Source organism: Tinamus guttatus, unplaced genomic scaffold (genome assembly GCF_059628265.1).
Source record: "Tinamus guttatus ecotype Peru unplaced genomic scaffold, ASM5962826v1 Tinamus_guttatus_pri_ptg000528l, whole genome shotgun sequence".
Taxonomy (NCBI): Eukaryota; Metazoa; Chordata; class Aves; order Tinamiformes; family Tinamidae; genus Tinamus; species Tinamus guttatus.
In genome coordinates, this window is record NW_028289062.1 from 237,544 (window position 1) to 298,594 (window position 61,051).

General features: G+C 60.1%; 5 protein-coding genes across 6 annotated transcripts; 2 read left to right on the plus strand and 3 right to left on the minus strand.

Annotated features, from left to right (window-relative positions):
* Window positions 1-3,260: 3,260 nt before the first annotated feature.
* Window positions 3,261-6,048, plus strand: CYP11A1 (cytochrome P450 family 11 subfamily A member 1). The gene is made up of 9 exons (XM_010225117.2): window positions 3,261-3,382; window positions 3,747-3,902; window positions 3,993-4,192; window positions 4,622-4,825; window positions 4,951-5,111; window positions 5,182-5,348; window positions 5,461-5,539; window positions 5,624-5,815; window positions 5,900-6,048. The coding sequence occupies exons 1-9, from the start codon at window positions 3,282-3,284 to the stop codon at window positions 6,020-6,022; spliced, it is 1,383 nt and encodes a 460-aa protein (XP_010223419.2). The 5' UTR covers window positions 3,261-3,281; the 3' UTR covers window positions 6,023-6,048.
* A 583-nt stretch (window positions 6,049-6,631) lies between these two features.
* Window positions 6,632-29,586, minus strand: CCDC33 (coiled-coil domain containing 33). The gene is made up of 23 exons (XM_088533922.1): window positions 29,280-29,586; window positions 29,036-29,212; window positions 28,819-28,952; window positions 28,182-28,277; window positions 21,265-21,428; window positions 17,951-18,078; window positions 16,276-16,385; window positions 15,930-16,031; window positions 15,773-15,864; window positions 15,530-15,650; window positions 15,031-15,046; window positions 14,491-14,619; window positions 14,267-14,388; window positions 14,059-14,130; window positions 9,053-9,135; window positions 8,939-8,972; window positions 8,246-8,441; window positions 8,088-8,176; window positions 7,694-7,825; window positions 7,371-7,443; window positions 7,147-7,262; window positions 6,887-6,970; window positions 6,632-6,796 (listed from the first exon to the last, which is right to left on the minus strand). The coding sequence occupies exons 1-23, from the start codon at window positions 29,584-29,586 to the stop codon at window positions 6,632-6,634; spliced, it is 2,742 nt and encodes a 913-aa protein (XP_088390048.1).
* A 5,255-nt stretch (window positions 29,587-34,841) lies between these two features.
* On the plus strand, window positions 34,842-43,728 carry STRA6 (signaling receptor and transporter of retinol STRA6). Its single transcript, XM_010225116.2, has 17 exons — window positions 34,842-34,963; window positions 36,332-36,410; window positions 36,617-36,702; window positions 36,780-36,919; window positions 37,102-37,268; window positions 37,464-37,589; window positions 38,226-38,293; window positions 38,521-38,597; window positions 38,775-38,836; window positions 38,930-39,113; window positions 39,774-39,849; window positions 39,961-40,094; window positions 41,605-41,722; window positions 42,159-42,260; window positions 42,558-42,721; window positions 43,232-43,369; window positions 43,556-43,728. The coding sequence occupies exons 1-17, from the start codon at window positions 34,842-34,844 to the stop codon at window positions 43,726-43,728; spliced, it is 2,016 nt and encodes a 671-aa protein (XP_010223418.2).
* Window positions 43,729-45,811: 2,083 nt separating this feature from the next.
* ISLR (immunoglobulin superfamily containing leucine rich repeat) lies at window positions 45,812-48,785 on the minus strand. Of its 2 annotated transcripts, none has more exons than XM_010225094.2 (2): window positions 48,760-48,785; window positions 45,812-47,200 (listed from the first exon to the last, which is right to left on the minus strand). In XM_010225094.2, exon 2 carries the CDS (start codon window positions 47,190-47,192, stop codon window positions 45,927-45,929), a length of 1,266 nt encoding a protein of 421 aa, XP_010223396.2. In that variant the 5' UTR covers window positions 47,193-47,200; window positions 48,760-48,785; the 3' UTR covers window positions 45,812-45,926. The 2 variants fall into 2 exon arrangements, with proteins under 2 accessions (XP_010223396.2, XP_088390053.1); XM_088533927.1 differs by lacking the exon at window positions 48,760-48,785 and adding an exon at window positions 47,422-47,436.
* A 3,868-nt stretch (window positions 48,786-52,653) lies between these two features.
* Window positions 52,654-55,413, minus strand: LOC104577626 (immunoglobulin superfamily containing leucine-rich repeat protein 2). The gene is made up of 2 exons (XM_088533923.1): window positions 55,262-55,413; window positions 52,654-54,768 (listed from the first exon to the last, which is right to left on the minus strand). The coding sequence occupies exon 2, from the start codon at window positions 54,759-54,761 to the stop codon at window positions 52,668-52,670; it is 2,094 nt and encodes a 697-aa protein (XP_088390049.1). The 5' UTR covers window positions 54,762-54,768; window positions 55,262-55,413; the 3' UTR covers window positions 52,654-52,667.
* Window positions 55,414-61,051: the final 5,638 nt, after the last annotated feature.

The window sequence follows — 61,051 nt, forward strand, 5'->3', positions numbered from 1 at the left end:
CGAATGCCCTGACCCTGCTCTAAAAAAGCCCCGTGGATCCAAGCAGCGCTGGCTTTACAGCTCCATTCCCATCCCTTTCTCCATGGGAACAATGAGCCCGTGGTCGGCAGGTGGGAAAAGGAGACAGAGCTTGGGATGGGCGGGGGGCTGGGAAAGGCTTTGAGAAGGGGCCAGGAAAAGCGGGCGGAAGGCGGGCGAGCGAACAATGCGCCGCGCACAATGCGGCTCCGCGTCACGCGGGGCCCTTCAATGCAGTTCGCAGAATTCAATGGGATGTGACACAATGCGGCCCCGGCGGTTCGAAGCCTGCGCTCTGCGCCCCGCTGCAGTGCCGGAGCCACAAAGGCAGGAACCGCCTGCGCCTTTTCCCAGGCTTTCCGAGGGCTCTGCACAGAGCTTGGCACCGAATCCACCGGCACCGAATCCACCGGCGCCGACGACTCCGTGCCGGCAAGGACGAGCGAGCCAAGGGGCCACGGTGCGAGCAGAGCAGCAGAACGGCCCCGTCTCCCCGGCTTTTGCTTTCAGCTTCCTTTCAGCTCATCCTCCGTGCGTGTCCGGGAAGCGTCGCGAGCGCGCGGGCCGCTTCCCAGAACCCAGAAGTCACTCGGTGCTGGCGGAGCTAAAAATAACGGGGCTGTGTCGCGTCGCTCTTCCCCCAGGGGCTGCTCCCCCGTGGCAGGGCCGGGATGTGAGGGCGGCACCTGGATGCACCCAGGCCTTGGATCTGAGTCCCAGCGGGGCGAGCGGGGACAGTGCCGGGGTGCTTGCTGGGGGCTGTTGGGTGATGGAAAAGCCCGTGGAGGTGGAAAGCGGAAGCGGGATGCCCGCAAAGCAGCCCAGGAAATCCCGGTGGCCTCATGTGGAGCAAGGAGAGGCTGGGCCGGGGAGAGGGTGCCGCGGTGGAAGTGGATTCCGTGACACCCCCGGGTTTCCACACACCTCCCCAATGTGGTTCGCACCTGCAGAACCCCCCCGTGGGCACCTTTGTGCCTCGCGCGCTGCCCGTGTGGGCTGTGACAGCCGCTTCCGTCCCGAGGCCGCAGGGCCCCTCTGATCTTGCAAGATCTTGGCGGAGGAAGGTGCCCCGAAAGAGGCAGCGCTTGGGGACGCGGAGGCAGGCGGTGGGAGTGTGCAGAGGACGTGACGGGGGGACTTTTTGGCTTGCGAAGTGCTAAAACCTCTGTGGAACAGTGGAAACCCATGAGGTGACGAAGCCTGAGAGGTGACAGTGACGAAGTCTGCAGAGGGGGGTGAGCCACGATGCTCACCCGGATGCTCTTTGCTGCAGCTCTGCAGGGGCTGCAGCCCTCCAAGGAGCAAGCAAGCAGACCAGGCATGGTCTGGAACAGCAGGACACGGCCACCTCCCCGTGCCACGGCCACCTGCGCTGTGCCACGGCCACCACGCTGTGCCATGGCCACCTGCCCTGTGCCCCGGCCACCTGTGCTGTGTCATGGCCATGACCCTGTGCCATGGCCACCACCCCGTGCCACGGCTACCTGTGCTGTGCCAGAGCCACCTGCGCTGTGACATGGCCACCACGCTGTGCCATGGCCACCACACTGAGCCACGGCCACCACCTTGTGCCACCGTCACCTGCACTGTACCACGGCCACCTGTGCTGTGACATGGCCACCACCCTGTGCCACGGCCCCTACCCCGTGCCACGGCCACCTGCACTGTACTACGGCCACCTGCACTGTGACATGGCCATCATCCCGTGCCACAGCCACCACCCTGTGCCATGGCCACCTGTGTTGTGCCACGGCCACCTGTGCTGTGCCATGGCCACGACCCTGTGCCACAGCCACCACCCTGTGCCACGGCCACCTGCACTGTACTACGGCCACCTGCACTGTGACATGGCCATCACCCCGTGCCACGGCCACCACCCTGTGCCACCGTCACCTGCACTGTACCACGGCCACCTGTGCTGTAACATGGCCACCACCCTGTGCCACGGCCCCTACCCCTTGCCATGGCCACCTGTGCTGTGACATGGCCACGACCCGTGCCACAGCCACCACCCTGTGCCATGGTCACCTGTGCTGTGCCACAGCCACCACCTTGTGCCACGGCCATCTGCCCTGTGCCGTGGCCACCTGCACTGTGACATGGCCAACACCCTGTGCCATGGCCACCTGTGCTGTGCCACGGCCACCACCCTGTGCCACGGCCACGTGCGGTGTGACATGGCCACCAGCCCGTGCCACGGCTACAGGACAGCCCTGTGTGCTTGGGGACAGCGCGGGGTGAGGAGGGGCAGGACACCCGCAAAGGCCAAGTCCCGAGCAGCGACGTTCGCCCGTCGCCGCGGCACCGCCGGGGCGGGAGCGCCCCCCCGCGGCCGCGGCTGGGCTTAAAAACCCGAGAAACGGGAAAAAGCGACCGCCCCCCGCCCCGCCCCGCGCCGCTGCAGGCCGGGCGCCGCGGAGACGGCCGCGCACTTGGACGCTGGGGTCGCTGCCGGGCCGCGAAAGGCAGGGGGGCCAGCGAGGAGAAGCGGGCCGGAGCCGGTGCTGCCTCCCCGCCGGGACCGGCGCGACACCCCAGGGACCCCCGGCAGCACCCCAGAAACCTCCAGGGCTCCTCAGTGGCCCCTGACACCCCCAGGGACCTCTGGGTACCCCCTAGAGATATCCCGGGGCCACCCAGGGACAGCCCAGAGCCCTCAGCAAAGCCCAAGGGACCACCCCAGTGACAGTGACATCTCCAGGGCTCCTCAGTGACTGCCAGGGACCTTCTAGGGATACCCAGAACCTCCAGGGACGCCACAGGGCCCGTCACAGGTCCCCAGGGACCCCCCGACCCCCCCCCCAAAGGCACCCCCCCCAAGCTTGCCTCACGTTGTGTTTCTGTGCCCCAAAGAAGCCATTGCCCTGGGCAAATGGTCCCATGCGGAGCCCTCGGTGCCTGCCTCACTCTCTGCCCCATGGAGAGCGGCTGGAAACTTCCCAAAAGGACCGTCATCCTCCCCCGCTGGACCCCCCCCGCGTTGCCAGCCGCGACTCCCAAGGAGGCGGGCACGGAGCCCTCGGCACGCTCCCCTCTCCTTGGCACAGCGCCGGCAGGATAAGAGCGAGGCCGCAGCAGGCGCAGGCACTCGGATGCTCCCGATGCGCTCTGTCATGCTAGCCAGGGCTGCTCCCAAGCCACACGGCTGGCGCGGATACGCGGTCGGGCAAGAGCATCGGGTGCAGGTGGCTGCCGCCGGCGCGTCGCGCTCAGTGCCCAGCACGGCGCCTCGACCCTTCAACCAGCTCCCAGGAAACTGGCGCATGGGCTGGCTCAACCTCTACCGCTTCTGGCGGGAGGGCGGCTTCCACAACATCCACAACATCATGGCCCGTAACTTCCAGCAGTTCGGGCCCATCTACAGGTAGGTGCAGAGCAGGGCGGGGGGGACGCGATGGCTTGGGGACCTCGCTGGGTCCGCAGTCCCTTTCTGCCCCGGCTGGCACCTGGCACCAGGAGAGGTGCTGCAGGGGCTGCCGTGGTGCCAGGATGCCCAGGTGAGATATTCAGCGAGGAGGAAGCTGAGGGGTGGCTGCAGGAGATTCTTGGTCCCCTCCCCTGCCCCTCCGTGGGTCTCGGTTCTGTCACCCTCATGCGGACAGGCTGGAAGGGGCCCCCTGGCCGCGGTGGCACTTGCTGCCTGCCCTGATGGAGCCCTGGGGCCTTGGCGGGGCACCCTTGTCGGGGTGTCACGGTGGGCACCACCAGTGGCTCCGTGTCTGTCGCAGGGAGAAGCTGGGAGCCTACGAGAGCGTGAACATCATCAGCCCACAGGACGCGGCCACACTCTTCAGGGCTGAGGGGCTGCTGCCCGAGCGCTTCAGTGTGCCGCCGTGGCTGGCCTACCGCGACTTCCGCAACAAGCCCTATGGCGTGCTCCTCAAGTGAGCACCGCCCGCGCCGTGCCCAGCACCTCTGCGACCCATGCACCTGTGCGCATGGGCCCGCTGATGGCCCCGCACCATGTCTCGCAGGAGCGGGGAGGCCTGGCGCGCCGACCGCCTCACGCTGAACAAGGAGGCCCTGTCACCGCAGGTCATGGACACCTTTGTGCCACTGCTGAGCCAGGTGGGCGAGGACTTCGTGCGGCGCGCCCGGGCGCAGGTCAGCAAGAGCGGCCGGGAGCGCTGGACGGCTGACTTCACCGACGAGCTCTTCCGCTTCGCCCTTGAGTGTGAGTGCTCTGTGCGGCCAGATCCCGGGATGAGCAGCCCTGGGAGTGGTGTTCCTGTGGGACTGTGCCTTGGCGCGGTGCATAGCAGCATGATGCATCTCTCCAGCCTCCTCCAACAAGGGCTGAAGGTGCCTCTCCCCACAGAACGTTGGGTCTAGAGGGACATGCTGTCCCCTAACAAGGGGGTCCCACTCTGGGACACCCTTTTCCCCTTTCTCAGCTACACAAGACTCAGCTAAAGGCTCCCATACCTGGACACCTCTCTGTCATCTGCATCACCAACTGCTGCTCCTGCTTCTACCCCATGAGAGATGCCTCCATGGGCCTGTGCAGGAGGACAGCCAGGAGCCCCCTTGGCTGGAGGTGGCCCCCAAAGGAGGGGGGAACAAGCTGGGGGTCCTGGGCCACTCACTGTCTCTCTGCTTCCAGCTGTGTGCCATGTCCTGTACGGGGAGCGGCTGGGCCTCCTACAGGACTTTGTGGACCCTGAGGCGCAGCGCTTCATCCATGCCGTGAGCCTCATGTTCCACACCACGTCACCCATGCTCTACGTGCCGCCCACCCTGCTGCGCCGCCTCAACGCCAAGACGTGGCGGGACCACGTCCAAGCGTGGGACACCATCTTCACGCAGGGTGAGCGTCCCTCCGTCTCACTCGGAGCACCAGGAGCTGGTCTTGGACCATGCTGGGTCCAGCCCGGAGAGCCTGGGAGCCTCTGCTGGGTGTCTCAGAGCCGCGTCTGCGCTGTGTCTCCTCAGCGGACAAGTGCATTCAGAGCGTCTACCGAGACCTGCGGCTGCACCGCAAGAGCACCAAGGAGTATACGGGCATCCTCTCTAGCCTCCTCATGCAGGACAAGCTGCCCCTGGACGACATCAAGGCCAGCGTCACTGAGATGATGGCAGGGGGAGTGGACACGGTGAGGAGCGTGCAGGACGGTCGCGGTGGCCGCATCCCAGGCGGCTCTGAGTCCTCCTGCTCCATTGCAGACCTCCATGACACTCCAATGGGCCATGTTCGAGCTGGCGCGTTCCCCGGGCATCCAGGAGCAGCTCAGGGCAGAGATCCTGGCGGCCAAGCAGCAGGCACAGGGAGACAGGGTGAAGATGCTCAAGACCATCCGGCTGCTCAAAGCCACCATCAAGGAAACACTCAGGTGATGGGGAGTCCCCGGGTGGAGGGGACCACTGTCCCCTGCTCACACCACTCCAGCAGCGAGCGGGATGTGGCGGTGGCCTCTTGGGCGTCTGACTCTCACTGTCCCCCAGGCTGCACCCCGTGGCCGTCACCCTGCAGAGATACACCACGCAGGAGGTTGTCCTCCAGGATTACTGCATCCCGCCCAAGGTGAGCACATTGGGTGCAGGGGAACAAGGGTGTCCGAAGGTCGCATGGCTGCCCCAAGGCTCATCCTCCTTGTCCCCTCTGCAGACCCTGGTGCAGGTGGGGCTCTACGCCATGGGCCGGGACCCCAAGGTCTTCCCCAAGCCGGAGCAGTTCAACCCCGAGCGCTGGCTGGCCACAGGCTCCAAATACTTCCAGGGCCTGAGCTTTGGCTTTGGGCCGCGCCAGTGCCTGGGCCGCAGGATTGCCGAACTCGAGATGCAGCTCTTCCTCATCCATGTGAGTCAGCTCATGTCCCCATCTGGCACCCCAAAAAACTCTGATTTGGGACATTTTCCGTTTGTTTTTTTCTCCCTCTTGCAGCTCCTGGAGAACTTTAAGGTGGAAACCAAGAGAGCTGTGGAAGTTGGGACCAAGTTTGACCTCATCCTCATCCCGGACAAACCCATCCAGCTCACCTTGCGTCCCCTGGAGACCCAGGCCTGAGGGGACCCAAGAACCCGGTCCGGGCAATGTGGACTGGACTGGGCCAGTGCACTTTGGACCGAGCTGCCCCCATTAGCCGGGATTGCACCTACACCTCTCCGATGGCTTGGCGCACGCTTTATGCCCTGGAAAGCTCCCGAGGATATTGCAGCAAGGCTCCAGGGTTTGGGAGAAGGCTGTGAAGGTCTCGCAGCTACGGCCTTGGCTCCGCGTCCCCGCTGCCTCCGCTCCAGCTCATCAAGGCTGCGCTTACGCCACCACGCAGATAAGACCAAGGAAGCACTGCCGGAGCCATGGTGGCTCCGAGCGGGCTGTGAGCCCCGGGCATGTCCCCTGAGGGGCTCCTGGGGCTTGGGGACCGGACCCCGTGCTGCTCGCGCTCCGGTTTGCTCTGTAACTTAGTCACGCCCAAGCACCGGCTACTCTTTATGTGCACGAATCCTGCGTTTCTGAGTCTTTATTCGTACAAAGTCGGGTGCAGGGTGGGGACACGAAGGGCACGGAGCAGATGTCCTGGCGTGTGCTAGGACAGAGGGTCCCGCTCCTGGGGTCTCCTTGAGGAGGGCATCGGCTCTGCTGGCATCTTCTGATGGGAAAGGAGAATTCCGCTTATTTCAGAGCTTGGCCACCCCTGGCTAACGTGGGCCGGTCCCTGGCACTCACTGTAGCTGCGTCACGAGCAAAGGACAAGTCCCCAAATCCATGGTCCTGCTCCAGCAAGCGCGTGCTGAGCTCCTGCTTCTCCCGGCCCCACCTCCTGGCAGCCTCCACCAGCTGTGGCAGAGCGGGGCACTCGGGGTGGCCCAGGGTGGGTGGCCGGGGTGCCCAGCCCTGGCGCGCGGCGCTGGGGAGCACGCGGCTCACCTGGCTCTCCAGGACACGGACGCGGGCTTGCGCTCTCTCCAGCTTGGCCAGCAGGGTCAGCTTCTCCTGGCTGCTGAAGGCCTCCTGTGGGTGACAGCACAAGCGCCGAGCGGTGTCCCCCCTTGCTGTCCCCATGCTCCTGGGGAGCTGTCACCCCACCAGGCCCCTGTCCTGCACCAGCCGCGTGGGCTGTCCCCAAGCCCATGTCCCACCGTGATGCTCACCCATCCCGGAGCGCTGGGGCCGCTGTCCCCTCTCACCGTCAGGGCTGGCAGCAGAGTGGGGGGCGAGGGGGGCCGGGCTCTCGCCAGCTCCTCCTGGAGCCGGCGGATCTCGGCCAGGAGCTCCATGCAGAGCTCCCCAGTCGGGGCCTCATCTGCAACAGCAGGATGGGACGTCGCAGGGCGTGTGGGGACGCTCCTCACAGAGCTGGCAGCTCCCAGGGACACCAGGAGGGCCGTCCCCAGGTCCTGCTCACACCCACCCGCCGGCTTCGCCGTGCTCCTGCCCGCTCCGGAGAGCTGCTCCTCCAGCATTTGCTCCATGGTCCGGATGAGCTGCAGGAGAGAGCGGAGCTGTCCCATCTGATACCAGTACCTGGTACCGCCGCTGGGTACCAGGGTCTGGCCCCAGAGGGACAGTGGCCTCAACCTCCAGGACATGAGGCTTGCGGGCATGGAAGGAAGGTGCTGGTGCCCCTCTCAGGGATCTCTTCTCCCTCTCTATCCCTATCCCGGGGATTTCTACCCCTCTATCGGGACTACGTGGCCCCAGCCAGGGCTTTTGCCCCCGCCTGCCTCCTCTCACCTTCTCCTGCTGCCTCACTGTTTTCTGCAGGCCCTTCATCTTGGCCACCTTCTCCTGGTAGCTCCTCAATGCCGCTCGCTGCTGCTGCTGGGCCCTCTGCAGTGTCACCAGGTATTTCTCCCGGTCATTTTTCTAGCAGGAAGGGAGAGAATGAGCAGCCGGGGGAGCCTGTGCTGTGCCCCGAGCTCCAGGGCACCTCCCTGGCTCTTGTGACCCTCAGAAAATAGGGTGCCAAGCATCTCATGGAGGAGATGACAATGCTGCCAGCCCATGCAGGCTGGTCAAGCATCTCTGCTCAGGGCAGGAGGGACGTGAGGCTGCAGGTCCCCTCTACGTGAGCCAGCCTTCGTGCTGCTCCATCCTCCTCTCCCTGCGCCCGGAAAACCCCCTCTACCCGGATGAGCTGGTTCTGCAGCTGCTGCACGCGGTCCTTGAGGCTGCGCGTCTCTGCCGTGCCGGCTGCCAGCCGCTGCTGGAGGGCGGCTGCGAGAGAGCACGAGGACATGCAGCAGCGCCCTGCGCCGCCGGCCGCATGCCCCGCGCTGCGCGTACCCACGCGGTCCGCAAGCTCGGCCCTCGTCATGACGTCAGTGTCGCCGTCATGGAGCAGTGCGCGGCCTGTGTCCTCGCGCGCCGCCAGCTCACACCGCAAGCGCCCGTTCTCCACCTCGAGGCTCACGCCGCGCCGCTGCAGGGACAGCAGGTCGGCCGCCATCCGCTCCAGCGCCGCGCGGTAGATGCTTGGCCCCTGTGTGGCCCACAGGGGATCCCACTGAGCTCCTGCTGCCACCTTGGGCTTTCACCCCTGTCCCCGTTGTCACCCCAGGGTGTGACCAGCCGTGGAGAGGCCAAGAAGCCTCCAGTTCTCCTCCTGTTCCAGCCACCTACTCTGCTCTTCTCCATCCATCCTTCTCCTCCTCCCAAACCTTCTCTCCCTGCATGCCTCGCCCCCCATCCCATTCCCTCAGCCTCCCGGCCACCCTGCGGGACACATGTGATGCCCTGGACACGCGGGGCCGTGTCGGTGGTGCGCACTCCGCGCTGCGGCAGCTGCGTTGCGGGGGCCTTGGCGGCGCTGGCCGTGACGGAGGCGGCGCCGGCGGCCTTGGCACTGGCCTTGGTGAGCCGGGGGGCAGAGGGTGGGCGCCCGGCACCGCGGCCTTGGGCAGCTCCTCACGGCTGCGGCTGCGGCAGGGAGAGGGGGAAGAGCCGGGAGGGTTGTTCCTGGCGCCCCTGGGCACTCACCTGGTCCCGCCACTCCCTGGCACTGTCCCTGTCCCTGCGGAGCAGAGGGTGCCGTGAGCCGGAGCGGGTGGATGGAGGGGACAGCGCCCCACGCTGAAACACAGCCCCACGCACCTCTGCTCCTCCGGCTCCGGCAGGACGGGCAGGATCCCCGCCACAGCGTCAGCAGGTGGCAGGGACACGTCCCCTTGGTGCAGCTGTGGGGACAAGCGGGAGCGAGGGACGAATGAGGGACACAGTGGCAATGGCACATGTCCAGCCCTGTCATTGCCTCTGGCAGGCTCATCCCAGCTCACTGCATACCCTTGCCCGCATCCGTCCCACTCACATCCTTCCTGCTCACATCTGTCCCACTCACATCCGTCCTGCTGGCATCCGTCCCCACTCACATCTGTCCCGCTCACATCTGTCCCACTCTCATCCATTCCCGCTCACATCCATCCCGCTCGCATCCATCCCGCTTGCATCCGTCCCGCTCGCATCCATCCCGCTCACATCTGGGCCGGCACTGGCCCCCCGTGGTGCCACTGCCGGCCTTTCCGAGCTGCCGCTTGGACTCACACCAGAGGACAGGGGCCTGTAGTAGCTGCTCATGGCTGCTCGCTCCCGGCGCGCGGCCGTCGCTACAACACAGCCGCGCTCGTGGCAACCCCGCGCCGTGCCGGGAGCCTGCCCGCCTCCACAGCCGCAGTCCCGGGGGTCACGCCAGCAGTGCCGGCCCATGCGGAGCTCCGGGATCGCATGGAAAAGGCTGGACGTGGAGCAGCTGCTGCCGGAGCCAGTCCTCCCCACGGTGCGCTCCGATGAAAGGAGGCTCTGAAGCCGCCGGAGCTTTGAAACTCCCGGCGCTTGCTGCTGCCTCCCCCCTCCATCATTTACAATCCTCTGAAGCTTTCCCGGCCTTTCGAGCGCGTGGATCCGGAGCCTTTCATCCATGCAGCCGAGACCCGCCCCCCCTTTTCCCATGTTTGCTTAGGCTGTGCTTTATTTTTTCCTTATTATTTACTTAGCAAATTGCTCGGAGACGCTTTGATGGAGCCGATTAGGTTCAAATGCTGCCATTGATCCTGCTGCGGATGGAGGAGGATGGAGCCCGCTGGGAGGTGCTGCGCTGAGGATGGTGCAACTCATCGCGCGTGTGGCTGTTGAGGCATTGAGGTGCCAGCCTCCCAGCTTGAAAGCCACGCTAAATAGCCCATCCCTGGGTGCATAATAAGCTCTGGGCTGTTATGAAGAGGGGATAAGCCCCGCTTTGCATATCTGAGCAAAATTGCTGCAGCGGCTTAGGGAGATCAGAGGGAAAAATCCCCTTGTTCCCTCTTCCCTTTTCCCATAACGAAATCTTGGGAAATCATCAGGCCATAATTAGCCCTTCATTTGCTTGTCCTGCCTTCGCCGTCTGCAAGAGCAGCTCATGGGGACAGGGGAAAGTGGCCTGGCCGGCAGGTATCGGCTCCTGCAGGAAAACTAACTTTTTGCCTATTACAAGCAGAAAATCTGGAGCTCCTGATTCCATTCCATGCTCCTGGCTGCCCTGTGACTTGGCCCCCACAAAACACACCCAGGCTGCTGGGAAGCAGAAGGCTTCTCCCTCTTTTCCACGCCATGCATCTCCCTGGGAACTCCCCAAGAGCGGGATACTGGCAGTTCCCGTGAGGGAACAGAGGGAGATTTCCCCACCCTCGCGCAAGCACCTCGACTCCTGCCGACCTCCTGGACCTCCGGAAAGGCTGCAAATCCACTTTATCTGATTGAACCGTCGCTGAACTCCCTGGGAGCCGACGGTAATGCAGAGCGCACAAGGGTGCACGGGTGCACGCGCCACAGCGTCGCTATTCAATTTGGTGCTTAATTGGATCCTATCGGGAAGCGTTTAATGGATCAGGGCTTAATAGAGATGCTGCGTCGCGACCCCATCTGCGCGGCTGCCGGCTGCTGATAGCGGGGCCGGAGCAGGGCCATGAAAGCGCGCGGATGAGAGGAGCGCATGCCACGTGCCGACAGGCCCTGCGTGCTCGCCCCGCTGCCTGCTCGACAGAGATAAGGCTCCAGAAAGCGGCCGGCCCCGCTGTGCCCGCTTGTCGCACGCGATGTTTTGTGTCGCTCTGTGTGTAATGAAGACGCAAAGGAGGCGCCACTGCAGGGTGGCTCTGGATGCGGATGCCGGCAGCTTCCGAGCGAGGTGACCCCAGGCTTGCCTTGGGTTTGGAGCTAGTGAGATCCAAGGGGAAGCGACTGCCCAGATCCCTCCTCGGGGGCCACAAGGAGCCCCTGTCACCACTGTCACCACCACAGGGCCATCAGAGCTGCTGTGCTGGTGTGGCCAGATGGGTTGTCACAACATTGGCCTCCGTGGAGGCCCGCTGGCCTCCTTGCCACCGCATCCCCGTTGCATCCTAATCCCTCTGCGGCCACCTCAGGCTCTCCCGGGTGTTTTGGGAACCCTGCGTGGCCGGAAGGGCCCCTCGCTTGGGACACGTTCAGCTACAGCAGCAGCAGCGGCAGCACAGCGAGGGACGCTAGGTGGCACTCGTGGCTGCGGCTGCGGCACTGCCGGCTCCCTGGCGCAGCTCCGGAGCCCTCGGAGCATCCCCACTCCTTGGAGCATCCCCTCTCCTAGGAGCATCCCCTCTCCTTGGAGCATCCCATCCCCTGGCTGCAGCCCTTGCTCTTGCGGACCCTTGCAGCACCCTGACCCCCTGCAGCCCCCGCCGCCTGCCCCTGCCAGTGCTCGCGGTGCAGCAACCTGCGGTGACGTTGGACCCCTATTTTGCCAGCCCCACCGCAGGGCTGCGCTAGGGGTTTCTACAGGGCCAGCTGTAAAGCAACAGCTGCAGTCGGGTGCAATACACGTGATGGGAACAGCCACTTTCCCAGCAGATTCTCCAGGAGCTGGCGCTCCCTGGGCTCCCCAGCCAAATGCACTGCTAATGCAGAGAATTTGCTAAGTGCCTTGGGGACACGGCGATGCCCCTGAGACCGCAGCCTCGAGGCCGGGTCCCTGTGCTGCCCCTGCTGCCTTGGGCCTTACCCCGATGGGCACCTGTGCCGCGGCTGGTCCCCGTGGTGGCTCCGTGACGTCCAGGCTGGGCAGGGTGGCACAAGTCTGGGCACTGAGGCAGCGCCCTGGCCTCTGCAACGGGAGATGCGTGTTGGAGAGCGATGGATGCACGTGGTGCCGGATGCCCTGGGATGGGAGCCCCCCGCCCCATTCACCTTGGTTTCCCACACAGGGCTCCGGGTGCCCCGTCTCCTCCGGCCGCCTGGCTTTTATAGACTGCTGGCTAATCTGGTTAGTGTGGGAAGTCAGAGCTAATGGAATAACGTGTGGAGCCAGTGGGCTCCTTGCTCGTGAAAATGCCAGGCTGAGACGTCCCGGCTCCGGCACGGCCGCGGGCATTGGGAACGCTTCGCGGTGCCGCATCCTGCCGCGCCGGCCAGGGTTCCGTGTGGGAGCAGGAACGTCACGGGTTGGAGCCCGCGTGCTCCTAATTCAATTAGTGCCCCCCAGGGAGCTTCCCCGGCAAAGCCGCTCGCTGCCCTTTCCCTTCCTGGCTCCGGCTTCACTGGGGCTGCAGCTGGCTCGGGAGAACCAATGCAATCCTCCCATGGCAAACACATGTTTTTCCTCCCCCAGAAAGAGGGTTTGATGGCTGGGCTGGCACAGTGACAACTTGATGCCGTGGCAATTTGCGCCAGCCGCTGCTCTGCTCCTGCTTTTAAATGGCTGCAATTACATAAATTAAGGCTGTTTAAACAATGTTAGATCCCGCCTGTTGCTCTCCTTATGCTCGAGAGGGAAACCAAGTGCAACGGGAACCGTCCTCGGTGCCGCCACCAGCCCGTGGAGCCAGGGAGCTGCCAAAAACGGGGCCAGAGGGGTGTTAATACTCCCCTGCACTGAGGGCATCACCAAGGGACACTGGGGCGAGCGGGGCCTTATGGCACCTGCGAGGGACGAGGCTCGGTGCTTGCGCAGCGATGCTGTCAGCGCATCAGGCTTTTCCTTGGGAAGAGCTTTTCCGCCAGCAGACAGGCAGCGATTTGCTGGAACGCCAGCGTTTTGCTGCAGGCTTTGATTTCTTTGTCTCTTTTTTTTTAGCGCGGAGCGATCAAAGGCTTTTGTTCTGCCCCTGTGTGCTGCAAAGTGCGCCGGGCCCGGGGAGGTGGGAAATCAAAGGCACCGGAGCATCCGGAGCATCCAGAGCATCCGGAGCAGCACGTGGGGCTTCGCAGGGATCTCGGCTTCTCCTGAGCCAGGGGTGCCGTTTTGGAGCTTCCCACAGGATGGTATCGCGCGGCTCCACTTTGCTCCACTTTTAAACAGCCACTATCCAAACCCCCTGCTGCTTGACCAGCAATTTTGAGATCCCCAGGGAATGGCAGGGGAGGAGGCCGATTTCTTGGGAAGTGCTTCTTCCTCAAAAGCCTCTTGTGTGAGCCGGGTGCGGATGCGTGGAGCCGGGCTTGGAGCGAGCGCCGGGATCCTGCCAGGGAGCCGCTCGCCTCCCGCCGCCAGCCAGTGGCCCTGATTTATGCCGGGCACTGCAGGCTTCGGGAATGCAGATGGCCTGGGGTTTATTTAGCTGCCGCATGTTAAAAAAAAAGCCCAGCCGATCTGGGTTAAAAATATTCAGTTTCCTACTTAAAAGAGAGGTGGAAGAAACAAGAGCAGCAAGGTGGGGGGATGCTGAGGCCAAGGCCGGCTCTGGCAACCTGATTTTTATTCCCTGGGTGCATGCTAGGAAATGGGGGGAAAAAGGCGGGAAAAAAGCAAACCCTGCAGCTCCCGGTTCAAAACAGTAATCAGCTAAATGAATTCCGCAGCATTTTCCCGCATGACTGCGAGTGATAATTTAGTGCAGCAGCCAGCTGGAAGCGAAAGGATTAATTCTGCACTTAGTGACACCCACGTGAATAATTCATCGTGCGCGGCCTCCTCTGTGCTGACCCCCCTGGGCAATCACAGCAAAGTGCCCCCGCAGCCGCCCCGGCCTGCACGGCAGCTCCCTGGGGACTGCGGCACCGAAACCACCGGTGCAGCGTCCACCCTGCCCTGCACAGGGATATTCTGTACATGGAATACGTATATGCATATGTATATGTGTATAAATCTATACCTCTGATGTGAGGAGCTGCAGGCAGAGCCGGACGGTGGGGGTGGCGCTGGCGGTGGTGCTCACCCTGGTGCCCTGTGTGGGCGGGCGAGGATGAGGAGGGTGGATGAGGATGAGGAGGGTGGATGGGGATGAGGAGGGCGGATGGGGATGAGGAGGGTGGATGAGGGGCTGGGAATCGCGGTGCTCGGCACGGACGGGCGCCACTTACCCTTACGGCGAGGCCGTCCACGCGCAGCCCTCGGCGGGCGCCCACCAGGTGCCGGTAGGTGCTGGCCGGCAGCGGCAGTACTGAGTAGCCCAGGGCATCGAGTGTGTGTCCAGCACTCCGCACTGCAAGGGATGCCATCTGGAAAAATGCATGGCAGCCACCTGGCTAGCGCAGGCGCTGCCTGGCACCCCGGGAGCAGGGGTGCGTGTGGAGGGAGCACTCACACGCGTGGTGGGGGTAGTACTCGATAGCCAGCGCGGCGCCTTCGGAGAAGAGCGTGGCCCCGTCTCGACCCTGGAAGAGGAAGGACGCGTTCCAGGTGGCTGCTCCAGCGGCCCGGCCGAGGATGTCACCTTGGGAGACACAAGGGGAAAAGCCACGTCCGTGTGCGCCTCCAAGCCAGCTGGTCGCGGAACGGGGCGCTTGGTGCCATACGGCAGCAGGCGCGAGACGTCTTGCGGCGGCTGGGCTCGCCGTGCCAAGCACTGGCCGCGCACCAAGCGCTCGCCTCCTGCTCGCGGTCGCCTAATCCACTTATCCCGCCCCAGCTGGTGTGGGGCAGCTCCTTGCCGAGCCCCGGGATGAGGTTATGGAGGTGCTGAGGCCGCCAACTCATCGCACCCACCAGCCTCGCTTGGGGACACTGACTCGTGCACGGGAAACCCCAGCCCGGGGCTGCCCCGCGCACAGATGGAGCTGCCGCCGCCGCCGGGCCATCAGAGCTGCTGCGCTGATGTGGCCCGACGTGTTGTCACAGCACCAGCCTCTGCCGAGGGCCACCTGGAGCAAGACAACAAAGGCGGACGGGGGGAGGAGGAGGAGGGTATAGCCTTCCTCCCTGGCAGCTGGACAGCCCCTGGGGCCAGGCAGGAATCTGTGGCTCTGAAAAGCGTCCTGCGAGGTGCTGGTGACGCCCCCTTCTAGCCCTGCATTCCCCGAGCGCACGGACAGGGCTGCCCCTCGCATCCCTGCTCCAGCGGGAATACTGCAGCCTCCTGGAGCATTCCAAGACGCCCATCTCCACTTCCCCTCATGCCAGCTGGGGGGCCACAAGAATACAACTATTATTGTAATGAAGGAAACGCGCGGACGGGTTTTATGACAATTCACAGCCTGCCGGCTGCCCCGACATAATAACTAATATTTTCTGCACAGCATCCTGGGCTATAAATGCACTGGGCCGGGTGCCTTCACAGGAGCACCCGCTGCCCTGGCCACGGCGATGCCGGAGGCTCTGTGGCCTCCGCCGGGCACCGCTCTCACCTGCAGGCAGCCGCATCGGGCAACATGTGGAGGGCGCAGGGCAGCTGCCGATGGCTCCGGGAAGGTGACGATGCTCATGGGGATGGCGGATTGGGCACGGGGACGCTCTGCCATGCTGTCCCTAGGAGGAAAAGCAGATGGTCGGACATGTATGGACCTCCTGTTGGAGGCTGGAGGATGAGGCTCTTGCAGCCACCAAACCTCCCGCTTCCCAGCCAGAGGGTCGCCGCTGTCCCCACTCACTCGTAGGCTTGTACATCGGGGACAATGCTGGCCATGGCCTCAAGAGCACCCATCGGGCTGGCCAGTGGGGCTGTCAGGCCCTGCAGAAACACCTGGAGAGGTGCAATGAGCTTCAGCCCATCCTCAGCCGCCTGCTGCACCTCGGCGCGGTTCCTACCTCCAGGCCCGCATAGTCCATCCCTTCGTGGCAGGGGATGGCACTGCCCTTGTGGACAATGGTGATGTAGAGGCTGGTCCCTGCCAGGTCCTCCTTCCTCGGCTGCTGGCAGCAGGGACAGAACCGTGGCGGGGACAGGGGACAGGCGATAAGGGACACGGCGCAGGGCCCATAACCAGGCGGCATCGCCAGAGCTGCCATAACTGCCAATAACCCAGCGGCCCGTAATTAAAGCTCACTGTCCCCTGGAGCCTTCCCGGGATGATCAATACAATAAATCCTCCTGCCTCTGCATTTCCATATTCAACGTCCCCCCGTGCCTGCACGGGTGCGGGCTGGTACTTACCAGCTCCAGGCAGCAGTGGTGGTGCTGGAAGGGCCGCAGGTGCCGCAGCGGGAGCTGGAAGGTGGCCAGGGCCTCGTGGGTGCCTCGGTCGGCCATGGTGAGTGCCAGCGCTGTGGGGACACGGCGGGGAGGGACCGCAAAGGGCTTGTCCCTTCTCGCTGTGCTCGCATGCGCAGGCACGTGCGCGTCTTGAGAGCATCTGCGCTCGCCCCCCTGGTGTCTCCAAGGGGCTGAGGGAGAAGCCCTTGAACAACTGGTGAACACGGAGCTCCAGTTTCCATCTAAACCGGGATTTGCCATGGATCCATCTAATCCGCCTGCCCATGCAGCAGTGGGGACACCCGCCTGCAGAGCCCTGGCCAGCTGCGAGGCTGCCTGCATCCCTCCCGCAGGAGCGTCCGACAGACATGGAGAGCCTCCCATGCCGGCATGGGACAGAATTGGGCTGTGTGCCAAGAGCTGTTCCCCAGCCTCCTTCCAGGCATTCTGCAAAAAGCAGCCTGGGAAAAGCCCCTGGTTCTCCCAGACACGGAGCCCGTGATCCGGATGGATGGATGGGTGGATGGATGGATGGAGGGCTTGCGGGGACCTGTTGCACAGCGCGGCTAGGTCTCCACGCTAGAAATTTTTCTCATTAACCCTGGCTTTGTGTCCCCTCCTCAGGGCTCCTGCTGGCCCCAAGCCACTGGAAGGAGCGGAGGTGACCGGGGCCACCCTGTCCCGCAGCAATGTGTCTGCACAATGTGTCTGCACGTGGCCTCCCGCCAGCCCTTTCCGCCCTAACATCTCTATTGCTCCCAGGGCTTTGATGCTCCGGGCTGGGACACGGGCTCATCCCAGGCAGTTGACAAGCGCCAGTGCCAGCCTTTTGTGGGAGCTGATGGAAGGCAAAACGCCCTCTCTTTATGCTGCCGTCAAGGCTGCCTCCCTTCCCCCAGCTTAATGAGTGACTGCAGGCACCCAGGATTAACTCCTGCGCGGCCAGCGCGCTGCTGCAGCGGGATGCACCCGTGCATGCGGAGCCAATGACCCTGGAGCATTGGGAGCAAGAAGAGGGTTAAACCCCATGCAAAGGGCCAGATCCCCACGGAACTGCGCTCTGGAGCCGGAAAGTTGTGAGGCCCTGGCTGGAGGTTCCCATGGGGTCCCTTTGGTCCCCCGCCGCCGCTCTCGGTGCGGCGCAAGGCGGGTACAGCCAAGTGAGTCAGCAGCTCCTCGGGTTTATCGGGGCCTAATGGGATTAGGCACCACGTTAAGATGGGCTCCTGCAGTTCATTTTGCGAGCGCCGGCTGTAATCGAATCCCAGCCCTTAATGCCACAATCGTTATTGCGATCACAGACTTAGCAGCCTCATGCAGCCATCGCTGCAGCAGGGAAAGCAGCAGCTCTGCTTTGACAGAGGAAGAGGGTGAGGAGGAGAAGAGACAAAGGGCAGGCTCTGGGGTGGCTGAACTGCTGTGGGGAAAAGCCATGCTGCCTTGGAGAAGGCAGTCTCCAAGGCCAGAGCTTATCACACATCCATGATCCCTCTGGAGCCAGCATCTCCCATGGATGCGCTTGGGTGCTGCCAGGGGTCACCTTGAGCATAGGGTCCCCAATACTCTTGTGACACCAAAGCCAACCTCCAAGGTTGGCTCCTGCCTGCCTCCCTCCATGGTCCTCCATGGGTCTCACCTTCCCAGCTGGCATCTTCCGCATCGATTTCCACCGTCACCGTCTCATCCCAGGTGGGCGAGTGGGTGGGCTCCAGGGGTTCATGGGTCACCTGCACCTTCTGCTGCTCCTCATCTCGCATGGTCTTTCTGGGAGAAAAAAAAGGAGGCCAAGGAGGTTACTGGATGAGTTGAAGGGGGACATGAAGCAGCCGCTGTCTGTCGCAGCAAAGTCACGGGGAAGGTACCGGCGCCAGGGCTGCAACCCCTTGGCCAAGCCCATGGACACTGGCCAAGGACCGATGTCCTTGGGATGTCTACCCGGGCCTGGGAGGGTTAAATCATCCAGTTTAGCCACAGCAAAAGGCAGTAAATAAGAAAAATTTGGCCACCACTACAGGCCAGAACAGGCTAATCGTTCTCCTATCCAGGTGACCTCCAGATCTCTGGTCATTTTGCATTTGCAAAACCAGGCCAGGAAATAAGCAGGGAATACTTCATCCATGGCCCACTGGAATTCTGCCGGAAGCTTTCGGGGAAGCAGCGGTGGATGTAAATTGATTTTCCACTAATTGAAAATTTCCTGAAAAGCACCCGCTTTCCTGAGCAGCTTCGAAATGCAGCGAGGAAAGCCAGATCTTCCTTTCCTGACATGATTCTGGGGCCAAAGGCAGCAAACGGCATCTGGGCTCAAACCCTGAGCCAGGGTTGGAACTGACCGGCACCCCAGTCCCCTTCCTCCTCCTCCTCCTCCTCCTGATCCCACCAAGCCGCTGGCTTTCTGTGCGGTCCCTTTCATCACATGGCTAATTAGCCGGGATACTGATGAAGGCATGAGGAGGGGGCTGCTAGGAGAGCAGGGGGAAGATTGAATGTTAACGACTGCCGTTGTCGTCATTAAACCCAGGCGCATAACAAGCCTGAGCAATAATTACCGCAGAGTTAGTGGTCGCAGCCCGTGTAATTACTCATTAGTGCTCGTGGTGTCCGCCGGGCCACCGGGTGCCCTCATGCAGCCATCAGGGTTGCTTTAGACCATCCAATGTTTAAAGCACACAGGTGCCTTGAGAGAGACGGGAAACCAGACTAAAACCTCCCTAAAAAAGCGTGGGAAAATCCAAGTGTCTCCTGCTAGGCACTTTTCCAAAGGGGGATGTCAAACACAGATGGAAGTAGTGGGATCGCTTCATTCAAGGAGTCAGAATAGACCTGTGGGGTCAGGGCTGGACAACCCTTTCGGGGGTCCATCGTTTCACAAGACACTTTGGAAGGGCATCTTGGAAGCCCCTCGTGGTCTACAGAAGAAAATCCACTATGAACTCTGCATCCCTTCTCCTCTTCCATGTCTTGCTCCGGTTTTGCTTCCTGATGCTAAGGAAGCCTAGGAATGGCCATGCGATGGCATGTGCAGCCGGAGCATCCGCGCGGCTGGGGTTCTCCATCCTGCTCCACGGGGATGGAGGCAACAAGAGTCTTCCCAGCTCTAGCTGGAGCTCCAGGTAGTGGGATGGTTCTTCCTACAAGACAGACCATGGCCTGTCCTTGGGACATCCCCAAAGAGCTCCCAGCAGCCACACTGTGCCCATCCCTTTCCATTTCTCCCTTGCAACTCATCCCCATTTCCCCACACCTTCCTTCAAGAAGGAACCTCGTGCCCTGTCATGCTCCGCAGCCTTTTCCCAAGTGCCTTCCATGCATCCTTCCGCAAGGAAGCTGATGCTCACGCAAGCCCATGCACCGCAGCGCTCCGTGGCGCATAAAGGTGCTTGGTTGGGGCCAGCAGGTAGGAATTAGCCATGGGCTTGTGCTGTTAATGGGGAGAAAAACAGCTCTCTGATAATGAGCTCTGCGGGGGATTGCTCCACGAGTGAGGTGCCAGGCGTCGGAATGAACCCAGCCCCGGCCTGAGGACAGAGAGACGAGATGGCTGGGGGGCCTCTTCCTTATAGACCTGCCTAAGGACGAGAGGCTGTTCAAAAGGGAAGTGGGGGGAAGGAATAAAAACACCCCAGGAAAGGTGCTCTGCTTGGAGACAATTCAGTGGCTGGGAGCACAGGAACGGGGGTGTTTTGATGTCCCCCCTCTGCTTCATGACTGGACCATCCAGCTGCGCTGGCCCAGGATGGCTGGAGTGGGGCAGGAGAGCCCTTCTCCACCTCCTCGCTCACAGCAAGGGCACAGCTGGGACACGGGACACATGGCACGAGGGCCCAGCCCTTGGCCCGCTCCGTGCAGCCGAGCGCCGCTGTCGCCGCGCCGCGGGGCCCCTCGAGCGCCCGGCACAAAGGCACATTCAGCAGAGACCTTGAGTTTTCTTTTCTCTCCGCGCTGAAGTGCACGAGCCGAGACGCAAGATGCACTCGCCTGCCCTGTGCTCCTCCCTGCCTTCACGCCAAGGTCGCTCCTGCTCTCCCTGCATCCATCCGCGAGCTCAGAGCAAGCAGTGCCGCACACTCGGCCCCTCTCCACTGCGGCCAGGCACTTTTGTGCTCCTCCCACCTTGATTTTGGGGCTGTTTCCAATGTTCTTGGGCAGAAACACCTGGCTGTATGGTGGGGACCATGGTCCGCAGCCACGAAGCCCGGGTGAGGGGCCACGAGGAGCCTGGGACCACTTCCCTTCCGCCTTGGCGCCCTCACTATGGTTACTGAAAGGTCCCTTCTGCGTCCTTGTGCCAGTGGCGCCAGGGGGGCCTGTCCCCCCCTCGCCGGCGCTCCCGTTCCCGTGGCAACGCGCTGATGGAGCAGCATCAGGATGCAGGGAGGGAGGCAGCCGCCCTTGCACGAGCCAGTGTTTTGGATATCGCCGTTCGAGCCTCCTGAGATTATCCGGGCTTAATGGCTTTATGGAAATAGGGACCGTGCTGAGGATGGACATATAGACGGACACCATCCAGGCACAGGTGACAGTGCCGGTCACACTGGCTTTCCAGCGCGGAGAGCGCCCTGCAAGCAACAGTTGGCTTTGCACGCTTGCTGTGTGCTACAAGTGCGTTTTGGGGAGGGAGCAGGGCAGCAGCATCATCCCGATGCTGCCCCTGGTCCCCTCTCGCACAGAGGCAGCCTGCGGGCTGGCTCAGGGATCACACGGCAGCCCCAGCACTGGCGGGAGCCTCCTTCCTCCCGGCACAGACCAAAGCAGGGCTGGCTAATTGAGTCCCCCGGCACATGCATAATGCACGAGGAGCCAACTTTGCCTTCGCCCAGCGTGCTGTTTTATTTATTAAAACGCTCTTTTATTTATCGGGAGATGAGGCCTGGACACAGGCGCCATTGCCCTGCGGATCTGTTGCCGTTGCTGGATACTTTCCATTGGCCCCAGCTCCCAGATACTCACGCGAGGACATAGGGCTGCGGCGCTGGGCCGGCCTGCGGTGCCGGCAGGTTGCTGGCACTGTGCAGAGTGATGGTGACTGTCTCCTTCCCGGTGGGGGCCACGTGCCACCAGATCCTCTCCAGCCGCTGAGGCAGCTCGTCCCCACCGGTGGGGGACTCAGCGACCTGCGGGGAGTGAGCAGGAGAGGCATTAGGACAGGACGGGTCTCCCCTCCACAATTCTATTTTTTTTTTTTTTTTTTCAATTTACAGACGCGGCAGGAGCTGGGATTGCACGCGGCCCCGCTCATTATCCAGCACCAGCTGATGTGAGAAGAGGCAGCGGAGCTGCGAGCTGCTGCGGCTCACCCATGCGGGCACCGCAGCCTTCGGCAACACTCTGTGTCCACTCACAAGCGGCACGAGCGTGCCGTTCTCAGCTCAGCCCTGCCGGCACTCCCATAGCATGGCCAGCTGAGATGCTCATGAAAAGCCGCCCGGGGCCACCTTCGTTTGCAAGCTGAGGTGGCACCGCGAAAGGAGCCTCTGGCTTCCCAGGGTGTGCACAAGACCTGCACTACTCTCTTGTAAGGAGCCTCCTGCTCACTCAGGCGCCCTTCAATGCTGCTTTGCTGGCCAAGCTCCCCTCCCCCAAGGGGTTAACACCCGAGCGGAGCCGGAGCCGCCCCCCGCCATGCGCCCTTCCCGCTGTGAGGGGTTAAAGCGGCTCCGCTGGCCCGGGGGCTCCTCAAGAGCCTTGCGTGCAGATCCCCTCCGACACGTGTCTGTGGCTCCCACCTCCCTCACGAGGCCCTCGCTTGTCCTCGTCCCTCTCCTTCGTGTCCCCCAGCGCCACCGTCGCACTCAAGCAGAGCCGCCGGAGCCACCACAGTTTCACCACCCCCAGCCCGGCCCATTGCCCGTCCAGCTGCTGCAGGGATAAACATTGGAGTGCGCCGGCCTCCATGCAGAGGAAGGGCAGCCGAGTGGGAGGCAGCAGGGAGAGTGCTTGGCTATTGTGCATCCTTAGCCCCATCCCACTGGGGACGGAGCATCCCCGAATCCCTGCCCTGCTCCCGCACGGCTGCGGTGCCACCTGAAGCCCAGCAACCCGTTAGAGCAGAGTGTTAATTATCCCCTGCCCGGCTAGCGGCAAGGATGCTGATTAATGGGGCCTGGGCTGCCCTCGGTGTAATTTGTTTTTCTATCAGCTCTATCATCTCTAAAGCAGCACCAGCCCCGATTAAATTGCTTCTGCCTAGAGGGTGACACTGCATAAATAGCCTCGGGAGGCTGGTGTTTAGCTCGGCCCCCTGAGCTGCTGGAGTGACCTCTATGCAACATGTCTGTGTTGCTGGTATGGACACTGGTGTCCCCTGGGTCCCCTTGCAGTGGCACCAAAGCTGGTTCCCATGCAGGGGTTATGGAGGTGGGGACAATTTGCTGGAGCACAGCTTTGCTTGGACACTTGGCTGCCTGGAGACGTGGCTGCCAGACCAGCGTCATCCAAGGAGGAAGAGGAGCAGATTGGCCGTGCCCGCTCATCCCCATCCCTTCCCCAGTGGTGGCTCCTGGCCCGTCTGCCCTGCGCTCACAAAGCAACTGGAGCCTCGGTGCTAATCAGATTTGAGGCTTCGAAATCGCATTTGAGGCTCTATTAATGCTGAGCTGGGATGACACAGACCCCAGCCTGGCTCCGTGTGGCAAAACAGGGAGTGCAATCCAGGCAGGGAGAGTGTGTTCCCCCAGAACAAGTGTGGGGGAGCCGACCAGAGGCAATTACAGCTAAGAGGAAGATTAAAACAGCATCAGCACTCATCTCCCTCTGACCCCACTCCTGCCGCCTGAGTGAAGTGCCAGCTACCCGGCGCGGCAGCCCCAGGCTGATGTTTGAAGGCTGTAATTGCAGTCACGCTCGTTGCCCCGGCCTCTCCGTTCAAAGAGAAGTTGTTTTCACACCGCGGTGATCTTTATGCAGCGGATAAATGATCCTCCTGCTGCTGGCAGATGGGCTTGTGAGGAGCAGGGTTGGTGTCACCAGCTTGGGACCAGCCCATGGAGATGCTCCATGGGGACTAGAGCCTCTGGTCTATGCCCAAGGATGCTCTGCCGTTGCTAAAGACCCCGGTTCAAGGATGCTCCACGGGGATTAAAGCCCATGGTCTGGATCCAAAGATGCTGCATCAGGATTAAAGCCCATGATCTGGGCCCAAGGATGTTCCATGGGGACTAAAACCTCCAGTGTGCACCCAAGGATGGTCCACAGGGACAAGAGCTCCTGCCCACATCTAAGATTCTCCACAGGAACCAGAGCCCCCTTCCTGGGTTCAAGGACACTCCATGGGGACTGCAGGCTCCAGTCTGTATCCAAGGATGCTCCATGGAGACTAGAGCTCCTGACCTGCATCCAAGCCTTCCTGAACCAGAAGAGCCAGCATGTGCCTGGCTTTTCATTTCTATTACATGCAATAAGTGTATTTTCCCTCTCCAGCCCTCCTGCAAAGGCTCCATACTCTGGCAAGTGCTGATCAAAACAGAGCAGGAAGATAAACAGACATATGGCTGAAGGACTTGGGTTTCACCAGTGGCCCCGGGCACTTGTCGTACTTTAAGCAAACCCAATTGTCTCACGAGGGGCTTTTACAGCAACGTCTCTGTGCAGCAGGTCCAAGCCACCCTTTGATGAAAAGCATGGAGCGAGATGGGCACTAAGCAAGCAGCTGAAAAAACCCACAGGCCCCCTGCAAAGCAGAAGCACCGTGAAAGGGAGTAAAGCAAAAGGGGAAAAAAAAAAAGGCAAAAAAGCAAACACTGTTTTATTCATCATCTCCTCCCTGCCAGCCTGAGCACGCGTCTGCCTTCCCCGCCGCTCCATTAACACCGCGATTGCTGCGGGGAGGCAGCTCGGCTTTTCTGACTTGTAAATGGCATCTGCGGCACTCGGGTGATTTTTCCCCGGCCTTGGGGCTCAGCTTGGTTTTCCTTTTCCTCCTTTTTATTTTATTTTTTTTTCCTATTATTTTGCCAAGTTGTTTCCTCGAGGGGGCCCTGCGGGAGCTCATTAGAGATCACAGGGCGTTTTTAGGGAGCTGGGAGGCTGTGCTGGCCCTCTCCCCCCCAGCAACACTTCCAGCAGCACAGGAAGACAAGTGGAATTTTTTGAGGACGACTTGAAGCCGATTTCCCCAGAGAGACCTGCTGCTGCAGCCCGGGAATCCCTTTGGGCTAAAATTTGCTGAATTCATTTCATTCCATTTATGCAGAAAACTCCCAATTCACCTGTCATATAATTAAATGGGCTTGCAGCCCGGTGCTGCCATTGTCTGCTCCATTAGGAGAGTTTTATACTTTCTATATTTGTCAGCGGCACGAGTGAGTGCAATTTCCTTCCCCCCCACCTCTTTAAAAGGCAGCAATTTTCTCTTTTTAACCCCATTTGCTTTTCTCATAAAGGCAGGCTTCTGACACTTAAAGGGACATGATTACTGAAATTGCAGGAATTAGAGCTAGCAGGCGCCGCTCACTCTGGCAAGTCAATACGAGACATTTCCACGGAGCGCACGAGGAGCTTGCACTTTCTGGACAGGCAAATCAAGGGATGTCTTTGAAAAACAACCTCCTGAGGACCTGTCCTCTGCGTCCCGTGAGGCAGAGCCCCCGCCTAAATGTCTTTGCTCCATTTTGCTCAAGAAAGCATGAATTGCCATTCTGCATCAGCCCCTTTCTAGCTGCCAGGCTTCACCTTGAGCCCAGCGAGCGAGCCGGAGTGCGCGGAGGACCAGTCCATTTTGGATCAAGCAACGTGCTTTGACAGCCCCCACTCAGGAAAGCATGATTTCCTTAGAGCGTGTCACCAGGACGGCACATTTTCACGCCAACAAAATAATCTTTCGGACAAAGCCACTCAGCAAAGCACCCAAGCGGGATTTAGGTCGCAACTGTTGCTTTGAGCAACCGTCTGCCAACCCTCAGCCTCCACAGAAAATGGTGTCTTCTCAAAAAACAAACATTATATCAGAGCTGGGCAGAGAGGGTCCCTGAGCCGTTTGCTGCGTTTTGCATGCGGAGCGCGGAGCCAGCCTGGCCTCTTGCAGGGGGCACACGGGGCAGCCTCTCTGCTTGTGTGCCGATGGACCTGTCACGGCGCGCTCCTTGCTCGCCTGACAGCTGCTCAAAGCCCGACAAATTGCCGCGCCGAGCGGTGCGATTCGTCTCGCCCCGGCGCCCAGGGCTGGCCCTGACAGCAAAGTTTTTTTTTCAGCCTCACTGGGCGAGTGCACGCGGCCCTCGGCCGCTCTCTTCCCCAGCAGCGCAGTGGCACCGCTCGGGAACGAAGATCTCACTCCTGGGCGACCCTCGTCGTGACAGGCGGGGGTGGGATGAACGACAGATGAGCGACTGAGCGCGATTTGTCACCCTTCGGCTAGACGTCGTTCCACTCGGGGCTGCGCGCGAGGCTCGCGCCCGGCTATCGCTGCCTCGTCCTCGGCAGCGGAGCCCTTGGTGTGGAGGAGCGCGCGAGCGGCGTGGAAATCCATTTGTTTGCTGAAGGCAACCCGCGATTCCCTGTACCCTGACAGCAACAGATTGCCGTGCCGGGACGGGTGCCACGCTGCCAGCTGCTCTCCAAAGGCTGGAAGGAAACCAGCTCCCACAGGCTGGCGACCAACCCCCGTGCCAAGGAGATCTCCACCAAGCGCATGAGAGCTGCTGGCGGGGGGACAGGGAGGCTTCCCTGGGGAGGGACGTGCTGCGCCCGCTCGTCACCGTCCTGCTCAGCGCTGTGCCCAGCTGCTGGGGCAATCAGGAAGCCGCCAGGCTCCGCAATGAGCGCCAGGCATCTGAGCAGCCAGCAGAGCCTCCTGGGCCGTGCCGAGGAATACATTACCCGCCAGCTGCGGTGAGAGGAGTTAAAAAATCATTATCCTGCCCGTGCCTCGGCTTTGCTGGGCCTCTCGGCTCTCATCCATCACCCTTGGCCCCCGCCGCCCACCAAGGTGGCAGCGAGGGGCCACTCTTGCTGCTTGGGCATGCAGGATGTGACACTGGCATCTAGGGCAGCTGCTGCGAAGCCTCCATCCATCACCAGCAGCAGCTCGGCGCTGTCAGGCTTCCCCGCCCCAGCAGGACCCACTCCATCACCAACGACCCTCCCGGGATCGCCCACGTTGGACGGGAGCTCTTTGCTCCCGCAGCAGTTCCGGATGGGAAGAGGTCGCCCTGAGCAGCACAAGGTACTCTGCGCTCTTCTCTCCTCCGTGCCCCAGCGTTATGGACTTCACGGCCACTTGTTCACCCAACTCATTGCTCATCAGACTGGGATGAGAGCCGGGTTTGGGAGCAATCAGGCACCTTAACAGGAAGAGTTAAAGGAGCAAGGTGGAAGCAACGGGCCAGGCACAAGCTTGAGCAGCAAAATCCATGCCCAGAGCCCACAGCAGAGCAGGGGAGCCTGGCCCTGCGCGCTGAAATTTCTCCAGGATCATCTGTGTCCACTTGGCTCCCAGGGGGGTCCAAAGCTAACACATACCCGCCCCCAGCTTTTAAGTTTTAAATAAAACCATACCAGCAAATACTTGCAGCATGACATCAGCTCAAGGTGATTTACTGCTGCTTTAGCACACTGCGTTCCCCGGGGGCCCAGCGCAAGGGTGGAAGCGGCAGCGCCTGGCGATGTGCGCGGGGCAGCCCCACACCGCGTGGCCCTGCGGTCCCAGCTTCCCCGCACTGCTGATTGCTATCGATTCCTGCTGCCTTTCCATCACTCGGAAGAGCCTGCGCCCGGGCGTTTGCTGAGCCGGCTCAATCAGGCCTCACTGATAATCATTTCTACCCAGCGAATTTGGAGCTGAAGGGGGTTGGGATACAGGTCCCTAATGGAGACCACATCCATTTGCAAGTCAAGAGAGGTCAATGTTGCTGAAGAGCGAGGCTTAGGCCCAAGGTGCTGGGGCTTGCAGTTCTCCCCACCCGTCACTCCCCTTCCAAGTTCCTTGCAGGATAGAGGTTTTATCAGTAGGACCCATAGGGGTGGTCACTAGCTCCTCACCCCACGCATGAGCAGAAGGCTGGACTTTCCCATACGAGAAGCTTCTTTACGGACCTGCAGGCAAGTCACCTTTTTACTCTCTATGCCACATAGGAGGAAGCAGAAAGCCCATGAGAAGGCTGCATCGGAAAGCAAATAGCCAGGAAGAAAAGTGAGCCCAGAAGATGCTCAGGGAAGCTGAAATGTTAGGTCAGCTCTGCCCTTGAGCACTTGAAGCCCAGCTTTTGCAAGCAATGTTTTCACAGGTGTATGGGACACCTCCGGGAGCAGATGAGACAACGTCTTCAACAGGGATGTTATTTGCCTAGCGAGAGGCAGGAAATGGAGCCCCTTGGGGAAGGGCATCTTTCTTCCTTTATTTGGACAGCTTTTGATGCAACTAAGAAAATAAAGACACAGCCTCTTTGGATGTGTTAATCCTGCCAGCTCGTCCTGCAGTTACCACAGTTCTTAGAGCACTGTATTTGAGTTGGAAGAGAAAACATTTAAGACATCACTCCTGAATGCTAGGTATCAGCACATAAAATCTTCTGGATGACACTGGTGCCAGGGAGCACAGCAGTGACACCCCCACCCTCCTGCCAACCTACTGCAGGGAGAGCCACCAGCTACCTACAAGTGACGCTGCGTCCCTCGGCACCTGGCAGCTAGGCCTGGCTTAGATCCGTGGGAACACCGGGCTGCATTGCTACCCTACAGGTTGGGGGTTCAGCCTGAGAAGTCCCCTGGACATTGGCTAAAAGGAGCTTGAGTCAAAGGGGTTCAATGACCAGATCTTCTCCAGCCACCCGCTCTTCACTAACCTGCTCTGCTGAGGTCGGGCCTGGGCTGCATCCTGGCGAGGAGAGGTGGAAACTGCTGCTGCTCGGCAGCCACCTTGGGGCAGGTACCGAGGAGGAGGAGGAAGGGGAGGAGGAGAGATGCTCGTTTGCTGAGTCACCCGGGAGCTCCGGGGAGGAGCTGAGCTCGGGGACAGCTGGCAGTTGCTGCGGGCAAGGCGGAGGATTCAAGGTGACAGAACCTGGATGCAGCTTGGTGGCTCCAAAACTCCATCCAGATCTGCCTGTGGCCCCCAGGGTGACCTGCAGCATGTGCCACCATGAGCCCGGTGCTCCCTGGGCCACCACCACCACTGCACACGTGGGTCCCAACACAACAGAGCACTAGAAGCAGTTGCTGCCCCCCAACTGTCCCTTCTGCTCTATTTAGGACCACCTTCTGTGCACATACCCAAGGATAAACCTGCCAAAGCCCACACTGCAAGAATAAAAAAGAGATGGAAATAAACCTATTGCCACCCACCCACCCACACACACACACACGCAAAACCCTTTCCCATCATTAATAACCTTCTGTTGACCCCTCCAATTCTCTTTTATAGGGAGCACCTGCCCAGGTCCCATCTGGTTTGGAGCTGCCTTTATCCCAGATGGAGGCCTCATGGAAGAGCCTCCCAAACTCCAGGTCAAACCCTGTCTCTCTGGCAGAGCTCTGTGGCCTCCTTGTTGCTGCCGTGGGCTCTCGTACCTCGCTGGAGTACGCTTGGTCCTCGGTGGGTAGCGAGCGGCCAGGGCGCTCAAGCGCGTTGCAGGGTGGTGGGACGTGCAGGGACCGCCATGTCGCCGGAGGCTGCGGTGCATCCGCGCTGGGGGCGGCCAGTGCTCGCAGAAGCGCGCGGCGAAGGCGAGCTTGGCGCAGTGGCGTGCGAGGTGATCGGCGCCGACGCGCAGCAGCGGGGCCGCACCGTGGCACCAGTACAGGTCCTCGTGTGCCACCGCTGCCACGTTCACGGGCGGCTGGCTGGGCCGCGGGTAGATGGCGAAGAAGGCCTGGCCCACACGGTGCGCGGCCGCGCTGCCATGGAGCCGCAGCGCCTCGATGTGCAGGCGCACCTCGTGCTCGCTGTCGTTGGCGCAGAGCCCTGCGGGATGCCCCGTGGGGACGGGGCCTCCCCGCAGGCAGCACTACCGCGTGTCCCTGGCCCTTACCTTTGGGCAGGGTGAAGACAAACCTCCTCCTGTGGAAGGTGCAGGTGGCGCCGCGCTGCTCTGCCACGTCGGTGGTGGCGGTGCGGGCGCGCGTGGCCTCCTCGGCGCTGCCGACACGCAGGCACACGCCGCCCGTGCCGGCCCCGCACAGCTGTGGGCTCTCCACGGCGAGGCGCAGCGTGTAGTGCCCGCGCCCGCCTGTGAACTGCGCGCCCAGCACCTCGAACTCGAAGTCCAGCGCCTTCTCCTCTAGGTGGAGGCGCGACAGGGGCAGTGTGCACGGCACGCGCGGCTCGCCCAACGCCATGGCCCTCGCGGAACCTTGCGGATTCTCTCCGGGTTGTTTGCTGGGAAACCAGGACGCGGAGCACTGGCTGCCCGCCAGCAAACCCAGCCCTGCGGCTCCGTTCCGGGTAAAGCCGAGGTGATGGCACACGCAAGCACACGGGCTGATGGTGAGCACGACGGCTGCTCCATCTGTTCCCCTTGGGCGACTTATCTGGCCAGGATGGGGAGCGCACAGGAGAGACTGAATGCTGAAACCTTGGGTGATGCTGTGACCTCTCCAACCCCAATCCCGGCAGAAGCAGGTACAGAAGGAAAGGTACCTGGATCCCTCAGCACGATGGTCAAACAGGGAGGGCACCCAGGCGATGGGGAGGTTGCAGTTGGTCCCTGGCTCGCTTCAAAACCTGCCAAGCTCTGCCGTGCAGAAATGCAGAGAAATCCTGCCTGTGTATCCGTAGCTCTCCCCTCTAATTTCCTTTCTGTAAACACTCTAATGATGGAATCATCAAAGAGCAATTTTCTCCTAATCGGGTCTCGGTGCAGTTAATTCATGCGCTGCTTCTCTGCAAGAGTGCGTAGCTCATGTCGCTTGCTCCATCGCGCTGGAGGGCAGGAGATAAAGGAAAAGCAGGAAAATTGCAACACAACTTCCCCCCTGGGAGCTGAATGGAGGCTGAGCTACCCACAAGGGCCGCGACTCTGCTAAGGGTTTCTTCCCAGCACCGTGTCCCCTGCCTGGACACAGCACCCGGGAGTGAGGATGCTCCCCCAGGAGGGCTCTGCTTTTGGCAGCCCCAAATCCCGAGGGATTTGTCTGCTCCTTGGATGCAAGAAGTGCCCTTTGGCTGCTGGAGCTCTGCCCGCGTAGCGAGCACGAGGTTGGAAAACTCGTCTCCATGGTCGGCACTCGGCGTTCCGCCCAAAGCCGAGTTCCCGACGCCCTTAACTCCTTCTCCGTATAAAGAGCATCTTTTCAAAGGCAGCTTTCCAAGTGGGGATGGGCTGAATGGACGTGGTAAAAGATGCAGGGATCTGCCTGTGATCCATCCTTGTGAAAGTGGATGGGGGACCACATGGCTGCAGCAGAAGGATGGACCCAAGGGCTTGGCGTGGGATGCTTCCCTAGGACTCCACAATTACTTTTCTCCCTAATCTCTCCTGGAAACAGCTCTGGGGCCGAGCACTGCTGATTTAGGAGCAATCCTAAGTTGAGGAGAAAAATCCACAGGTTGCTCTTTTCAACGGTGCCACGAGGTTTTAGCTAAAAATTAAACTAAATCTTGAAGGTTGATTAATTTTTCTCTGCTTCATTTGCTCACTTGCCGTCACGTGCGCGGGTTTATCTGGATTATTTCTTTGCACGGTTTTACCAGGAGCTGGCTCATGGTCCTGTGTTGACCCAGGAGCGGATGAAGGGGTGGCCATGAGGATGTCTGTCCATCCCAGGCTTCTCTCATCCTCCCAGTCTCCCTTCATGGGGTCTAATCCTGAGCTCATGATAAAAAAAAAAACAAGTTTATTTTGAGGGGATTTCCTGTGGATTAGGTAGTGTGGAAATGGAGGGGTTTCTGGAAATAGATCATCCTGGTGAGCCAGCGCCGGGGACCGCAAGAGTCGGGCCAGGCCAACGACCTGGCTGCTGCGGGAAGTGGGGGCGCTTCCCGAAATCCTGCTCGCTCCGGGCAAGGGGGGATTTCTAGGGACCGGGATGACTCTGTGGGCACAATGCTTCCAAGCTGCTTATCAACCTCCTTCACGGTGGGACTGCAAAATGTTCCGGTTCTATGTAATGCAATGATCAAAGAGAAACCAAATGCATTTTTTTGTAATTAATGCAGAGGAAACAGCCTCTCCGGACCAAGCGTGGGACTGGCCACGGAGGTGCCGGCAGCACAGGATTTTCCTCCTCGTCAGCTGCCTTCCCAAAAGATGTAGCTGATGGGACCTCCTATCCCAGAAAGTTTTCCAGCATCTCCTGGGAGCTGGAGCCATCCCGGGGGGAGGAGGAGGTGGTGGAAAAGGAGGAGGAGGAGGGAGCAGCTCCAAACCCCGCGAGCCGGACAGACCTGGGAAGAAGGGGGCTGGCTGGAGGCAGCGCGCAGGGCGAGCAGAGCACGGGGTTGGTTGCTTTTCATTTCCTAACCCCCCGCGTGGCCCCGAGCCAGGGCCTCCCTGCGATGCAGGGGATAAAGTTCCTTGGCCCTCACGAGCCGCCGCGCTCTCGCCGCGCCGAACTTTGCCTTTAAGCTCGCATGGCCGCGGCGGCGCCGGGCTCCCCCGGCCGCGCTGGGAGCGGCTCTGAGCACTTGCTGGCAGTCGCGGCTCTGGGCACACGGAGCGGAGCGGGGATGCTATAAACCCCTGCGGAGGAGGCCGGCCTTCCCCCGACAGCATCGGAGGCACCTTGGGAGGAAGGTAACTTCGCGTCTTCGCTTTTCTCCCCCCTTTCTTTCTTTATTTGGTACGTATTTCTCTTAACTTCTTACTGTTTTTGCCAGTGCCTGTTCCTGACAGGCACTTGCTCAAAGGGGCTGCAGGGAGTCCAGCTCCCCCGTTAGGGTCCAGGCGAGGACATTGCGAGGACGAGTCCCCGACTTGCAGGGCCGGAGCAAAGCGCAGCAGGTGCAGCTGCCTTCGTGGGGCCGAGTTTTTGAGCTGGGGCGAGGGGTTGCAAGCCTAAAAATAACCTTGCCTGCTGCCCCACTTGCTTCCCTTCTTACGCTGCCCTTGCGTGCGACTTGGAGCACTCAAAAGGTGCGCTTGCTCTGGCTCAGCTCTCTGGTGAGTGTGTTTGTGAGCTCGACAGTGGATTTAATATCCGCCGGCGCCAGCTTTGCAGACAAAAGAGTTTTGCAAAGAGCCGCAGAGGCTCCGCGGCCCCCTGCGCTCTCCCCCAGGGTCAGCCGGCGTGGGACTTATCCCCGGGACATCCGATTGGGATCAAGGAGGCGAGATGCCAATGCTGCCAGAGCTGGCTGCCAAGCGGCTCCGTGGGGAGAAAAAGTGCCCTCGAGCGCTCTGTCAAACCTGCATCACGGGCGTTGCAAGCGGAAGCATGCGGGGAGGCCGCGACAGGATTTTCCTGGCCTCTGGAACACATGGGGTTAGAATGATGATGTCCCTATGATGATGATGCCATTGCCCTTGAGGCTGGGAAAATCCAGGGCACCTTCAGGAAATGGGATGGTCCTGGAGGTCGGGATGAGCTCCGTGACCATGCCAGGGAGGACCCGGCCTCCAGCCGAGCTGGCAGCCTCCGCTGCGGCTCCCGAATGGCAATTGAATTAGAGGAGATCTCTTTTAAACAACTCTTCCCCCCCGGCCCAAGCACTCCCCGAGCAATCGTGAAACGAGATCTTTATCATTTTTATTAAAAGCTGTACACAAGGCATCACCATTAAGCAGGAGATGAGGAGCGAAGCAGGGGGATTCCCTCATGGCACTTCCCCTCCCCGTTTAATTCATCGTGGTGGGATGCAACAGCTCCCTGGAGAGTGATGGATGGTGGGAAGTGGAGAATATGGAGGAGCTTTATGGAGCCCATCAATCTCGGGTGACGCCGCTGCGATCAAAGGCCCGGCCCTGTTTCGGCAGAGGTTACGGCGAGGAGCAAAGTGATCAGGTTTCGGGAAGGCGCGAGGGGCCGTGCCGACAGCGGTGCTCCTGGCCCGCGTCCTGCCCTGCTCCCGCTGCGAGCTTGGCACACCTGCCTGGGCATGGCGCGCTCCGAGCGCTGCAGCGCGCCGCAACAAGGCCTTAACTCTTCCCTGCCCTGGCCAATGCTGTGGACCCTCAACCAGGTGCTTTTTTCCAGGCTAAAACAGCAGCCGCTCGTCCTTCCAGCCCATCTTCCCTGCTCTGCATGTGCCACCAAGGTGCCTTGAGGCAGCCCCGGCCGTGCACGCGCGCTGCCGGAGGTGGTTGCTGCGCTGGGGGCTCCGTGGAAGGATGCGGATGCAGGACCCTTCCCCAGCCGTGATGCAAACCCCAGTTTTCAAATGCAGGTGCTTGAGCTGAGAGTTTTGGGCAACCCTTCAGCAATCCTGTGGCTCGGAAAGGGGCTTCTAGGCTGCGACAGCCACACGTGCATCGCAGCACACTGCGCATCTTCGAGAGGCTCCATCTACCTTTTCTTACGGAGCGCCGCATTCCTGGAAGGTGAGGTCAGAGTCGGAGCAGGCGGAACCAGGGGATGACTGGAAAGTTGATGCGCTGAAGGCTCAGCCACATGCGCCGCGTCGCTCCTGGGTGGCCCCGTCTGCTTCACTCCGTGAGCAGGAGCAGCAGGGAGAGCGGGGACCCGGGGCTGGGACGGGTCAGGACGGTGCCGAACGGGAACTGCTGCTACGGGCGAGTGGGACCCAATTCCTCGCGCCTCCAGCCCATCCCACGGTGCCTGGACTCACCCTCTTCTGAGCTGGTAGGGAACCCAAAACCTGGCCCTGGGCGCGATGTGCAGCAGAGCCCACGAGGGACAGCATGGCCACGGCAGCGGGCGGCATTTCCCTGTCTCGGCTGGAGCTGCCCACAGGGATATGGGGCTGGAGCCCCTCGTTGATCCCAGGAATGCCTTTGAAGGCAGTGAGCGAGTCCGGAGCTGTTTGCTGGTGAGCGCCAGCTGTGCAAACAGCAGCCTGGAGCAGAGCTGCCGGCGCAGTCATCCGTTCCCTGTGTGGGAGATGCAGCCGCTCGGGCTTCCCTGTGGAGCAGCAATCCCAAGGAAATCCCTCATGGTGGTGGGATGTCCTGCCGGGGTGGATGGTGTTGTGGCAGCTGTGGGCTCCATCTCCATCCTGCCCGTGCATCCCATGGGGTTGGGACCTGCTCCCCCGGGCCAGCTTCACCCTCCGGAGAGGAAGGAAAAAATAACATTATCCATGCAGAGGTTTCCAGGGAAAGTCGGGCACATGGATCTCCCAGCCGGGCTGCGGGCCAGCCCTCCATCCACTCACCTCCCCGATCTCCTTAGCGCTTTGCGGGACAGCTCGTGCCCTGCCGCCAAGCCAAAACTTGACCCTTGCACTGCTTTCCGAGCACTGCCCATAAATACTGTTAAACAACCCAAACAAAGGCTCCAATTCTATCAGCATCCCGTGGCGGGGAGGGAGAGACGAGGCCCAATGAGTTTATCCGGAGCGCTCATTCCGGGGGGGGAGCTCGATCCTTCCTTCCCTTTTGGAGCTCAGATAAAGGTCGGGTCCTTCGTGGCGGCGGCGACTTGGATTTGGATCCTCCCGTCCCTCTCTCCCCGGCCAGGTTAGGACTGAGGAGCCCATGGAAGGCAACGGCTCTGCAGACGTGCGCAGCTCCCTGCCGGATCATGGCTTTGCCGACACCGACCTCGTCTCGGACTGGTACATCTACGAGAGCGTGGAGCCAGCCGCGCCGCAGGACGAGTGAGTGTCCCCGCGGACATTAACGGAGCCATCACGGGGCCCTGTGGCCTTGCCATGGGTCCAGGGGCAGATTGCTTAGGGCAGGGCACCCGTTCTAGGTGGCTCCGAAGCCCCCCCCGCAAGGCTTTGACTTGTGGAGAAGGCGGCTGGGACTCCCATGTGTCTGGAGGGAGCTGGGGGAACCATCTGCCCTACTGGATGCCCTTGTGGACTTTTGCTGGGCGCTGAGCGAGTTGGCAGCACGTGCCGATCTGCTCGTAGAGACGGGGGTCTGGGTACAGGAGCTGCTCCAAGACCCTCGGCAGCTTTCCCACCCGCCCCAGCGTTGGGCTGGGCGTCCTCGGGCCAGCACAACCCTCTGCTTGCTCCGTTCCTTGTATCAGCGAGTCTGGGGATTTACTGAAGGCTCCTGCAAGGTCACTGGCATTGCTAGGACAGAGGCATCCCCAGGCCCATATACAGGCACCTATTGTCCCTCTGTTGACTTAGCTGTCCTGGGTGGCTCCTACCCCCTTCAACCAGCTGATACCTAATCCCGAGCAAGGGCAGGAGCAGATCCCAGAGGGGACCAGCCCAGCTATTGCTCAAGGGCTGTTCCTAGTCCTTAATCTTTTGGGTTGCAAAATGGCCTTGGAAATCTTGCCCAGCCCAGGCGAGTCCTCCCTGGTGAGTGGCTCCAGAGCCATGGCCATCACCGCCCATGGGACCCTTGCCCACGAGAAGGGCTGTGGTCTCATCTTGGCCTCACAGCAAGCCAAGGGTGGCCTGCATGGCCTGCAGCGCATGCCGTGGTTGCCACTATGGCCCCCAGGCTCTGCAGCGTGTGGTGGAGATAAGCAAGCGAGAAGCAAAGCGAGCAGCAAGGCCAGGTGCTCGTGGGAGGCAGTTTTGCAGGCTTGGTGGCATGAAAAAGCATTGGTGGCTACCACGAAGGTAGGGGTTGCTTCTTTACTTGCCAGCCTCCTGGCCCGTCTGGGCATCTGCCTGCAGTCCCTACATGCAGGGCTGCAGGGAGTGGGGGATTGTGCTCTGTTATCACCCTGACCTTGCTATAAAAGCCATCCCGTGACAGTGACTTCATCCTCCCCTGTCCCTGGCAGTCACCAGCTGCTCCTGGACTCTTTGGTGTTGCTGAGGGTAAAGCTTCCCACTCTCCCAATGCAGGATGCAGTGTGTAGGCTTGGAGAATTATCCCATAAAACTGTTTTCTGTCATCACCGAGTCCCACAGTGGGTGTTTTGGCCCCTTCTCTTTTTGCCATACAAAGCCAAGCCAATTCTCCCACGGCATCGGGTCAGAAGGAACCCTTTCCCACGCTTTGGCTTTTGGGGACTAAATGTGACCATCCATTTATTTTGTGTTTTCTAGCATGTTTCCCAGTGCCATCCCAGACTGCCACCCCACCATTTCTCCCAGGCTCTATCACATCTGCATGGCGCCCATCTCCGTAAGTACCCGTGCCAGCGTGCCAGGGACATGGGGTGTCACCCCAGTGCCAACCCCTGCACGGGTGCCATCACACAGCTGACACCGTGACATCTCCCCCATGCAGATGTCAGTATGGGCGCAGGGTACCAGCCTGGGCCCTCGCCAAGACCTCCCTTCCCTTTGGTGTCTGTGTTGCTCCCTCATCCCTTTTCCCCTTCCCTGCAGCTGGCCGTGCTCGTTGGCTTGTCCCTGCTGCTGAAGCGCAAGCGCCTGTACCCAGGCTGCTGGAGCGGCGTGCCGGGACTGCTAAGGTACCCGCAGGGGTCCCACTCTGCTCCCCATGCCACCAGCCATGGAGGTGCCAGGGGCTCAGACCCCTCTCTTGCAGCCCGGCTAATTTCCTGGAGGAGGATGGTGAGCGGGGGCTGGTGGCGGCCGTGTTTGGCATCCTCTTCTCCTCCCTGTGTGTGCTGGTGCTGGACGCTGACCCCCTGCCTCTCATCGCTGCCTCGTCCCAGCACCACCGCGGTAAGAGTGGGGACAGGGCTGCTTTAAGTGATGCCCTTGCATGGCCTTGGCCTGCCAGGGTCCATCTTTGCGCATCAGCTTCCATCTTGCAACCCCTGCATGTTACTGTGCCCAACCCGATGCGACCTGAGAGCGCTTCCTTCTTTCCCTCGCTCCATTTTCCTTCCTCCCGTCCGGTCTAGAGTACTGGAAGATCCTGGCTCTGCTCTACTACCCGGCCTTCTACTACCCGCTGGCTGCCTGTGCCGCGGCCAGGCACCGAGCTGGCTACCTCGCGGGCTGCCTGCTCTCCTGGTGCCACTGTGTGGTCCACATCTGGCAGAAGGTGGATTGTCCCCAGTCGCCCAAGGTACCTGTCTCCTTCCCTGGTGCTCCCAGTGGTCCGTGAGGACATGGAAGGCTGTAGTTGGTGGGACCCGTGTCTTGGAGGGGGAATTTTGCCGCTTGCATGAGGACACACTGGATGGAGGCTTGGAGAGGTGGCCGTTGGGACACGTGTGTCCCTGCTTGGTGGTCCCGCTGTAACAGATCTCCCTCTCCCCAGATATACAGATATTACTCCATGCTCTCTTACATCCCAATCATCCTCTGCCTTGTGGTCTTAAGTCTTTGGTATCCAGCCCTGCTGCTCCGGAGCTTCACGGGGCAGAAGGAATCCCTGGAGAAGGAGGTAAGACCCTGCGGCACCCTTGCAGATCAGCGAGGGAAGCCTCCGTGTCCCCGGCTGTCCTGGCGAGCAGCTTGTGCCTCTGTTTATCTTGCTTGGTTTGAAGCAGGGGAAAATCCACCTTGGGAGTAAAGTCCTTAGTGCAAGAGGCTTAGGCATCAATGTGTCCCATTGAGGCGGGCACTGGGCGCGCGTTGTTTTCCCAGTGGGCTGCAGGGAGGCAGCACTAATCCGGGGGCCTTTCGGAAATGCCGGGCTTTGCTGGGAGACTGGGAGGAGAAACCAGCTTCAAAACAGCCATCGGGGCCGGCGTGGACTGAAGTGACCCAGGGCGTTTGCGCTAAGCTGATGGAGGGAAACGAGCTTTTGGGTGCTTTTTTTTTTGACTGCAGCATCAGGCACCAGTGATGCTGGTTTGGGGCTTTGTTGTTTATGGGAATAAAGAGATACTTTTGTTGGAGCATAACCTGTGCCAGGGACAGATGCCTGGGGAAGGATGGTCAGGGACAGGAGCGCCAGCGTGGGGTGGAGATGGGGGAAGCAGCACCCAAAATGGGGGTCTCTGAGGCAGAATCACCCCTCCCTGCTGCCCCAATGTCCCCTGCTCGACTCAGGCAACTCACTGCTGCTTTCCTTAAGGTTGCGGGGCAAAGCTACTGCAAGAAGTATCTCCAGGCTCTGCTGTCCAAACAGTCCAGGAAGGGCAGGTAAGGCCAGCACCTTCCTGCTGGATGCCTGGAAGCGGGGCAAGGAACCAAAGCTGCCCTTAAATGCAGAGTTTTCACCCCTATTTTGCCCTTGGAGCTCATCCCCTGCACGACTGGCATGTGCCCGTGCCACCCAGGCTGTCTGCGGTGGGGACAGCCTGTCCCCTGTGTATCGTGTCCCTGCTATGTCCCAGACGCGCTTTTCACCCTCTCCTTTCCCCTTGCAGTTCCTGCAAGCTGGACGAGAGCTGCTCGTCGAGGGCGCGCACGTATCTGCGCTCGTATATCTACGCTTCCCAGGAAGGTGGGCAGTGGGCACAGCTGGGGCATGCGCGTCCACCCGTCCCAGTCCTCCGCACGGGACACGGAGCCCATCTGGATAGGGATGAGCCTGTGGCGACGGGAGCAATCGGGAAGTGCAGCCAGTATTGGGGGCTGTAAATCCTGGGGGGAATGTACGAGCCCGTGTGCACGCCCGTAGGTTTCCGCATCCCGCTGAAGCTCATCCTGTCGCTGACCATGGCCGTGATCGCAGTGTACCAGGTGACTGTCACCGCGGGGACCCTCCGGTGCAGCACCCGTGCAACCTGGGCCTTCGCTGTCCCCAGGCGCCGCTCACTGGGGCGTCCCTTGCAGGTCGCCCTGCTGCTCCTGGTGGCCGTGGTGCCCACGCTGCAGATCGTGCGCGCAGGGATGACCAAAGATGTGGTGGTGCTACTGGTCCAGTTTGGCCTCGTGCCCTCGGAGAACCCTGGCGGCATCCCTGGTGACATGGAGACGGAGCTCGGCACCGTCAAGCACTACCTGTGGTCGCTGGAAGGTGGGTGGCCTTGCTCACTCCCTATCCCTTCCAACACCACAACACTCTTTCCATCTCCTTTCCCAAATAATGGGGGCCCCACTGTGCTGCATGACTCAAGGCATCCTCTATATTTTGCTGGCCCCATGAGAATGCTCTTTGCAAGCCCTATGACTGTGCCGTGCCTCAGTTTCCCCACTCATACATGCAGCCTGGGGCCAGGCTGACTTTCTCTCAGCCGGACCCATCGGGATGCGCTTCCTGACCCCTCACAGGCTGCATTGGAAGGCCAAGGAGATAAAGCCCATCTGCTTCCATGCCAAGCTGGCCCGTGAGGACCTGCAAGGCGAGCGCGTGAGGCTGGGCACGTGCCAGGCACTAGCGAACGGCAGCCGCGTGCCAGGAGCTGGGGCCACAGCTGCTGCGGTTGGGGACGGCTTTGAAATGTGTTGGAATTGAGCAGATGGCCTCTCATCTCCGGAGCCTCGTGCGGAGCCATGCGGGGCGTTGGGATAATTGCAAGCCCTGGTCAGGATGGGGACAGGTTTTCCCATATTGCCAACGGGTGGGAAAGGAAACGGAGGCATGGCGCGACTCCATCCCATGGATATGTCCATGCATGTGTGTCACAGACACACACAAAGCCACCCCATGCTGACGTGGCTGTCTCCCCATGCGCAGTGTGTTACATCTGCTCGCTGGTGCTCTGCTGCCTGCTGACGTTTGCCATGCTGATGAGGACACTCGTGATGCACAGGTGAGGAGCCCATCGCCCAAGGCAGGCATCGCTCCCGCTTCCCGCTTCTGCTTCCCAGCCTCGCCCCACCCCGGCACGGAGCCCGGCCGCAGACGCTCTCCCTCCCCGCAGGAACAACCTGCGGGCGCTGTACCAAGGGGCCGTGCTGGATGTCTTTTACAAAGCCCACATCCTACGCCCGTCCCGGCAAGCCGTGGTCTGCTGGATGAGCTTCGCCGGCTTCCAGACCGCCTTTGCCTGCCTGGGTAAGCGTGTGGGTGGCCTCAAGCCCCTTTCTGCCCTGTTTTGTGGTTATTATTCTGCTCCTGTCCTTGGGGGAGAGCAGCAGTTCCCACACTGGGACAAATGGTGTGGGTGGCATCAGTGGCAGGCGAGAAGGGAGAGCTCGGAGGGGCTTTTGTTCCCTTCCCCCGAGCACAGCCTGGTCTCCCGCAGGGAAAACCACGGCGAGCACCAAATGGTTGGGAGAAAAAGGAAAAAAAAATATATAGTTATTTTGGCTCCAGCCCAATTATTTTGATGTGAGAAGCTGTCACAGCATCTTGCAGGCTGTCTGTCTCCTGCAGGCTCAGGCGGGATGTGTGGGGTGTCCCTTGCTGCACATGCGGTGTTGTCCTCCAAGCCTGGCCCAGTGGTCCCTGGCTCCGGAAAGGGGTGGCTGGGTCATGTAGGGCTGCAAGAAATTAGAGAGATTTGAATGCTCTCCGTGTTTTTCCAACCCGATGACACGCGGATCATAGGGACATTCCTCTAAGCAGCATTTGCTGTGATTTATGTGCAATTCCAGACCGTCCAGCGCTCCAAGGCCACCAAGGGGCATTTTGCTCTCACCTCCATAGGAACGTCAAGCTGAGGGGTCCAGTGAGGGGACTGCTGATAGTTGGGAGCCACCAGCTCTGTGCAGGGCACCTATTTTGCAGGGGTGGATGTGAGAGCAGGAGCTGCTGGCAGCTCCTAGCCTGCCTTTGCCAGCAAGGAGCAGGTTGGGGTTTAGTTTTGCCACCCTGTATTTGGGGTTTCCCTGCCAAAGCCGGGTCCGTCGCACGCACAGGGTCTGCCAGCCAGATGCTGCGAATCCCGCTCCCGTCTCAAACTCTGTTTTTCAAGTCATTGCAGCAAGGCACTTGAGCTGAATGAATGAGCCGTGCGCTGCCCGGCCTCCGACGGCTCCCGTCGCAGATCTGGCAAAATGAACTGCATCCGCCGCTGATCTCCGTGTTGATTTATGATTAGGAATCATGGCTCGGGATGATTTTTATGATGAGAAATTGTAGCTGCAGCCCCTAGAGATGGCTCTTCTCTGTGGGGCTAATGCAGTGCATGATAAGAAAGGCTGAGCTCCTAATTAAACTTCTCGCAAAGAATTAGGTTTGCAGGGGGGAGGTAGGTAAGGATCTTGCAGACTTTTTATGGGATTGCAATGAAAAGCATGCTGGAAAGAAAACATGGATTTAGGGAATAAGATCTAGGTGGGGAGGTTACTCTTGTCTTTTTGCAAGGCTGCTTGGGGCAACAAGCTGTCTGCGAACAGGTATCTCAGCTGTCAAGTGACTGCGTGGCCAAATCCTGCTGTAAATGCATCCAGTTTTGCCATCTTCACCAAATCCTACTGAAAATGCATCCAGTTTTGCCATCTTCAGTCACCTTCACAGGGAGGAAGAGTTATAACTCCGGCCACGTTTTTGCTCAGACACATGACAGTTTCTTCTCCTTCCCTTCCTGCATGATGACCTCCTTTCTGTGTCTCCCTTTAAGGTCTCCTCATCCAGCAAGTGATTTTCTTCATCTGCCTGGTGGCTTTTGCCTTCTTCTTTGTCATCCCACTCCAGTCGGGCACAAACATGCACCTCTTCAAGATCCTTCAGAACATGTGGTGAGTGTCCATCTGTCCTCAGAGGAGAGGACACTGGAACAGACTGCCCAGAGAGGTTGTGGAGTCTCCTTCTGGGGAGATCTTCAAAACCGGCTTGAATGCAGTCCTGTGCCACGTGCTCTAGGTGACCCTGTGTGTGCAGGGGTTTTGGACTAAATGACCTCTAGAGGTCCCTTCCAACCTTAAGCATTCTATGATTCTATGAGAGGCAGGAGAAGTGGGAGACCTTCTGCAGGCACCTTGCCTGGTGAAGGAGCCCCAGGAACATTTCCTGTCAATGAACAGGCCATAATGTGACCTACCTTTCTGCCAAGTCTGGAGATTCTCCTTGAAGGAAAGTTGTTGAAGTCTCTTGTTGGAGGCTGCTGGCACCTGGGCTGGTGTTTCCTGCCTGGGACTCTTCTGGTTTCCAATGTGACTCTTCCCTCCTGGCCAGGCCCTTTTGGCTGACCCTCATCATTGCTGTGATTGTGCAAAATCTGGCAGCTCACTACCTATTCCTGGAGCAGCATCCCCTGCGGAAGGAGCTGACCAACAGGTATGGGCATGTGGAGGCCTTCTGGGAAGTGGAGGAACATCAGTCTCCTGATGCCCAGAGAACCTTGCTGGGGGTTAACGTGTAGCTCGAATATCTTGTCTTGCTCTTTGCAGTGTCTGTTTTGTGGGATGGGGACAGGAAACAGCCTGCACCCCAAACCAGGTTTGGGTTTTTTAGGGGCTTGGCTCCCAGAGATGATTCCGTGGTCCTTATGCAGCCTTGCTCTTGCTCTTAGGTTGGAGCAAGCAAGAACTCTGTCCCCTCCATCCCTCCATCCTCCTCCTCCTCTATCCACAGACGAGCCCTCTACATAGTCACCTTCCTACTCTTCCCCATCAACGTGCTCGTGGGTGTCCTAGCCGGGCTCTGGAGGATGGTCATCTCTGCCCTGTACAACGCCATCCACTTCTGCCAGCTGGACATCAGCCTCCTGAACCGCGGCGTGGAGACCTTCGACCCAGGTAGGGGCTGGACTCCAGCCCCCAACCTGGATGCAGCAGGTGGGGCGCCTTGTGGAGGTCCTTCTCCTGCCACCGAGCTCCCACGAGTGTCTGCAGCTCCATGAGCAAGGGGCCCTCTGAGCCCTCAAGCTTGGAAGGGGCCGGGGCAGACAGGGCTTCCTGATGCCCGCTTGATCCTGCTTTTCCATCCATCCCTGGGAGTGGGTGATGTTTTCCCCAAGAGCGATGGCCCTGCTGTAGTCCCCTGCACCCTCCCTGGGCTTTCTGCATGCCCAGCACTGCGTGGACGGATGGGACCTGCTGCCACCACGGAGGGCAGCGGGTCCTTTCAGGAGGCAGCTCAGCCCTTCCCCTGCTCTTGCTGCCAAGGCTCTGGAAGCGGAGCCGGGATCCCTGCAGGGAGAGAGGGTGGAGGGGGGGAGGATTAAGTGGGACAGGACTCATGTGGTCCCTGCTCCGGGGCGACGCTGACCCCACTCCATGCGTTTCCCGTGCGCTGCGTTCCCGCAGGCTACCGCGCTTACTGCCACTATCTGAAAATCGAGGTCAGCCAGTCGCACCCGGTGATGAAGGCCTTCTGCTCACTGCTGCTGCAGCCAGCGAGGCCTGAGGGCCACCAGGGGCTCAGCCCCGCCAATGTGGAAGAAGGTAAGTGCCGGTGTCCTCCCGCGGTGCCAGCACGGAGGCACTGGTGTCCCCTCCCTGCCACTTCCACACTGCCATGCTCCCTGCCCCATCCTTTGGTGGGCAGGATGACCCCGCTCGGCAGGACGGGAGCAGAGACATCCCCGGTGTGGGGACACTGAGGCGCCCTTGTCCCCTTGGCCCTGCCAGGCATCCAGCTGATGCAGACGGCGAAGGCACCGGTGGGCGGAGCCAGACGGCGGCAGAGCCGGGCGCGCTGGGCACTAGCCTACACCCTGCTGCACAACCCGGCGCTGGCTGCGTGCCGCAAAGCCGCCCTCCTTGACCCCGCAGCCAATGGCACCCAGCTCGGCGCCCCCTGACCCCCACGCCAGCCCTTGCCCCCTGCGCACGCGCTTGTACCCTCCCTGGCACCCAGCGGCTCCCCTTTGGCACTGGTGGGAGCCTCGGATGCTTCCTCAGCCCCCTCCCTCACCCTGGCTTCCAGCCCTGCATCTGCGCTGAGCCGCTGTCGGGACCGGGGTGACGACGTAGCCCAGGCAGATGAGTCACCCAGGCCCCAACTCCAGCCTCGGGAAGGGCAACAAGGAAAGAGAGAGATGGGGGGTGCATGTGTTTTCCTGTGAGCGGAGGGATCCCCAACCAAATCAAGCATGAGGACTCACTGTTGTCCCCAGCTCTCCCCTCCGAGCTCTGATCCGGGCTCTGTTTGGACACAGTGCGGAGTCCTCCGCCTGCTCCGCTCCGTGCTGTAGAGCCCTCAGCTTTTGTCTCCCTGTCACTTTTGCTGTCTAGTTTGCTCTAAACCAGGATGTTTCCTCCCATCAGCTCCCCATGTCGCCTATAGCAGCCCCCCACCCCGCCGTGTTGTTTAAAGTGAGAGGCTCCCTGGGAGCCTCAGGAAGCCTCTGAGCGAGTTAGAAGCAGTAGAACCCAGTTTAGCCCTCACTTGGGTGTGCCAAGCTGGGGGAGAATAATAAATAATAAATAATATACCTCATTCCTAACCCGCAGGGCTCTCTGGGTCCTTCCCCAAGGATGCCTGATTGTGGGCATGAGCGGGATGCGGGGGGACCTGGCAAGGGGCCCAGGCTGTGTCCTTGCATGGTGGTTGGGCAGCCCCGGGTGTCACTTGCTCTGCTGGGTCCCTGCAGCTCATCCTTCAGCGCAAGCGTCTGCCTCCCAGCCCTCGCCGATCCTGAGGCGCCGGCACTTTGAGGAAGGCCTTGGCAATGCCTTAAACGTCCTGCCGCACCAGGGGTGGAGCCAAATCTCTACATCTGTTGACACAGCGAAGCAACCTTCCTCATGCGCCGCCTGGGCGGGCGCCGGGCTGGACCCAGGCCGGGGACGAGAGCCCTGCGGGGGCCGGCGGGAGGTGGCTCCTTCTCCCCCGCGTTTCCTCTGCCCCATCGCCGCCAGCAGCTGCTCTCAGCCACTCGGGGGTCTTGCTGACGCTTCGTGCCCGACCCCGGCATGGCCACGGGATGGTTGCTGCCTGGGGCTGGCTCCATCCGGGTTGTGCATCTCCCAGCACTTGTGTCTGAGGTTGTTTTTTCACCCTTTCTGCCTGTAATGGGAAAAATATGTGGCCGCCCACTTGCATCAAAGCCTCTCCTAGGAGGAAGCACGAGGGCTGCCTCCCTGCCTCCTGGGTGCCTCGTGGCTAAGCAAATTGTGGGGTGAGACCCCCCCCCCCCAGGCTAAGGAAGTGTGGGGGGCTCGAGGGCAGCACAGAGGCAGCTTGCTCGGGGTTGTTTAAAAAATATATTTATTGTGCTTGGTGCATGGCTGCAGCGTGTGGCTTTGGCTACAAGGCGATGCTGGCGGCTGCAATCTCTGCAGATCCATCCTGTGGGATACAGGGGACCCACTGCCCTTCCCTTTGGGAGAGCAAGGCTGGCGAGGGAGGAGTTCGCAGCTTCTCCCTGGGATGCACGGCATATACGTCCCGTGCAGGATGCTGAAGTGCAACAGTAACTTGTGGCTACAGCGCCACGGGGCCACTCTGCAGGCTCCAGCCCAGCAAGGGTGCGAACACCCTGGATGCTCCAAGGAGCCAGCCAGCAGGAGCCACTCCTGCAGGGATGAAAGTGGAGCCCCATTGGCGCCCATGGCCGGGTGCAATGCATGCTTGCTGCTCCCCGGCATGCACAGCACCGACAGGCACCTGGGGCCTCGTGCCCGCCACCCCGGGACCCTGCACCGGGGCTGCTCCCCAGCTTCAGCTGGGCTCTTTTGCTCTTCGTGCTCCGTGCGGTAGCAGGGCGGCAAGCTTTGGCTAGCGAAGCGAGCAGGTGTCTGGCCATCTGGCTCCCGGCTGGGCTCCGCTCCTCGCTTCCCTCGCGTGTGGCGGAGGGGCGAGAGCCTCCCAGAGAGCCCAGCCCCGCCTGACACCTAGCGAGGGCTCGAAACAACAGCCCCGAGCTCGAGGCTCCTATCCTTTTTGCCTCCAGGCCTTCTGCGCTTCCCAGAAGCTCAGCAAATGCATGGCACTATGTGAAGATAGAAGATGCAGAAGGAGAGGGCAGCCTCAAGGTGCTGGTTCCTACTCCTTCCTTCAGCAACACAGAGCAAGGCCCAAAGTCAGCAGGAGGGTCCCCAGGCACACCTGGGGCACTGCTCCAGCCCTGCTCCTGGACTCCCTTGGCACATGGTAAACGATCACGAGCTTCTCTCCGGCACTGGAGGGATCCAAGTCATCTCCCTTGTAGCAGCTCCGGCCGCCCAGGTGACTGGCCTGGGGGGCATTTCGGAGCAGGTCATTGGCTGGGTTCTCCGAGCCAGCCAAGGCCACGTTGACCGAGACCTCCCGCATGCCCACATCGTTGACGGCAAGGCACGTGTAGATGCCTTCATCTTCCTTGCTGAAGTTGGGGATGGCCATGGTGCCGTTCTTGAAGACCAGGAAGCGCTCCTGGCTCTGCTTGGCATGCCGTGGAGGCAGGACACTCCCGTCCCGCGCCACGTTGGGCCCGTTGATCTCAGTGCTCCGGCTGGACGTTTGGATATTCCACCTGATCTCTGGCAGGGGGTTGCCGGCCACGCTGCAGTGCAGAGTGAGCGTGAGGCCGTCGTACATGACAGTGTTGTCCAGGTTGGAGAGGTAGGTGAGCTGCACTGATGGGGCGATGCAGAAGTGGTCAGGGATGTTGGTCACGGCCCTCCCTTTGAGCCTGCTGGGAGTCATGCACAGGATGGAGCCCCCTTTGGTGATAGAGACGGAGGTGTTCTCTGTCCACTTCTTCAACCAGAAGACCTTGCAGGAGCAGTTAAAGGGGTTGTTGAAGATCTGCAGCTGGGACAAGGAGGGCAGGTGGTCAAAAGTGCCCTCGGCCAGGGTGGTCAGCTCATTGTCATTGAGCCACAGGGAGCGCAGGTCCTTCAGGGAGTGGAAGGCCCCCCGGGGCAGCCCGGCCAGGCGGTTGTTGTTCATCTTGAGGATCTGCAGGCCGCTGAGGTTGCGAAGGTCCTTCCAGGGGAAATCCACAATCTTGTTGTGGCTCAGGTCCAGGTTCTTCAAATGCACCAGGTGCACGAAGGTGCCTGCCTCAACAGTGCTGATCTGGTTGTAGCCGAGCCACAGCGACTGCACTTCGGGCACCTCGGAGAAGGACGTCTCCCAGAGCGAGCCGATCCTGTTGGCCGACAGGGTGAGGATGGTCACGTTGGGTGACAGCCCCGCGAGCACCTCCTGCAGGTCCCTGTAGGCGCATTCGGCCAAGAGGCGCCCGTTCTTCTTGACGGAGCACACGCAGCTCCTGGGGCAGGCCAGGCTGGAGGCCAGGAGAGCAGCGATGCCCACGCAGCAGAGCAGTGGAGTCATCCTCGCTCCTGCAAACAGAGACACAGAGGGCAATGAACGGGATAGGGCTGCGGGGCTAGCGGAGTTGGGGATTTGCTTCTCCTTGCCAAGCAATAATAAGAAACAGCAAAGAGCCGGAATGTCCATGTGATTATCCACAGAAATTCAGCTGGTGTGGTAAGAAGGCTATTTAAAATATTCCCTAATCTGAGCAAGGCATTTCCACGCAAAGATCTGAGCCTTTGCATACCTCCGTGAGAAGAGCTGGCCAAAAAACTTCTCACCAAAATGTTTATTTTCCCCGCTAGGAAATGTCTCTTCATTTAATCTTGCAGAAATGTCCCCAGTCTGGGCCACTTTTCCCAGGTAAACATCCTGCTCTGGGAGCCCTACACCCCTCCAGATTTAAAAGGGGGAGAATTCTCTTGACCTGAACTCCTACTTCACAGTCTATTCCCTTTATTCCCTTTCTACTAAAATCCATCTATCCAGAGCATTAAATACTCTCTGGAGCAACCTCTGTTCTCTTTCCCCCAGCTCTCACCCTTTAAGGCTCTTCCACACTTTTTCAAGCCTCAAACCAACCCAGCATCTCCCATTTTCCATGGAAAAAAAAAAAAAAAGCAGTCTCTGAATGGCTTTTTTTCTCAGCAAGAGAGACTGGGGTCCCTGGCTGCTGGAAGCCTTTAGGGCTAAATGTTTCTGGCTCCTTCCTGCCCTGCCCGGGGCCGTGGCCCTACATGCCCCCCGCAACGGGGACCGTGTTCGCAAGCCGTATGGTGGCTGCGTCCCACGGCGCGCAAGGTTAAGCGAGCCTGGCGAGGCACTGGCAGCGCGACCCCTTTGTCTTTGTCTCAAGTTTTGCTGCCACTTCCCTTCCCCAGCCCTGTCATTTGGAGCAGGAGGGGGGAGATTTTGTTGGCAGGGAAGGCCCTGAATGCGAAGCCCTGCACGGAGGGAGGTGGTGGCGGCGTGCGGGAGGGATGCAGAGTTACTGTTGCAAAAGCTGCACTGGGCTGGGACACAGAGGGCCCCATCCTGCTCCTATGGGCTCCACGGGGCGAGATGAGACCCACGCGGGTGTTCAGGGGCCGGCGAAGGACCCCAAAGTGCTCCTGGAGCTAGAGGAGTCCAGCAGCGAGGGGAAGGAGGGTGGATTTTTAAAGCCTCCCGGCCCGTCCCCTGCCTCCCCGGTCCCGGGACCCTCCACTCGCCTCCCCCGCCGCCCGGGCTGCTGCTCCCGGTCCCGGGGCGCTCCGTGGGGCCGGGACCGCGGTTCCCTCCCCGCCGGCGGGGCCGGGGCGGCGCAAGCCCCGGCGGCCGCTTCGGCACATACCAGAGTCGTGAATAACCCGCCCTCCCCGCTCCTCTCCCGGGCCCCGCCGCGCCCCGGCCCCCCTGCCCCTTCACCGGCAGCTCCCCGGGGGACGGGGGCTCTGGGCGCCTTCCCCGCGGCGGCTCCGGAGGCTGCAGGGAGCGCGGAGGCGGCCGCGCTGCAGGCACCGGGACTCCGCGATGCCGCGGCCCGGGCCAGGCTTCTCCTCCCCCTCGCCGTCCCCCGGGCCCTTTTGTTTTCCATGGCACCGACCCACGGCAGCTCACGCCTTCCCAGGCTCTGCAAAAAAAATCGCCAGGAAAAATAACTGCGGGCCTTTTCTCCTCCCAGTTTGAGCTGCTGCTGGAGCCGAGCGGCTGCTGGCCCCATTCTGCATCCTGCATGTTTTGCTGCTCCTGCTCGGACATGCAGGAGCGCAGAGCCCCAGTGCTCTGTGTCCCAGCAGCCAAACCAAGCCTGAGTGCCAAGGGGACCTTGCCCATCCTGCCCCCTCCTCGCCAGGGACATCTCAGGAATGTAGGGACCAAGGATGGGCAGATTGTGATGGGAGAGGATGAGGTGGGTCTCTGGTGAGTTGCCTCTCAAGGACTTTGTGTCTCAGGGAGCATCACTGCAGGGAGGCCAGGGCAGAGTGGGAAGGGGGGGACGTGGTAGCTTCCCATCTGGATATTCTGTGGAGGAGGGCGATCACTAAACTGGATCATGAAGACCCAGCTATTAGTGGAGGTGCCAATAAGCTCAGTGGCAATTCATCTCTGCCCTTTTCCAAGCTGAAAGATGCCAGGAAAGCCAATGGAGATGGCCTGAAGTGGTGGGGGGAACGATGGCCCACGTGAGCACCCGGCAGGACCAGGGCTCCCAGGCCTCCCCTGGAAAGTGGCCATGTCAGTCACGTTGGCTCTGCAAGGTGGGAAAGCTCAGCTAGGGCAAAGCACCGTTTGGGGAGAGCCAGCGCCGCTCGCCGTGTTCACACGGCTGCTGACGCAACTGTCACCAAGGCCAGGCTGCGAACAGGCTTGGAGTTAAAAATAGTTGCTGTGGGAAGGAGAAGGGGATTATTCTGAATTGAGATCTGTCCATCGACCATGCTTGCAGCACGGCTTCGCCATGGGGCTGGTGGAAGACAAGCAGCCAGGAGCAGGAATTTTCTGATCCACCCTTGAGATGATGCTACAGCAGCATAAACTCATGGAGCTGGGATCAATACCGGTGCCGCAAGATCCGGAGGGGGCTGAGGCTTTGACAGAGCCAGCAGGGGGTTGCTCCCTATCCCCCCTTTTCCTTCTGCCCTGTGTCATGGGTCTAATTTGCAGCAATCCTGCTAGTCACTTCACAGGCATTGGCCACGGAGCTGAGGGCAGGGAGGATTGCGGAGGATGCCCGGCACACAGCTCAGATCCAGGCCACCCTAGCGGGCAAATCCAAGCCATACCGAAGTGTTAATGCCTTAGGAAGGGGCCGTGGCCACGTGTTAACCCTTTCCAAGCAGTGCAGGCAGCTGGAGGCGTGTGGGGGGATATGGAGCAGCATCCCCATCCCCTTCCCCTGCCCTGGGCTGTGCGAGTGCTAATTAGGGCCCTCCTGAAGAGGAGCAAATCTCTGAGTAATCCAGCATGGGTAGGCATCTCATCAGAACGAGATTCCCCATAGATACATTAGGCAAGCAAATCTATTACTCCCTAATTAAATGGAGGCGGAAAAAACATCATTGTTCTTTTTCTATTCCTTGCATGTTTCAAAGCACAAAACTCAATTAAAGTGTATGTGCAGGAGGGGATTTGACTGCAGCAGGGCCCTCCATTCGGCTCAGGCTTTTAACGGACGGGCAAACACCTGGGCCGCAGCGGCAGCACCGGGGCTCACAGCAGGTCTCGGCAGGCGCCCCCCACCCGCCGCCTCCCTGCTCCCGACCTCCTTTGTCTGTCTTTCCTTCCACAGGAGGAAGATGCGGAGGCAGCAGAGTCTGCACCTCCCATGGAAAAGCCGCCCTTGGGTGCGTGTATCTGAGGTGGGCAGGTCTGTGATTCACTCCGCATGGGACATCTCCATGGTCCCCCCTTAAACGGGGGTAGATGGAGTCTGCAAACCTGGTTTCCTGATTGGGCAACCCGAGCTGGGACTCCGTGTGACAGTCCCTGCAGTGGGCTGGCCTCGTTTGCTCAGCAGGACATTGCCCCTCGGCTAGGGACAGCTCCAGAAAATTACATTAAAGACAGCCCTCATCCTTGCGGTGTCACTGCAGGTTCGGTCACCAGCGGGGCAAGAGGAGAGAGCTGGCAGTGGACGGGTGTGAGGTGGGGACCCTGTGGGCACAGGGTGACACTACCCTGCCCGGGTAACTCTGCAGAGCAGGGCAGTACCAGGAATGCATCCGTATCCGTCCGTGCATACGGGCAACAGGCATTTGTGCATGGGCAGGAGCATTTGTGCACAGGTGGCGTAGGCGCCTACGGCGTGTCTGTGCACATATAGCGAGCCTCCTTATGCTGTGCATGTAGACACAGAGCACTTATGTGAAGAGCATGTACGTATTGCGTGCGTCCATGTATACTACGAACATATTTACAAAATTACGTGTGTGCTTATGCAGTGTGTAAATATGGTACATGCGTTTTAGTGTAAAAAGTGTGCGCAGAGTGTGTGTGTACGTATGTGAAATATATATTTGACTTTTTACATTTTCCTGCATATTCTGTGCTTAAATATAATGTGTGCACAGTGTAAGTGTATATATAAAATATGTGCTCATTTGTTTTTATAACATTTCTTTGTGTGTATGCACAGTGTGTATATATGAGTGCATACCTTGTATGTATATATATACACACACATATACAGTGTCTGTGCATATAAATAGACTGTATATATATGTTTGTAAATGTCTACAGGGGGTGTGAGTGTATATATGCTTGCACACAAATGCATAAATACACTGTGTGTGTGCCTGAGGTATGCACAGATGTATATGTATATATGTATTTATATGTGCCTCTCTTGCATATGCAACCCTCCCTTGCTAGCGGCCGTGGTGCTTGTCCCCTCTGTCACCTCCTGGCTCCATGGGGACCCCCACCGAGCCCCCCCACAACCACTCCCCACCGGACAAGCAAAGATCCAGCTCCACTTTCAATCCCTTTTATTGACTCTTTCACAGACAGAAGCGCGTAGAAAAAAAAAGGAAAGAAAAAAAGAAAAAAAAAAGGGCCGAGGTTTTCTCGCTGGCTCCGGGGTTCCTCCGGAGCAGGGGGCGCGGGGGCGGGGGGGCGATGGCCCCTGTCCCCTGCCGCCCGCGGGCACCAAGACACATCTACGGACCAGACACTTCCTACAGCGCTACTCTACAGCCAACACACGGGGGGAGCCGGGCGCCGCGCGGCCTCCCGCTGCGGGGGCACCGGGGAACCGTCGGGAGCGATGTGGGGGCGGGATGCGGGGGGTGGGAACTGTCCGTCCCCGCGGTTCTCAGCGGCGGGGACCGCACCCGGAGCGGCGGGAACGCACGGGAGCGACGGGGACACACGGCAGCGGCGGGGACCGCGCCGGGAGCGGCGGGAACCCACGGGAGCGACGGAGACCGAGCCGGGCGCATCGGGGACCTGCCGGGGCGCGGTGGGGTCCGCACCGGGGCCCGACGGGCACTCACCGAGTGACGGCGGGGCCCGCGGCGCGGCGGAGCCGCTCGTTTTCCGAAAATGTTTTGGGATTTTTTTTTACTCTTCTTTTCTCTCATTTTCGTTTTTTTTTTCCTTCAGGAGGAAAAAGAAAATACGGAGAGTAGGGAGGGCGAAGACCGGCGGGTGGGGGGAATCGTTGCGAGGCTGCAGCAAAGCTGAGAGGGGATCTCGGCCGCGCGCAGCCCCTCGGCTCCGGGTGAATCCAAAGGAAAACGAAATCGTGGGAGAAACGGCGCGGCCCTGGATGGGCAGCCCCGAGCGAGGTCCCCTGCGAGGTGGCCGAGCGGTCACCGAGGCTCTGACGGTGGAGGGAGGAGGAAGAGGAAAAGGAGGGACGAACGGGTGTCACTTAGGAATTTTCGTTCTCTCTTTCTTCTTTTTTTTTTTTTTTTTTTTTTTGCTCCTCTCAAGGAAAGAAAGGAGGGAGGGAGGAAGGAAGGGAGGGAGGCAGCAGCGGCCCGACGGCAGCCCCGGCCGTGGGCAGGCTCAGCGGGCCGGCTGCCGGTAGTTGCCGTTGATCTCCTGCGAGATGGTCACTGCCTCAGCGCCCAGCGGCAGCTTGTCGCTGTACTCGGAGCGAACCTCGAACTCCTCGCCATTGGCTTTGGACTGCGACTCTGCTATGGAGCCGGCTGCCATGCTCTCATCTCGCTCCAGCTCTGTGGCCCTTTCGGCTTCTCTCCTCCTCCCCCTCCCTCCTTCATCATCATCCTCCTCCTCATCTTCTTCTTCCTCAACATCCCCTTCGCCCACCTCACTGGGATTGTAGTTCTTCTCAGACTCCAGGTAGGAGGTGCGGGGGTCAAAGTCAGCAGCCATGTGCTTCTCCATCTGGTCTGGGTTCTGGGCTTTCATGATGAGCTTGTAGGTCTTCCCTTGGTACTTGGAGAGGAGATGGCAGCATGTGGCTCCCATCAGGGGTAGGGTGGCCAGGAGCAGCAAGAAGATGCTTACCACGACAATGATGATGAGTGAGGGGATCTCTTTCTTGGTAGTGAAGACCACTTGGACCTGGCAGTCCTCCCCCAGGTAGGTGAGACACACAGAGTAGTTGGTGCCAGGGTTCAAGCCCTGGAACCAGTAGGAGTTCACTCCTTCCTCAATTTTGGACCACTGCACCACGGCATGGCCCTGGCTGCTCTCCTGGCACAAATAGAGCATTCTCAGATGGACTTTCTCAGACTGCATGTAGGTGGGTGTGAGCTGCACACGGGCATCACGCTCCGACACATCCAAGGCAATCACACCCAGGTCGAAGGTGTGTTGCTTGAAGTCACCACTCCGGTTGAAGGCATGGTTGGAGATGTATCTGCTGGCTTGTGTGGAGCCACATTTCTTCTCAAAGGGAGGAAGCTGGAAGGGCACTTGTCCTCCCATGGACTCTGTTCCGGCTGCTGAGGATGAGTGGCTCTGGCGGGTGGGACTGAGAGGTTTGCTCCTCTCATCGGGCATGAGCACGCTGTTCTTTGCTCCCTTGGCCCCAGGCTTCCTGTCACCTGGCTGTGCTTTGCCACCTGTGGGATCCCTCCCAGGCTGCAGTGGGTATTTCTGGGTCCCGGCCACAGCCACGTTGACCGAGGTCTGGTTGCTCCCCATTTCATTGGTGGCCAGGCAGGTGTAGGTGCCTTCCTCCCGCTTGCTCAGGTGAGGAATCACCAGGGTGCCATTCTTGAACACCAGGAAGCGCTCGAGGTCTTGTTTGGAGAGATCCTTTCCAGTGCTCTCCTTTGGGCTCCCTTTGATCTCCAGAGCTTGGCTGGAGGTGCGGATCTTCCAGCTCACTTCAGGCGGGGGACTGCCTGTCACGGCACAGTGCAGGGTCAGGGTGAAGCCATCAAAGAGCTCTGTGGTGTCCAGGTTGGGGAAGTAGGTGAGCTGCACGGAAGGCGACGTGCACTGCATATCTGGGGTTTTCCCCACTGGCACCCCTCGCAGCTGCTCGGGGAGGTTGCAAGTGATGGAGTCTTTCTCTGGGATGGAGATGAGTGTGCTGTCCATCCACTTCTTCAGCCACTGGAGCTTGCAGGAGCAGTCGAAGGGGTTGTTGTAGATCTGCAGGTGGGAAAGGGAGCTAAGGGAGTCAAAGATGCCCTCCGCAAGGCCAGTGAACTTGTTGTTGTTGATGCGCAGGGACCGCAGGTCCTTGAGGGTGTGGAAGGCGCCGTGGGGCACCTGGGCCATGTGGTTGTTGTTCATCTTGAGGAGCTGGAGGGCGCTGAGGTTGTAGAGGTCCTGCCAGGGGAAGTCCACAATCTGGTTGTGGCTGATGTCGAGGTTCTTCAGCTGCACAAGGATGGCGAAGGTGCCGGGCTCGATGGCACGGATGTCATTGTGCGCCAGCCAGAGGGAGGTGACCTGGGTCACCTCCACAAAGGAGCGCCGCTGCAGTGAGGTGATCTTGTTGGCCGACAGGCTGAGGGTGGTCACGTTGGAGGGCAGCCCGGTGGGCACCACCTGGAGATCCTTGTAGGCGCAGTCGGCGAACTGGTGGGCGTACTTGTCCACGCAGGCGCAGGGCTCCGGGCACGCCCGGGCCAGGCCCAGCAGGGCTGCTAGCCACAGGCTCCGCAGCGGGGCCATCTCCCTCCTGATGGGCAAGACAGGTGCTCTGAGGTGACAGCGAGGGCGGTGGCTGCCCGCCACCCCTTTGTCCACGCTGGATCCCCGGCAGTGACGACTCCTTTCGCCCGACTCCCTCGTTCCCTCACTCCTTCCTCTGCTCCTCCTCCTTCCCTCTCTCTCCCCCATTTCTCTCACTCCCCACCACCTCTTTCCCTCCCTTTCCCTTTTCTTGTTTGTTCTCTTTCTCTCCCCACTCCACCCCCGCCCAATCTTGTTTCCTTTTTTTCCCCTCTGTTTTCGTTTCACCTTTTTTATTTCCTGTTATTTCTTTGCTTGGTTCTTCCCTTCTCCTTGCATGTTTATTATTTTTCCCCTCTCCCACTTTATTCCCCTTTTCTCCTTCTCTCCCTAGTTTTCCCCTGTCCAATGTCCCTTTTTCCCCCTGCTCCCCCCTAACCCCCCCCTCCTCCGCCCTTTTGCAACCCCCTCCCCGCACCCAGGGGTACCCCCCTCCTTACCCCCTCCTAAGTGGCACTGAGGAACCCGCAGCGCTTGGTCGTTCCGGAGCCGCCGCTCCGCATCCTCCTCCTCAGCTCCGCGCGCGCGGCTCGTCCCGGCGCGGAGGAGCCCCCAGTGCCTTCGCGGACCGCAGCCCGCCAGGCCAGATTCGACGGCGACGGGCGCGGGTTTGGGGAGGGAGGCAGCCGCGGTGCCTCCCGCAGCCCGGGCCGAGCTGCGCTCCGGAGAGGGGCGGTGGGGGCTCTGAGATGCCGAGGCGAGAGCGCGGCGAGGAATTAGCATTTCTGCCAGCCCCCACCTCCGCACGGCTGCCCCCTCCCTCCTCGCCACCCCTTTCCCATCCCACCCACCTCCCCCCGCCGTTCGCCAGCCTCCAGCGCCGAGACAGACCCCGGCTGGAGCGAGACAACTCCTTCCCGGTGCAAAAATTCCCCCTAAAATAAAATAAAATAAAATAAAATAAAATAAAATAAAATAAAATAAAATATAAATCCCCTCGCCCCCGCCACCAACACCTGTGACTAAAACTCACATGCACTTGACTGCAGCCACGATGCAACCCACCTCCCCGCACGCCACCCCGCTTTTTCGCTCCGGATTTTCTCCGCCCGCTCACTCCGGCGGGGCAGGGATGCAAAGGGGGCTGCGGCTGCGAGTGCCGGGGCGAGCGCGGATCACCCTGGGGCTACCGCAGCCCACCCTGGGGCTACTGCAGCCCACCCCGGGGGCGAGCCGGGAATGCTTGTGCACGGGGCAGGGGGTCCTCCTCGGGAGGGGGGCAGCCCCCCATGCGCACCGCAGTGGATAGGCGGGACGGTGCGCGCTCCCGAGCCGCCCCGCACGCGCTTCGCCCCATCGAGCCCTGTCGTCCCCCGCGCCACGCCGGGCGATGTAATATTTATCAGGGCAAGATGCTGCGGGTGCCACCGCCTCCGCCCGTCCCGTCGCGGGTGGCTCCCTTCTGCAGCGCGCTAATTGAATGCAAATAGCTTTTAAGCACTTGAGCGTAGTGGGGAGGAGAGGCGGGGGCGGAGGAACGGGGCGGGGGGGGCGATGCAATGGATTACCCGGGACGTGGCTGCCCTCCCTCATCTTCTTCCTGAAGGTTTAAACTCTCTTTGGAAAGGCGCAGTAATGGCGAGGGCTTCGTCTCCCCTCCGCAGCCCGCGGGAGGCGTCGAGGGACGGCGCGGGGGGGAGTTTTGCCTCGACTGGGGGGGTCTTTCCACCCGACACACTCTCCCCGCGACCAGCCCTGCCCATCGCCTCTTCCCCCGCGATGTGAAACACGCTAAATAATTGATTTTATTAGGAAAATCGATTCGCCCGCTTCCCTCCCTCCCTCTCCTGCGCTTCGGCGGCTGCGCCCGGAGGGGCGTTGGGGACCTGGATCGGGGGGAGGCGGCTGCACCCGGGCCCCGGGTAGGGTCCCCGCCGGCAGCCCTGGCACCCCCGGCCGGGGTCTGTCCTGGCCCGCGCACGCCCGCCCGCCTGTCGCGATACGATGCTGCGACAGCCGCCGGCCCCACCTATAGCTACAGCCCGGCCCTGCGGCGACGTCCCCGCGGCGGGGCCGGGCCACGTCCCGCCGGGTCGGCCCCGCGCCCACGGACACGCGCGGGGCGCCGATGCGAAGGGCTCCGGTGTGAGGCCCGCAGCCAAGAGGTACCGGGGATTGGTGACGCTCTGGCCGCCTCTCGGGTGTGTATGGGGGGTCTTGCCGCCTCCCTGCTGCTTGCAGAGGGTGAAAACTCCGGCTTCGGCAGCCCCAGGACCTGCTGCCTCAGCACCACGGGAGAGGAGAGCGCAGAGGCCAGCACCGCACCTCGGCCTTGAGGCCGCGGGGATGGGCGCGCCCCCTCATCCCCCATACTCCGGACAACGAATAGCGCTAACCCGCAGGGAGGAGCAGAGGGTGTCTGATAGCGGGAAGGGAAGAAGAGGGAAGTTCCTTGGCAGCAGGTCTGATCCTCGATCCCAGCGCCAGCTGCCTCTGCCCTCTGGACCTTCACAGCAGAGCCATGTTTAGACTCCCTGAGCTACCCAGTATCCAGTGTCCCAGCAGAGTGGTCTGTGCCGGGGCCAGGCACGGAGCTTTGTTCTGAGATGTGTGTGAGGTTCTTCCCCCAAAGGATATGTGGGATCAATGAAGGAGCCTGCTGCACAATCCCAGTCCGCGGAGAGTATTCCCAGCTACAGGAGGGAGCCCAGGGGCCCTTCGTCTGGTTCTCTGTCTGGTTCTGCCTCCGGGGCTGGTGAAGACATGCAAGCATCATTTAATAAGCTGCCACGGGCAAAGCAGCCATCCCAGAGGAGTCCCTTTTGGAGCTTAAAAAGGTCGTGGACATATGGGGTGGGTGTCACTATAACCCACGGACAGCATGGGGCAGGGTGGTCCAGCTCATTCTCTAGGGCCGTTCCCTCTAACCTCTTTCTCCTGACTAAGGGCACCGATACAGGCTCAAAATCAAAACAGCTCCTGGGCACACGTTTGGCCCAGCCCAATTAACACCTACTGGATAAAGCCTGGGCACTGTTCAGGGCACAGTATGGTCTAGGATCTGTTCCAAACAGATGGGCAAGGCCAGGTTGTTGCCGTGGAAGGGATTTTAGCTGTGTGGGCACAAGACATGTTGTGACACTGGCCCTCCCTATCTATGGCTTGTGCTTGGTTTATTTAGCAGCACAAGCTTAGCTGGGAAGGCCTCTAAACCAGCCTTCAGAAGCAGAGATGTGGCCTTTCTTCTGCCCATGCTAAGGACAACAGTCTCTAACTCATTCCCCAGCCACAGCAACAAGCACCAAGCAACAAGGTGACAATGTGACAGTGTAGCCAGCGTGTATTTGGGGAGACACAGGAGAAGGTAACAGAGAGAAGCAGGGGGAGCAGGTGGCTTTTCTGCACAAAGGGACAAGGGAGGGCTGGTGCTGAGGGCCTGGCTTGCCCCTGCATGTAATGCACTTCTCCTTGGAGCAGGGAAGAGGCACGGAGGGAGATGAAGCCCTGGGAGCAGATGAAGTCCCTGCCTTGCAGGTAGCTCCCTTGAGTCCCAGCACAGACGCTGGCCACAGAGAAGGAAAGCGGGACTAAGGCGTCGCTCCGCATCCCACACGGATGATCTGTAGCGCGGTGTTCCACCTGCTGCTTGCCAGTGTGTCTCCACGGCTCCCTTTCCCGCACACCCGGCGCTGGCTGCGGCCAGCCTGGGAGATGACTCCATGACTCACTCCCTTCCCTCTCTACAGCTGGCGTTTAGCCCAGTCCTGCCCTCACCCTTGCCACGACACCCTCCATTAGCAATGGACACCTCCAGGCATTAGCAATTCGAAGCTCAGGAAATTCCTGCCTCAGGCATTCTTACTTGTGTTTTACGGCTTTTGGTTTTTTTCCCTTCTCATTGTGATCACTTCTTGAACTCGTGGAGAGCGAGCCCAGGGGCAGGGAGTTCCACAGCTGGCGAGGCGGAACATGAAGATGTTCAGAGTCTTCAGGCAAGTCAAATGGGTATCCACATCATAATGCTTAAAGCAGATCAAGCTCATCCTCACAGCAGGTAAATCCTTTCCTAGAAAGATTGATTCCCTTCATAGTGGGGCGCTGCAACCTGGTTATTTGGAGCTTCTTGAGTATTTATCAAAGGCTGGGACTTGGGCTCTGCAACTCAAGTATTAAGAGTGGCAGACAGCCCAATGGGGATGCACATCTGGAAAGTTATTTTGAGGAATGCGAAAGCAGGTTAAACTGTTGCAAAGATGTGGCCATCACAGAGGGACACTTGCTGTCTTCGTGCCTCGGTTTCCCATGGGCAAGGGCAGGGAAAATGATGAGTGGATGGATGGATGGATGGATACACGCACAGGTGGCAGAGCAGGCACTGGGGCTGCCAGCATCTCTTGTTAACAGCAGAGCTAACCTTAGCTTTAGGCATCCTGCTGAAATGCTTCAGCATGCTCCTAATATGTGGCAAGTAGAAGCTGATCTGGGGACCAGAACCTCAGCGGGTGTCAATGATCACAACTGTGGTGGGGAGGACATATTCTCCACTGGTATAAATGAAGGCAGCCTTCCAGCTCTAGAGCTCCTTAGTTTGCTACTGGAACCAAGGAGGATATGTTGATTTAGACCTGCTAGATACTATCCTTGCCTGGAAGCATCTGGGGAAGCACCTGCCCAGGTGGGCAGGATTAGTTGCTATTTGAGGAAGAGAGGGTCAAGCCAAGGGCTTGGATTTCCTGTGTTCTCCAGTTTCCAGCCACGACCTGGCTCTGTGGAGATCAAGTAAATGCATGTGGAGACCTTCCTCTGGGCACATCCTGCCTGAAAGTCCGTCTGATTGGAGATGATGGGATTTCTCCCACCATCTAGGCAAGACCTCTCCCAGCTCGACCCCCCTCCAGATGTGTCTGCACTTCTCCAGCTATTTAACAGAGCTCCCCATCTGTCTACCACCACCCCTTGCTCTTGATTCTCCCTGGGATCTGAATCCATTTGGGTGTTGGGGGCAGATTTTTGCTAAAAGCATAATCCTGTTAATCTTTGGGCTCACTGGAGTGGGTCCTTCATTGCATTTCCCCTCCATCCACTCCTGCCATCCAACCCAAATGCATTTGCAGGGTATAATCAAATGCAGAGGAGAGGGCCCTTTGGCTCTAATTAGTTTTGTGTGTGTGTTGGAGAAATCCATTTTCATAAACAGGGAGGATTTATGCTCTTCGCTCTTGTCTTTTATTTTTTCTTTTCCTTTGTGAATCCACTGGCACTTTGCTCTGGGCTACCAGGGAGTCATTTTATGAATGGTTTAGATTGAGCAATGCATTATTAATAACAGCCAATCAAGCAAGCAGCGTGCTATACCTCATTCCAGGCGATTAGCTTGATTCCAGAAAGTTTTTTCTCTCTCTAAAAGCTGCCTCTGTTTTTTCATGGGGTGGATGGGGCCAGCAGAGAGGCCAACATAAGGTTTGGCATCGTCACATGAAGATGTCACAGCAGTGTCCACACCCATAGAGAGGATTATGGGCATCTCTCCACCCCGAATCTGCTGGTGCCTGAACTCGCCCTCACTTTGTGTTAAATCATCCCTGCAAAAAGGCTGGGATGTCATGGCATTTGAGTGGTGGTTTGGAAATCAGGAGCATGTCACATGAAGGCTATTGTGACCCCTTCACCCTGGTGTGGGGTCACTTCTCCTTAGGACTGTTTTGGGGGATACCCTGGAAGCCACCTTTCCTCCAGGGCTGGGGCTTGTTGAATGCTGCTCCGATCACACTGTGGTGACTGATGATGATGATGATAACCCTTTTCTAGCCGGGTGACTGAGTTTTATGGCACCACAGAGCTAATCTGGCTCCTCCAGACCATTGACTTTACTATTGTTTTACAAGACGCTGATGAGGCCCGTGACACTGGACAGATGGTGCTTGCTCTCCCATGGCTGTGTCTCTTGTAAGTGACTATTCACTTGCTTTTCTTGGCCACTCACTGCGTGTAACCCTGTACTAGACCCTAGAGAACCTACAGGGCGTGAGAGATGTGCACCCCCTCCACTGCAGGAATGTTATGGGAGAGCCTGGATGAGCTGCCCTTGGCCCTGGTAACCCCAGCTGGGGTCAGAGGTGGCCTGACCCCCTGCCCCAGAATGGCCTTATCTGGCTTTGGTGACAGGTTCTCCCACTCTGCCTGCCTTCCTGTCCTTGTCCACGCTCCCTTGGGATTGCTCCGAGTCACGAGGGCACGTGTGTGGTGCTGTAGAGCCCTGCTTGCATCGGGATTGAGAAAGCCATGAGAGG

Coding starts and splice junctions, on each gene's coding strand:
- CYP11A1 (XM_010225117.2), top strand. CDS start 3,282: ATGGGCTGGCTCAACCTCTACCGCTTCTGGCGGGAGGGCGGCTTCCAC. Junction 3,383..3,746: donor CAGTTCGGGCCCATCTACAG/GTAGGTGCAGAG, acceptor TGTCTGTCGCAG/GGAGAAGCTGGGAGCCTACG. Junction 5,540..5,623: donor ATTACTGCATCCCGCCCAAG/GTGAGCACATTG, acceptor TCCCCTCTGCAG/ACCCTGGTGCAGGTGGGGCT.
- CCDC33 (XM_088533922.1), bottom strand. CDS start 29,586: ATGGCGTTGGGCGAGCCGCGCGTGCCGTGCACACTGCCCCTGTCGCGC. Junction 9,136..14,058: donor TGCAGCTCCTCACATCAGAG/GTATAGATTTAT, acceptor TTGTCCCCACAG/CTGCACCAAGGGGACGTGTC. Junction 7,444..7,693: donor CAGTGAGGCAGCAGGAGAAG/GTGAGAGGAGGC, acceptor TCTCTCCTGCAG/CTCATCCGGACCATGGAGCA.
- STRA6 (XM_010225116.2), top strand. CDS start 34,842: ATGGAAGGCAACGGCTCTGCAGACGTGCGCAGCTCCCTGCCGGATCAT. Junction 38,598..38,774: donor TATCTACGCTTCCCAGGAAG/GTGGGCAGTGGG, acceptor GCACGCCCGTAG/GTTTCCGCATCCCGCTGAAG. Junction 39,114..39,773: donor CTACCTGTGGTCGCTGGAAG/GTGGGTGGCCTT, acceptor CCCCATGCGCAG/TGTGTTACATCTGCTCGCTG.
- ISLR (XM_010225094.2), bottom strand. CDS start 47,192: ATGACTCCACTGCTCTGCTGCGTGGGCATCGCTGCTCTCCTGGCCTCC.
- LOC104577626 (XM_088533923.1), bottom strand. CDS start 54,761: ATGGCCCCGCTGCGGAGCCTGTGGCTAGCAGCCCTGCTGGGCCTGGCC.